General features: G+C 38.4%; 1 pseudogene; it reads right to left on the bottom strand.

Annotated features, from left to right (window-relative positions):
- Positions 1–29,850: 29,850 nt before the first annotated feature.
- LOC115522889 lies at positions 29,851–62,060 on the bottom strand (annotated as a pseudogene).
- Positions 62,061–72,089: the final 10,029 nt, after the last annotated feature.

Genomic DNA, 72,089 nt, shown 5'->3' with positions numbered 1-72,089 from the left:
GGACTGTTTTCTACAGTGGTTGCACCAGTTTTTTTTCCCCAACAGTGTGTGAGAGTTCCCTTTTCCCTATAATCTCAACAACACTTGTTATTTCTTGTCTTTTTGATTCTAGCCATTCTGACTGGTGTACAGTGATATCTCATTGTGCTTTTGAATCTGCATTTCCCTGATGATTAGTGATGTTGAACATCTTTTCATGTGTCTGTTGGACATTTGTATGTTTTCTTTGGAAAAATGTCTATTCAGGACCTCTAAGTCCTAATTCTTTTTGAAACCCTTTAGATGCATGATTCATAGGGTGGCTTCTGTTTTCCTGATGCATCACAACTGATTCAATACTGGTAAAGGGTAACTGTTGATTAGTCAATCAGAAATGTCTATGTAATTGCCTATTCAAATGTTAGAATAATCACATAGGATTTCAGGAAATTTAGTCAATTTCAGGAAATCAATGTTTAGAGGATTTTTTTCATAGTGTTTTCCAATTTGGGGCTGAGCAGTGTAACCAAAAATAATGATGTTGGTCTTAGAGGCAAGTCTTTACCCAGAGGTTGTCAGTACTACTTATGTCACCAAGATCTTTGCTATTATGTTACTTGGACATTGAAAAGAATAATTACTTAATAAAATATGCTACAGATGGTATGTCAAGTTCAGATAAATTAATAATATTGAATTGGTGAGCTTTTTTTTTAAAAAAAATTTAAACATTTATTTATTATTGAGAGACAAAGATACATGGAGTGTGAGCAGGAGAGGGGTAGAGAGAGGGGGAGACACAGAATCTGAAGCAGGCTCCAGGCTCTGAGCTGTCAGCACAGAGCCCAATGCGGGGCTCGAACTCACAATATGTGAGATCATGACCTGAGCTGACGTTGGTCGCCCAACCAACTGAGCCACCCAGGCACCCTGGTGAGCTTTTTTTAAAAGTTTATTTATTTTGAGAGAGAGAGAGCAAGTGGGTAAGGGGACAAAGAGAGAGAGAGAGAGAGAGAGAGAGAGAGAGAGAGAGAAAGATTCCCAAGGAGTCTCCATGCTGTCAGTGTGGAGCCTGATGCGGGGCTTGAATCCACAAACCATGAGATCACGACCTGAGCCTAAACCAAGAATCAGCTGCTTAAGTGACTGAGCCACACAGGTACCCTGAAGTGGTAAGCTTTCTTATTGGAAAAAGATCCCTTCTTGAAAATTGGTAGAGTATGAGGATGAAACTGAGATTAAAGAGCATAAACAAAATAAACAATTAAAAACAAACAAAACAACATTTAAAAAAACCCCAACAACTTCCTTCCCTACATCAGGGTATATAAACAAGTCCCCTAATGTCGCTCTTTTTATCTACTTTATTTCCCCATTCATTCACCTTCAGTGCAATGCGTATTTACCTTTGAACATTGTATATTATAATCCTTCAATAGTTTTGATTTTGGAAACCAGAATTCAGTGTATTGTGATCCTCTACAGGGCTAGGACCAGGCCACTTTTGTTTTCTTTGGAAACTTGAACAACATGCAGTTTAGTGTTCGAAAGTTTTCTTTGTGTTGATTTTGAGGGTTAGGTGTTGACTTGTCTTTTCTGTTGTAAACATATCTTGTTTCTACTCTATTTGTGTTGTGGAAAGTCAAGTATACACAAATGAAGATCAGTTAAATCTAGGTCACATATCCTCTTACCCCAGGCCAAAGAAGAGTGGGCAGAACAATCAAGCTAGAATTTAGGCACTGATCTTTTAGTTTTTTCTTGAATAAGTAATGTATTTTCTGAACTTCCCAATCTGTAAACTATTATAAGGAATCACACAGTTCATTTACATGTTAGCCAATCAGTGAGAATGTATTGGGCACTTCTGATGTTCTAGCATTGTCATAATTGCATATTAGTTTCATTGTTAATAAGTAATATTTTTTTGGTTCTTACACAGAATAAAATAGATGAAAGATTCAATTCTTTCCCTAAAGGAGAGTCAAATTATATTGTTCTGAGTGAAATTAAAAATAGTTTTTAAATGTTTTATTTATTTTTGAGAGGGAGAGAGAGAGAGAGAGAGAGCAGAGTACGAGCAGGGGAAGGGCAGAGAGAGAGGGAGACACAGAATCAAGAAGCAGGTTCCAGGCTCTAAGCTGTTAGCACAGAGCCCAATGTGGGGCTTGAATTTGTGCACTGTGAGATCATGACTTGAGCTAAAGTTGGATGCTTAACCAATTGAGCCACCCAGGCACCCCTGTTCTGAGTAAAAATTTTTTTAATGTGTTTTTAAATTTATTTTTGAGACAGAGAGAGACAGAACATGAGTAGGGGAGGGGCAGAGAGAGAGGGAGACACAGAATCTGAAGCAGGCTCCAGGCCCTGAGCTGTGAGCACAGAGCCTGACGCAGGACTCGAACTCACGGATTGTGAGATCATGACCTGAGCTGAAGTCGGACACTCAACTGACTGAGCCACCCAGGCGCCCCTGAGTGAAATTTTAATACATATCAGGTCGTCATGAAATCTTGGATAGGTGTGCTTTAATCTAGCATAGGGCAAAACAGGCTCAATATAGCACATCATATCATTCACCTTTACAAAAATATGTTTATTCTTGTTTTCAAGGATGGGCTGGAAGATTCTACAGTTTCAACAAGTGGGTGACATATAGTAGCTGAAATGCCACCAACATGAATACAAAAGAGATCTTTGCAAGGCCAGAAGTTAGTTGTTTGTTTAATTTTCCAAGCACAGAAACTATTTAGTTCTGAAAAGCAGCTATGGAGAAATTTGTTTAAAATGCAGTCTAGAAAGAAGATTGCAATTTTCCCAAGTTTTCAGTCAGCATGGAGAGGTTGTTAACAGGACTTGAATAATCAACATTTTTTTAGTAAATTCCAGGATTCGCAAGTCTCATAAATGGTGTCTAATTTGGAGTTGGAGGCTTGACAATGAATGATTTCTTGGTCTTTTTGTTCTGGTCATTACCAAACACCCTAGTGAGAAAAACAAAACACAACAAAACTTGTGTCTTTCTTATGGCGACCTATGGATTAGTTTTGAGCAGATTGAAGAAACAGGAGACACTTATAAAACGGACAGTTTTATAGAAAGCAGTATTTTTAGAAGCATAATATTTCAGTAGTTTCAAATAATTAATTACTTTAATTTTGGGGTTGGTTTGGATGGAGAAATGAGCAAAAATAAATTTTAAAAGTGGAGTTTAAATAGACTTCCACTTATAAAAATTGAATTTTTTCCCTCACTTTAAATTAATCCATCTGTTGCATAAGGTAACACAAACCTATGCCATCACTAGCTGATACGATTACTAGTGCATATATAGTATATATGCTATTTCTGGTTTGTTTGCAAATACATGTTGCTAATTACATAGCAAAAGAGTCTTAGAACATAGGTCTGGGAAAAGTGGAAGTACTGAGATTGAATCAGTTCAGAATTCATGTACTATTAAGAATATATCATGTCAAAAATATAAAGGTCAGTGAATATTCTGGATGACCGGGTTTTTAAGTAGAGTGTCAGCATGATGGCATATTCAGACATATGGCCCTGGTAGTTCACTATGCTATTCTACGGCACGTCAGATCAGTCAGGGCGCTCATGGTCAGATGATTCAGAGGAGATATAAAACCAAACTTTATTATTGATTTTTAGTACACACATAGTAAAGTGGATAAAGCACAATAATCTTAAGTGTCAGCTCAAGGAACATGTCCAAATAATTACTACTTAGGTGAAGATATAATATGTTTATTGGTGCAGAGCTTTCTTCATATCACTTCTCAATCAAATCTCAACCTGCTTACCATAACCACTACTCTGCTTTCTGTTATTGTCAGTTTTGCCTGTTTATTCATTTGTTCTTTTTTCTTTTTAAGTTTATTTAGAGAGAGAGAGAGAGGAGTGAGTGAGAGCAGGGGAGAGACAGAGAGAGAGAGGGAGAGAGAGAATCCCAAGCAGGCTCCTTGCTGAGAGCATGGAGCGTGATGTGGGGCTGTAACTCACTATGAGATCCCGACCTGAACTGAAACCGAGAGTTGGACACTTAACCAACTCAGGCACCCCTTTGTGTTTTGTTTTGTTTTGTTTTGTTTTGTTTTGTTTTAACTGCTAGTAGTCTTCCATTGTATTAACTGTCACAGTTTATGTATCCATTCTCCTATTGATGGATATTTTGGGTGTTTCCAGTTAGAGGATATTATGAAAAAAAGCTGCTATGGAAATTCTTGAACACATCATGTGGTGGAATCAGAGGAGATTTTACATCTCACTAATGCTTACTTAGGTAAAATGTTTATAATTATTCCTTTTTATAAGTAAACCCAGGGTGCCCACTCAATTGTAAGCCATGCATCTTCCTCCAGAGCAGGGTGCTTCTATCCCTGAACCTGTGCTTAGTTTATCAAGGATGTCAGTGGTACAGCTCCAGAGAGAAAAATTCACATTGTAGCCTGAGCTCAGGGGCATATAGAATAGTGCAATGAGACCAGCCTGATAACATTACTCTTGGCCACAAGGATAGAGGAACTGACAACTTTCTAGGTCCAGATTCACTGTTACTATGAGTAACTTGGTTAATCTATGCTACACACAATTGTTACTTATGAATATAGGATAATAATAATCTACAAGGACTTAAAATATGCCTTGTATATTTTGCTACACAGTTGTTAAATGTTAGCAATGTACAATTTTCCCTTTCCTTTTTTTTTGGAAAATTGGCATTTCAGAAAGAAACCCTAAGTAACATTCATGACTATTTTCAAGAATCTTTCCACCAGGTGTTTTCTGTATTCATATGGTTGCTCTATGTATTTAGATAGTCACGTATCAAAAAAACATCCCTCAAGGCCTCTTGTAAACTGTAAAGTATGTTGAAAATAGACTCACCTGCTTGTGAATTGCAAAGACATGTTAAGTCTTCTTTATAATTTGTTGCTCTTGCTCACCTACTGGGTTTTACATACAGATAAGAGGCCATCTATTCATTATGCCCATAATGTTTTTTATTTTTTATTTTTTTTTTCAACGTTTTATTTATTTTTGGGACAGAGAGAGAGACAGAGCATGAACGGGGGAGGGGCAGAGAGAGAGGGAGACACAGAATCGGAAACAGGCTCCAGGCTCTGAGCCATCAGCCCAGAGCCTGACGCGGGGCTCAAACTCACGGACCGCGAGATCGTGACCTGGCTGAAGCCGGACGCTCAACCGACTGCGCCACCCAGGCGCCCCCCATAATGTTTTTTAAAATAATATTTTAAGAGCTGGGAAATGTTCCCTAGAAAATAGTTAAAAAACAAGTGCCTTATAGACAGACAAGGTAGATTCTGTCCCAGCATGGTAAATGGTGATAATGACTCAAATTTTCTCACAACTGGAGCAGGAATAGAAGAGGTGAAGCTCAATATTAGCATGTCTTTTTGGGGACAGGTCATGGTGGAATAGAATTCTGTGTCTTTCATAGACATTCATACATAGTTCATCTTCATTTTAAAATAAATTTGGTGGTCTTTGCATTTAGTCAATCAAGATTATCTGGTTATAACTGATAGAAATATATTTAGGGGCGCCTGGGTGGCGCAGTCGGTTAAGCGTCCGACTTCAGCCAGGTCACGATCTCGCGGTCCGTGAGTTCGAGCCCCGCGTCGGGCTCTGGGCTGATGGCTCAGAGCCTGGAGCCTGTTTCCGATTCTGTGTCTCCCTCTCTCTGCCCCTCCCCCGTTCATGCTCTGTCTCTCTCTGTCCCAAAAATAAATAAACATTGAAAAAAAAATTAAAAAAAAAAGAAATATATTTAAAATAGCTTACACATAATAGGAGTATTAATAATAATAAACTTAAGAATATTTTTTTAGACCTTCCCTCCATAGGTCTTCTATCCCACCATCTTTGGGACTTGAAAGGGGGCCTGAGGTACTCCCCCCTTTTTACCTTTCAATACTTATAGCTTCAACACCAATATTTGTGTTGAGTCCAGTAGGAGTAATCTCACTGTACTCTCTGCCCTTGTTTATTTTGATTCTCGTAAGAAGCCCAACTTCCCAAGTCATCCCCCACCTCCCACCCTGTACCCTGTAATGCCTATAGGTTCTGTGTACCTACTATTTTTTATTAATTCAATTTATTTAAACTAAAAAGAAAAAAAAAACAGTTCACTCCCAATTTCTCCCACTCCTCACCTCTGGTAAGAACCAACCTGTGCTCCACATCTATGAGCTTAAATTATTGATCTACACAGTTATGAAGTCCAGGAATGTATCTGGCTGTAGGCACAGATTCAGGCATGACATCAGCAGTATCACTTTCACTCCATCACTTGGAGGTGTTGGACAGGGGATGCCCAGGAGTCCAATAATCTCGCCCATTCATTTAGCAGTGGTTGCATTCTTCATAAGCCGAGATACTAAGATGGAATTTGTGGTGCACGCTGTTTGTTAAGATCAGCACTTGTGAAAAGAAGAGTGGGGGAAAAAGATTGGGTAGAGGGAGAAGTCAAACTGAAATTCGGTTCTAATGAACCTCAACCAACCTGGTGAAATTTGGAATGAGTATTGCCTTTCAAAGTTGTCTCCCATCGGGCCCCAAAGGCCAGAACTTTATACCCCCCATCTCACTCATCACTGGATACATGCTGCCCTGGGAACTGTGTGACCTCTGTCAAGGTGGCTATCTGCGGCTGGAGTGCTGTATCAAACTCTGAGGGAGCTCACAGGTGGAGGCTGTCTACTGAGTGCACTTTGTGCAGTTAGTTGGGCAGAATGTTTTGTCCTCATTTGGGATCTTCTTGTCTCTCACAGTCTGCCTATTGTGCTGCTCAGATCTACTTCAGACTGCATTTGGGAGAGCATTTAGTGGGAAGAGCTACACACAGGTCCTGCCACTGAAGTTGGTCTTGGGGCCATAACTGATATTTACCTCTCCTTCCTCCAGGATCCATCCTAGATTCTTCTTAATCTTAGCTACCATCTGTGCTTGTCTTAGTGGCCTTCTTTTAGTCATGACTTGAACCCTCAATCCAAGGTGGTCTGGGTCCTGGGTTGCCATGCTGTTTCTAGTCAAACTGTCATTCATGCCTGACAAAGCCTCAGCCAACCCTATTGTGAACTAGCAAACATAGTTTGTCAGTTCCCTCCTTCTAGCTAAAATGAATGAGGCTTTATAATCCTACCTTGCTCAGTCACTGGAATACAGGCTGCTTGGGAAGTTCATAACCTCAGATGGAAGTGAGTTTAAAAACTTAGGTAAAAACTGAAAAAACTGGTAACTGAAGGACATTTGCTGACCATAGTCTTAGCCCTGGATCTCAGCAGGATCTAAACAGTGCATTTTTAGGTCTGCCATTGCAAATCCAATAGAAATAGGCGGTCCTTTCCTAAAGCTGTGGCAATCAGAACAGTCTAGCATGAGTGAGGGAGTATTGGCTCTGATTGGCCTGCTTGTTAAACTTGCCAATCTCTCACCAATCACTGTGGTCAGGAGTACAGGCTTCCCCCACTGACTACCACTGTAGTCACGAAGAGGAGTGGTTATCCCATTTGGCATGTCATGATTCCACATACTGGATGGGATTGGAAACTTATCTTTTAGTTGTCAGACTAAAGGAGGGGGGAATGCTGGGCAGCCAAACATAGCTGATGTCCACTACTTATAGGAATCAGAATATTAGAGGCAGCTATAAAATGTCTGGAAAGTGAGCTAGTATTAAAGTCAAAGGCTCTAAGAGGTCCTGAGATCAACATTTTTAGTTCTCACAGTAGAGACTTGCAGATGAGAACAAAAGGAGGAAAAAGCACTTTAAAAAAAAGTGTAGAGACAGTAGTGGCAGTAGTGAAAACTGCCCACCCCTTCAACCTCATGTAGAGATGTACTCTCGCTGTGTGCTGATGAAAAATAGAACAGAAGGCCACAGCAATAAAGTCTTTTGCTTAGTGGGAAGTCTCCCAGAATTTCATTTGATGTGTATTTTTCTTATGTAGAATCATTGTCAGAGTTTCATGTAGGAAAATAGAAACTTTTCCATTGCCCCAGGTTGAGTGGGAAGGAGAGGGAGAAATACCCTGGCTTTCTCTGATTTCCCAGCTATTCCAGTGCTTTTGAATAGTGTTGCTGACCCACAGGCCAGCTGATTGTAATCAATCCCCTAGCAGAGGCTGGAAAAAACAAGGCATATATCGGAGGGCAAGGTCCAGGAACATCACTTGCAGCCAGGATGAAAATGCTATCAGCCTTAGACTAACTAGCTGACTTAAATTAAAGGTGAAGCAAATGGAAGGTAGTTCAGAGACTGACATAGAGATTTCTACTTTCTTTTAGTGTTTATTTTTGAGACAATGTGAGAGACAGAGTGCAAGCAGTGGAGGGGCAGACGGAGGGAGACACAGAATCTGAAGTGGGCTCCAGGCTCTGAGCTGTCAGCCCAGAGCCTGACACGGGACTCGAACTCACAAACCGTGAGATCATGACCTGAGCCAAAGTCGGACACTCAACTGACTGAGCCACTCAGGCGCCCCAAGATTTCTCCTTTCTTAAGTAATCCTTATTCTTCACAGTCCCCAAGACCAGTAAATTAGTAGTAATAGTTATTTCTCCAAGTCTCTTATCTGTGACACAGTAAGACTCTTTTCACTTTTCACATGATTTGTAATTGGGAAACCAGCTATGCATTAGTGATCTTGACTTCTTTATCTCATAGGGACTGGGGAAAGCAAGCACTGAAGCAGTTTGGGAGTACAGTAAAGTACAAGAAAAATTTACAGCTTGAGGTGTTATTACCTTTTCTAATACTGTGGTTTATTGAAGAGCGGCTGCTGTTTATCTGGAAACAATTGCTACAGCCTGGGCTTAATTGTTTCTTAGAAACTGCATGTATGTAACTGTGAAATTACAACATATAAAAGGCCAGATAAAGATAAAGCTCATTATAGCTGAATTACATGAGAAACAGTTGACCATTCTTTCTCTCTGAACACAGAACCCTATTGGCCATTTAGGATCAAATAGGTCCCTGTATATAGCAATAGCCAGAGAGGTTCTTTGGTTCAGGACATTATGAAAAAATTAAAGGTATTTGTTGAGATAACTTAAAGTTATGCTCTATAATGGAAGTTATATATAGTTTTCTCTATATATTTACACATGATTGGTCTTGATTCCAGTTGCTAATTTCTGTTCTGTAAGTAACTACAGCTACCTCCAAATCATGTGAGCTAGGTCTATTTGGATCTTCTTTAAAGAATTTATCATTATTCTGCGTAATTATGGAGTTTTCATTTCTTTCAACAGGAAAGCTATTACTTAGATTGTTGTAATTACTGTTACTTCATTGGCAATTCTTTACATATAATAGATTACATTGATTTTTGAATGTTGAACCAACCTTGCATTTTTGGGGTAAACACCATCTGGTCATAAAATATCATTTAAAAAGTATATTTCTGGATTTGATTTGCTAATATTTTGCTGAGGATTTTTGTATTTATGTTAAGGAAGGATATTTATGTATAGTGTATAATTGTTTTGTCCTATGGAGTCTTTGTCACATTTCTATAAAAGGATTGCCATATTCAGCTTTGCTCTTCCTTTCTCTGCCATTATTAGGAAGGTGTTCTTGGTCAGAGAGCTAGGTACAAGTGCGATTCAGCTTGTGGTTTTACTCTATTTCATAAATTGTACTATTTTTCTGTCTTTTGTCTAGTGTCTGAAAAACATTTACCTCATTTATTTGTTCTACTTCTGTAGTTCATGGTGTGGGGGCTAGTCTGGAATAGGTTACTCAGTCACAGCAGACAGTGAATGGCCTTCTAGAGTATTCTGATATATGATAGGTTGTCATTCCTTTTCAAAAACATGTAGGATCTTGTTACACATTTACTATGTCAGATTTATTACTTGGATTGTATTCATTTATTTATTCACTTAAAGTATAATAAGTCAAGGGCTGGTTATGTGCTACCATCAATATCAAATACTGAATATAGGGTGAAGAGTGAAGGAAGCGTTATATGTGACTTCATGTGGTCTAGTTATACTTTAGGACTGGCTTATGACATTAAAAATCAACTTTATATTTTACCGGATTTAATTGCATTTATAGATTGATTTGGGGAATCTATCTTTGCAATATTTCTTCTTCCATTCCACAGAATTTCAAATTGCCTTTCTCTCCTTGAAAAAAAGCTTTATAAATTCTGTCTCTTCTTAAATATGGTGCTTGCATACTTCTTATTTACTTAACTCTAGACATTTTAAGGGCTTTATTGCTGTTGTCAATGTGTTATTCCCCCTCCCCCCCCCCGCCCCCTCCATTATACTCTGGTGTTTATTACTGGTATAAAGGAAAGCTATTGCTTTTTGTTATGAGTCACTTGTAATCTCTCTGTGAACTCCTAATAGTTTGTTTCTTTGGGGTTTGCCAGGTAGAGCTTATTGGATCTTTCTTTTTATGAAATAAAAAGTATTGCCCTGCAAAATACTGGTTACCATTGTGAATTGATATAGTGTCTGTGTTTATCTAATGTGAGCAGATCGTTTATGCATTTTCTCTGCAGGGATTGGTATTCAATGTATTGTGGCCATAGGGCATTTAAAACTCTTTTGGAAAGATCAGCTACTTCCTGCTTAAAGTCAGAGTTGAAAATAGAATTCCCATCTATCCAGCATTGTATCTTATTCTGTGAAATACCATTAAACATCCTCCTGGCAATAGTCCCTTAGGACAGGCCTGTGTAACCATGTAAAGCTTTGTGGTGTTCAGATTACATAATTTTCATTTGGTGTGAGACTGTAAGGAGAAGCCACCATAACCCAAAATGTATGTATTTTGGGGGCACCTGGGTAGCTCAATTGGAAGCATCCAACTTCGACTCAGGTCATGATCTCACTTTTCAGGAGTTCAAGCCTCACGTCAGGCTTGCTGCTGTCAGCACGAACCCACTTCAGATCCTCTGTCTCCCTCTGTCTCTGCCCCTCCCCCACTTACTCTCACTCTCAAAAATAAACATTAAAAAATATGTATTTTGTATGTCCACTTGTAAACTGAAGCTAGTCTTTACTAACATGTATTTTAAAATCTGAAATATTTGATGTAAATACTATGTCCAATCATCATACTTTTTCAAATCAACATTAATAATAATATAGTTGAAACCATCGGTAAGTAACTGGATGAAAAATCATTATGGTGTACTATTCCATGACCTCAAGACACTGTTTGCTTTTTTTAAAATGTATTTTTATATATTACATTCTTCTTATTTTAATATTTTTTACTTTTTAACATTATAGTTTACATATATTAGTTTCAGATGTATGACATAATTCAATATTTGTATATATTGTGAAATGATCACCATAGTAAGTCTAGTTATCATCTGTCAACATGTAGAGTTTCAAAGTTTTTTTTCTTTTTTTAAAGTTCATTTATTTATTTTGAGAGAGAACACAGAAGGGGCAGAGAGAGAAAGAGGGAGAGAGAGAGACAGAGAGAGAGAGAATCCCAATCTGTCAGTGTGGAGCCCAACATGGGGCTCGAACTCATGAACTGTGAGATCATAACCTGAGCCAAAATCAAATGCTTAACCAACTGGGCCACCCAAGCACCCTGCAATTTTTTTTCTTTTCTTTTTTTTTTTATATATATTTTTTAATTTTTTTTTTAACGTTTATTTATTTTTGAGACAGAGAGAGACAGAGCATGAACGGCGGAGGGTCAGAGAGAGGGACACACAGAATCTGAAACAGGCTCCAGGTTCTGAGCTGTCAGCACAGAGCCTGATGCGGGGCTCGAACTCACGGACCGCGAGATCATGACCTGAGCCGAAGTCGGCCGCTTAACCGACTGAGCCACCCAGGCGCCCCAGTTTTTTCTTTTCTTAAGAGAACTTTCAAGGTCTACTTTCTTAGCAACTTTCAAATATACAAGACAATGTTATTGAGTATAGTGACCACTGTATACATTGCACCTCTATGACTTATTTAAATGGAAATTTTTACTTCTTGATTCCCTTCACCCATTTTGGGTACCCCCTTGACCCTCTCCCATCTGGCAACTGTTCTCTGTATCTCTGAGCTTTGTTTCATTTTGTTTTGTTTGTTCACTTATTTTATTGTTGTTGTTTTAATTTTTTTGAAGATTTTCCATATAAGTGAAATCATACAGTATTTCTCTGACTATATTTGTCTTTCTCTGTCTGACTTATTTTACTTAGTATGATACCCTCCAGGTCTGTGTTGTCATAAAAGGCAAGATTTCATTCTTTCTTATGGGTGAATAGTATTCTGTTGTGTGTGTGTGTGTTTACTGCATCTTCTTTATCTATTCATCCATTTCTGGAGGCTTAGGTTGTTTCCATATTATTTTTCACTTTATAGAGAAAGAAAGAGGAGGGGAAGGAGGGTAGGGAGAGAGAGAGAAAGAGAGAATCCCAAGCAGGCTCCATGCCCAGTGCAGAGCCTAATGTGGGGCTTAATCCCGTGAACTGTGACATCATGACCTGGGCTGAAATGACAAGTCAGACGCTCAAATGATGAGCCACCCAGGTGCCCCAGGTTGTTTTCATACCTTTACTGTTGTAAATAATCCCCCAAAGAACATAGGGTTGTGTATATCTTTTTGAATTAGTTTTTTTTCTTTTCCTCAGCTAAGTATCCAGAAGTGGAATTGTTGGATCATATGATATTTCTATTTTTAATATTTTGAGGAACCTCTGTAATGTTTTCCACAGCAGCTTTATAAATTTTATTCCCACCAGCAGTGCACAAAGGTTGCCTTTGGTCCACATCCTCACAACACTTATTTCTTGTCTTTTTGATAATAACCATTTTGACAGGTGTGAGGTGATATCTCATTGTGGTTTTGATTTCTGTCTCTCTGATGATGAGTGATGTTGAGTGTCTTTTCATGTGCCTCTTGGCTATTTGTATGTCTTCTTTGAAAAATGACTATTCAGATTCCCTGTCCGTTTTTAAATCAGAGTGGTTTGTGTTATTATAATTGAGTTGCAGGAGTTCTTGGTATATTTTGTATATTAATTGCTAATCAGACATATGCTTTGCAGATATCTTTCCCATTTAGTAGGTATCCTTTTCATTTATTTAGTGGTTTTCTTCACCTTGCAGAAGCTTTTTAGTGTAATGTAGTGCCATTTGTTTATTTTTGTGTTTCTTGCCTTTACTTTTGGAGTCAGGTACAAAAATAATTGCAAAGACCAATGTCAGGAGCTTATTGCTTACATTTTCCTAGAAGTTTTATGGTTTCAGGTCTTACATTCAAATCTTAAATACATTTTGGGTTAATTTTTGTATATGGTGTAAGATAGTGGTTCAGTTTCATTCTTTTGCATGCAGCTATCCACTTCTCCCAACACCATTTATGGAAGGGACTGTTCTTTTGACATTGTATTTCTTTTTCACAAATTAATTCACCATATATGCATGGGTTTATTTCTGACCTCTCTGTTATGTTTCATTTATCTATATGTCTGTTTTTATGACAATATATACTCTTATGATTAGTGTAGCTCTGTAATTTGAAATCTGGGATTGTGATACTTCTAGCTTTGTTCTTTCTCAAGATTACCGTTGGCTATTCAGAATCCTTTGTGGTTCCATATACATTTTAGGGCTGTTTTATTTCTTTGAAATAATCATTGGAATTTTGATAGGGATTGCACTTAATTTGTGGATTGCTTGGAATAATATGGACATTTAATGATATTTTAATGATGAAGATATTAATTCTTCCAATACTTGAGCAAAGAATATATTTACATTTAGTTATGTCTTTTTCTTTTTTAAAGTTTATTTATTTATTTTGAGAGAGAGAGAGTGCACATGAGAAGGGGAGGGGCAGTCAGAGGGAGGGAGAGAGAATCCCAAAATCCCAAGTAGGCTTCATGCTGTCATTGTGGAGCCCATCATGGGGCTTCATCCCAATAACTGTGAGCCAAAATCAAGAGTCAGATGCTTAACCGACCCAGGCTATTTGTGTCTTTTTCAATTGCTTTCATCTGTGTATCATAGTTTTCAAAATATAGGTTTTTTACTTCCTTGGTTAAATTTATTTCTAGTTGTTTTATTCTTTTCAATGCAATTGTAAATGGGATTGTTTTCTTAATTTATTTTTCTGATAGTTTGTTGGTAGTATATAAAAATACAACAAATTTTTGTATATTGATTTTATATCCTGCAATGTTACCGAATTTGTTTATTTTTTGCTACTAATTCTGTAAGTTTTTTGATGGAATCTTCAGGGTTTTCTGTATATAAAATCATGTCAACTTCACGTAGTGATACTTTTACTTCAAATTTGTATGTCTTTTATTTATTTATCCTGCCTAATTGCTCTGGCTAGGTATTCCAATAGTGTGTTGAGTAAAAGAGAGTGGATATCCTTGTCTTCTTCCTGATCTTAGAGGAAGAATTTTCAGCTTTCACCATTGAGTATAAATAAAATCTTACCAAATATGGCCTTTATTGAGGTACGTTCTGTTTTGAATTTTTTTTTTTCAACGTTTATTTAATTTTGGGACAGAGAGAGACAGAGCATGAACAGGGGAGGGAGACACAGAATCGGAAACAGGCTCCAGGCTCCGAGCCATCAGCCCAGAGTCTGACGTGGGGCTCAAACTCACAGACCGCGAGATCGTGACCTGGCTGAAGTCGGACGCTTAACCGACTGCGCCACCCAGGCGCCCCGAGGTACGTTCTGTCTGTAGCCACTTTGTTGAGAGTTTTTATCATAAATGAACGTTGAGTTTTGTCAAATGCATTTTTTACGTTTATTGATATGATTATATGATTTTTATCTTTCATTTTGTTCATGTGGTGTGTCACATGGATTGATTTGTAGATGTTGCACCATCCTAGGATTTCTGAAATAAATCCCACATGATTATGGTATATGATATTTTTACTGTATTGTTGAATTTCATTTGCTAATATTTTATTGAGGATTTTTGCATCTGTGGTCATCAGGGATACTGGCCTGTAATTTCTTTTTTTCTTTTTGTTTTCTTTCTTTTTTCCTTTTTCTTTCTTTCTGTGTGTGTGAGAGAGAGAGAGAGAGAGAAAGAGAGAGAGGGATCTTTGCCTGGTTTTGGTGTCAGGGTGATTCTGCCTCATAAAATGAGATTAGAAGTATTCTCTCTTACTTATTTTTTTGAGGAGTTTGCAGGGGGAAGTTTGAAAAGGGTAGGTATTAAATCTTCTTTGAATGTTTGTTAGCATTGACGAGTGAAGCCGTATGGTACTGGAATTTTGTTTTGGAAAGATTTTGAATACTGATTCATTTTCCTTACTAGTAACTGGTCTGAATGTTTTCTATTTTTGCATGATTCAATTTTGGAATATTGTATGTTTCTAGGAAATTATGCATTTTTTTTCTGGGTTTTCCAATATTTTGGCATATATTGGTTCATATAATCTATTATGATCCTTTGTACTCTATAGTATCAGTTTTAACTTCTCTTTTAAAACTGATTTTATTTGAGCTTTTTCTTAGTCTAGCTAAAGATTTGTCAGTTTTGTTTATCTTTTCAAGAAAAATGTTTCATTGATCCTTTCTACTTTTTTTAAATCTCTATTTCATTTATTTCAGCTCTGATCTTAATTATTTCCTTGATTCTACTACCTTCAGGCTTCATTTGTTCTCTTTTCTAGTTCATTTAGGTGGAAAGTTAGACTGTTTATTTGAGATTTGTCTTTTCTTGAGATAGGGCTGTATCACTACAAACTTCCTTTTTAGAATGCTTTGGCAGCATCCCATAGATTTTGATATGTTGTATTTCCATTTCATTTGTCTCAGGTTGTTTTTTGATTTCTCCTTAGATTTCTTTGTTGATGCACTGGTGGTTTTGTATCATATTGTTTAATCTTTACATATTTGTGATTTTCCCACTTTTATTCCTATAATTGATTTCTAGTTTTATACCATTGTGATCAGAAAAGATGCTTGATATAATTTCATTGTTCTTAAATTTATTGAGTCTTGCTTTGTGGCCAAACATAGGATTTATCTTAGAGAATGTTCTGTGTACACTTGAGAAGAATGTGTATTCTGCTGCCTTTTGGATGGGATGTTATGTATATGTCTGATAAATACTGGTGGTCTAAAGTGTCATCTAAGGCTTATGTTTCCTTATTGATCTTCTGTTGGGATGATCTATCCACTTAGTAAGTGGGATATTGATGTACCCTACTATTACTATATTGCTGCCAATTTCACCCTTTAAGGCTGTTAATATTTGCTTTATATATTTAGGTGATTTATGTTGGGTGCATAGAGATTTACAAATACTATATCATCTTGTTGGACTGACTGTTTATCATTATGTAATATTCACCTTTCTCTCTTGTTACTGTCTTTGTTTTAAATTTTGTTTTCTCTGATATAATCATAGCTACCCCAGCTTCTGGTTTCCATTTGAATGAAGACAAAATTCCATCCATTCACTTTCAGTTTATGTGTGCCTTTGCATCTGAAGTGAGTCTCTTATAGGCAGCATATAGATATACCTTTTTTCTAAAAATTCATTCAGCCACTATGTCTTGATTGTAGCATTCTGTCCATGTACATTTAAAGTAATTACTGATAGCTATGTATTTATTGCCATTTTGTTGTTTGCTGGCTGTTTTATAGTTTCTCTTGTTTTTTTTCTCCTTGTGTTTTGATTAGTTTCTGTATTATTATGCTTAGATTTTTTTTCTCGTTATCCTTTGTATATTTAATGTAGGTTTTTGCTTTGTGGTTGCCATGAACGTTACGTACAACAGTGTGTGTCTATATAAACTTATATTTTAAATTGATATCAAGTTAAGTTTCAACATATTTAAAAAATTATATTTTTAACACCCCTCCGTGTTTTATGTTCGTGATATCACATTTCACGTTTTAATTTTATATACTCCTTAACTAATTATTATTTTTTCTCTCTTTCACTTCTTTAATACTCTGTCACATCATACCGTATTTAATATAAACAACTGTTTTAGTGCAATGTCCCCATATTTCTCATTTAACTCTAGCTCTTTGTAGATTATCCTTATGTTACTCCCAAGATAGGGTTCCTATTTTTAAGGGCTTGATCCTTGTTAGTTCATATTTTACTACATTATTTTTATATTTCTTATACTCCAAGTTTTTTTTTTTAATTCCTTGTGTCCTTAAGGGTCCTTATAGAACCTTTACCTTATGTTTACCATTTTGTTTAATTTATTTTTTTAATTTACAACTAAGTTAGTTAGCATATAGTACAACAATGATTTCAGGAGTAGATTTCTTAATGCCCCTTACCCATTTAGCACATCCCCTCCTACAACCCTACAGTAACCCTCTGTTTGTTATCCATATTTAAGAGTCTCTTATGTTTTTTCCCCCTCCCTGTTTTGATATTCTTTTTGCTTCCCTTCTCTTGTGTTCATATGTTTTGTATCTTAAAGTCCTCATATGAATAAAGTCATATGATATTTGTCTTTCTCTAATTTCACTTAGCATAGTACTCTCTCATTCCATCTATGTAGTTGCAAATGGCAAGATTTCATTCTTTTTGATTGCTGAGTAATACTCCATCGTGTGTGTGTGTGTGCGTGTATATATATATATATATATATATATATATATATATATATATACCATGTCTTCTTTATCTATTCATCCATCAATGGACATTTTGGCTCTTTCCATACTTTGGCTACTGTTCATAGTGCTACTATAAACATTAGTGTATGTGTCCCTTTGAAATAGCATACCTGTATCCTTTGGATAAATACCTGGTAGTGTAATTGCTGGGTCATAGGGTGGTTCTATTTTTAATTTTTTGAGGAATCTCCATACTGTTTTCCAGAGTGGCTGCACCCCCCAGTTTGCATTCCCACCAGCAGTGTAAAAGAGATCCTCTTTCTCCTCAGCCTTGCCAACATCTGTTGTTGCCTGAGTTGTTAATGTTAGCCATTCTGACAGGTGTGAGGTTATATCTCATTGTAGTTTTGATTTGTACTTGCCTGATGATGAGTGATGTTGAGCATTTTTTCAAGTGTCGGTTGGCCATCTGGATGTCTTCTTTGGAGAAGTGTCTATTTATGTCTTTTGCCCATTTCTTCACTGGATTATTTGTTTTTTGGGTGTTGAGTTTGATAAGTTCTTTACAGATTTTGGATACTAACCCTTTATTTGATATGATGTTTGCAAATATCTTTTCCCATTCTGCCGGTTGCCTTTTAATTTTGCTGATTGTTTCCTTTGCTGTGCAGAAGCTTTTTATTTTGATGAGGTCCCAATAGTTCATTTTTGCTTTTGTTTCCCTTGCCTTCAGAGACGTGTTGAGTAAGAAGTTGCTGTGGCCGAGGTCAAAGAGGTTTTTGCCTGGTTTCTCCTCGAGGATTTTGATGGCTTCCTGTCTTACATTTAGGTCTTTCATCCATTTTGAGTTTATTTTTGTGTATGGTGTAAGAAAGTGGTCCAGGGGCATTTTTCTGCATGTCGCTGTCCAGTTTTCCCAGCACTACTTGCTGAAGAGACTGTCTTTATTCCAATGGATATTATTTCCTGCTTTATTCTGTTCCATTGATCTGAGTATCTGTTTTTGTGCCATTAACTAATTATTGTAGTTGTAGTTATTTTTGCTACTTTTGTCTTTGGATCTTCATACTAGCTTTACAAGTGATTAATCCTCTACCCTTACTTTATGTTTATGAAATAGTGAGATTAATAATGAGATTTTTACCTTCATGTTTTCTTGTTACTTGTTACTTGCCCTTCCTTTTCAGTTTAAAGAAATCCCTTTAATATTTCTTATAAGGCAGATTTAGTTGTGGTAAACTTTTTTAGCTTTTGCTTATCTGGAAAACTCTTTATCTTTCCTTCAATTTTGAATAATAACTTTGCTGTGTAGAGTATTCTTGGTTTGAATTTTTTTACCTTTTAGCATTTTGAATATGTCATTCTCTTCCCTATGGCCTGCCTAGTTTCTGCTGAGAAATCTGCTGGTAGTCTTATTGATTTCTTCCCCTGTGTATAACTTTTTTTTTTTTCCTCTTGCTGCTTTTAGGATTCTCTAAGTTGATATTTTAGTCATGATGTGTCTTGGTGTAGGTCTCTTTGGGCTCATCTAATTTCAAACTCTCTGACTTTCCTCTATCTGAATGTCTATTTTTTCCCCAAGGTTAGGGACTTTTTCAACCATAATTTCTTTAAATATGTTTTTTTTGTCCATTTTTCTTCCTTTTTTCCATTTGAGACCCCTATAATGCAAATGTTAGTTTGTTTGCATTTGTCCTATAGTCCCTTAAACATATCTTCACTTTGCTTTTCAAGATTCATTTTTTTCTCCTTTCTACTCTGTTTGAATGAGTTCTACTTCCCTGTCTTTTAGATCACTGATTCTTTCTTCTGCTTCATCTGGTCTCTTTTTGAACCCTTCTACTGTATTTTTCATTTCAATTACGGTATTCTTCAGCTCTGTGACTTCTGTTTGGCACTTTCTTGTATTTTCTATCTCTTTGTCGAAGTTCTCAACTGTATTTATCCATTCTTTTTATGAGTTCAGTAAACATCTTTAGGACTATTACTTTGAACTCTGTATCATGTATATCATTTCCCTCTGTTTCATTAAGATTTTTTCTGGGGTTTTGTTTTCTTCTTTCATTTGGAACATATTCTTCCATTTCCCCATTTTGCTTGATTCTCTGTGTTTGTTTCTATGGATTAGGTGAAAGCTCTCTCTCCCAGTCTTGAAGGAGTGGCTTTGTACAGGAGATGAACCATAACATTGAACCTTGCTGTAGTTCTTGGTTGTCTTTTGAACCTTTGTGATTGTCTAAGCAGCATGATTTATTATTGATAGGTCCCCGTTGTTGAGGATATGCTAAGACCTGTGTTCCAGAGGGAGGTTTCTCAGTCAGCACCTAGTTTCAAGCTAATTGGAAGCTAGTCCATCAGGCAGAAGCTTTTGAAGTATGCAAATATATAGTCCTGTGGTTCTGCAATTCTAAACCCTGCTGGTCTCCTGACCGGGTGATCTGCAGGTATTTCCTTGGCAACAGTTGTAAAAAGCAGGGATTGATTGATTGATTGATTGATCTATCTATCTATCTAGAGGAAGAGAGAGCGTGAGTGGGGAGAGGAGCAGAAGGAGAGGAAGAGAATCTCAGGCAGCTCCACACTCAGCACAGAGCCTGACATGGGGCTTGATCCTACAACCTTGGGATCATGGTCCAAGCCAAAATCAAGAGTCAGACACTCAACTGGTTGAGTCACCCAGGCATCCCCAAAAGCAGGGTTTTAGACAAGTATATGAACTCCTTTCTGGGAGGTACTGGTGACCTGAAGGAAGGCCATGAGGGAGTGCAAAGATACATCCTCTGATCTTTGTTCCCTGTGAGTACCTCTGTAACCTGTGGATACATGGTAAACCTGAGGCTTGCCCCTCAGGCTGAAGCTTACAGACAAAATGAATAGGCCTTTTTTTCACAGGAAGACTGTTAATATGTTTCAGTCAGCCCTCTATGCAGTGCCCTGAGAGTGGTAATCTACCAAGAACTGTCTCTTTGATTGTTTCAGATCTGTTTGGCTCAGAAATGTAATCCCCCTGGCAACTAGAGTGAGGCACTCTTGGGGCATCTCCTGTGTGAGCTATCAACATGGAGTGGCTTTGGTGTGGCAATAGTAGTGGAGCAGGAGTGGAACATGCCCACTCGTTCTAGGAGGTTAGAGGGAGAGTGCAGTATGGTTCCTGCCCGTGTTGGCACCAACAAGGTGGAAGGAAACCTCAAGATGGCACCTGCCAGTTCTTCCATCTCTGTAGCCAGTCACAACAGGCTTCTGCCCTTCCAGCAGATACTTTTATATATTTTTTATATGAAATTTATTGACAAATTGGTTTCCATACAACACCCAGTGCTCATCCCAAAAGGTGCCCTCCTCAATACCCATCACCCACCCTCCCCTCCCTCCCACCCCCCATCAACCCTCAGTTTGTTCTCAGTTTTTTAACAGTCTCTTATGCTTTGGCTCTCTCCCACTCTAACGTCCTTTTTTTTTTTTTTTTTTTTTTTTTCCTTCCCCTCCCCCATGGGTTCCTGTTAAGTTTCTCAGGATCCACATAAGAGTGAAACCATATGGTATCTGTCTTTCTCTGTATGGCTTATTTCACTTAGCATCACACTCTCCAGTTCCATCCACGTTGCTACAAAAGGCCATATTTCATTTTTTCTCATTGCCACGTAGTATTCCATTGTGTATATAAACCACAATTTCTTTATCCATTCATCAGTTGATGGACATTTAGGCTCTTTCCATAATTTGGCTATTGTTGACAGTGCTGCTATGAACATTGGGGTACAAGTGCCCCTATGCATCAGCACTCCTGTATCCCTTGGATAAATTCCTAGCAGTGCTATTGCTGGGTCGTAGGGTAGGTCTATTTTTAATTTTCTGAGGAACCTCCACACTGCTTTCCAGAGCGGCTGCACCAATTTGCATTCCCACCAACAGTGCAAGAGGGTTCCCGTTTCTCCACATCCTCTCCAGCATCTATAGTCTCCTGATTTGTTCATTTTGGCCACTCTGACTGGCGTGAGGTGATACCTGAGTGTGGTTTTGATTTGTATTTCCCTGATAAGGAGCGACGCTGAACATCTTTTCATGTGCCTGTTGGCCATCTGGATGTCTTCTTTAGAGAAGTGTCTATTCATGTTTTCTGCCCATTTCTTCACTGGGTTATTTGTTTTTCGAGTGTGGAGTTTGGTGAGCTCTTTATAGATTTTAGATACTAGCCCTTTGTCCGATATGTCATTTGCAAATATCTTTTCCCATTCCGTTGGTTGCCTTTTAGTTTTGTTGGTTGTTTCCTTTGCTGTGCAGAAGCTTTTTATCTTCATAAGGTCCCAGTAATTCACTTTTGCTTTTAATTCCCTTGCCTTTGGGGATGTGTCGAGTAAGAGATTGCTACGGCTGAGGTCAGAGAGGTCTTTTCCTGCTTTCTCCTCTAAGGTTTTGATGGTTTCCTGTCTCACATTTAGGTCCTTTATCCATTTTGAGTTTATTTTTGTAAATGGTGTGAGAAAGTGGTCTAGTTTCAACCTTCTGCATGTTGCTGTCCAGTTCTCCCAGCACCATTTGTTCAAGAGGCTGTCTTTTTTCCATTGGATGTTCTTTCCTGCTTTGTCAAAGATGAGTTGGCCATACGTTTGTGGGTCTAGTTCTGGGGTTTCTATTCTATTCCATTGGTCTGTGTGTCTGTTTTTGTGCCATACTTTTATATTTTTTATGTTTATTTACTTTTTGATATAGAGAGACAGAGTATGAGAAGGAGAGGGGCAGAGAGAGAGAGGGAGACACAGAATCTGAAGCTGGCTCCAGACTCCGAGCTGTCAGTACACAGCCCAACGCGGGGCTAGAACCCACGAACTGTGAGATCATGAATGACCTGAGCTGAAGCTGATGCTTAACTGACTGAGCCACCCAGGCACCCCCAACAGATACTTTTAGTTTAACAAATTAATTTTATTCACATACGATTTAGGTGCTTTTCAAACTGCTTTTTTTTTTGCTGGTTCCTAGGGCAAGTGAGTCTGTGCATATACCCTTTAAGAGTGTAATCTTCATTTCTTAGAGCCCTGTGGTTCTCCTGGACGTAGCCTCATTGATTTCGAAAGCCTGACATTTCTGGGGCTTGTCTCTCTGGTACTGGTTGCAAATGTTGGGGTGCCTGATGTGGGGCACAAATCCCCTGATCCTCAGAGAGAAGGTCTGTGTTCGCAAGATCCTGCCTGATTGTGGCACTTGTTGGTGCAGTTTTCGTAAGACCAGATCTTTGTCCTTCATATATGTTTCTGTGTGACCCGTTTAAAATTCTTTGTTGTAGAAGAGCTGTTTAGCTAGTTTTTAGGTCTTTTTCAGGGGAATTGTTCCATATATGGCTGTAGATTTGTTGTGTCCCTTGGGGGAGGTATTTTCAGCTTTTTCTTAACACCACTATGGTGAACTGCCTCCTAACTATTACATTTTTTATTTAAGGCCATTAGTGGTATTCTTAACATCACCCAGATTTTACTTAAAAGTAGTTTCCAGGGATGCCTGGATGGCTCAGTCAGTTAAGCTTTGGACTCTTTTTTAAAATTTTTTTTAATGTTTATTTATTTTTGAGACAGAGAGAGACAGAGAATAAGCACAGGAGGGTAGAGAGAGAGAGAGGGAGACACAGAATCCGAAGCAGGCCCCAGGCTCCGAGCTGTCAGCACAGAGCCCGACGCGGGGCTTGAACCCATGAGCCATGAGATCATGACCTGAGCCAAAGTTGGATGCTCAACCGACTGAGCCACCCATTTGCCCCTAAACTTCAGACTCTTGATTTAGGCTCAGGTCATAAGGCCCCACATTGGGCTCTGTGCTGGGCATGGAGCCTGCTTAAGATTCTGTCTCTCTCAGTCTCTCTCTCTTTCTCCCCTCCTCTCTCCCTCTCCTGCTCATGCGCTCTTTCTCTCTCAAAAACAACAGCAACAACAACAAAAAACCCCCAAAGCCCCCAAAAAACAAAAAAAATCCAACCCAAAACAGCATAGTTTTTAGTAAGTTTTATTGTTGATACCCATTGAATTCCTTTACCTGATAGCATTAAAATAATTTAAAACCAGAGTTAGAAAAACACACACATAAACACACACACACACATCATAGGGGATTTTCATTCTTCAGAAACATATGAATATTTTTTGAGACTGTATTGGAGAAAATGACTCTTTTATTGCCTGGGTTGTTTTAGGACATAAGAGAGAACAGAATGTTGGTTGGCTAGTCTAAGTAGCAAATCAGCTATGGTTTAAAAATCTGTTCTGAAAAACTGATATATGATGACTCTTCTCCTTAAGAAAAATGCATGTAAACACAGAATTTTACATTCAATTTTGATTTAGTCAAAATCAGACCTTCTCATTTTACAGGTAGTAAATACGTACAGGGAGAAAATAAACTACATGATTAAGTACAGTTAAGTTCTGGCTTATACTGTCTTCTGATCTCTTAGTCAAGGCCTTCCATGATCATTGTAGAATAGCTAAGCAAGAAAAGGGCAAAGAGGAGTAAATAGAAATGAAGTGGACAGACATAAAAGAGATGCAAACAGGAGCAAAGAACTATTTAACAATTATTTGACTGTCTAAGTGAATGTCAAAAAAAAGGAAGCCATATACAAGTGACAGTATGATCAATAAAATAATTTTTTTTCTCACTTGAAGATAAGAGCCAATATTTCCAACAATGGGCAAGTTCTATCATTATTATAGTTGAAACTAGTAGACTTTTAACATATTCATACAGATAAAATTTAGAACTGAAATGTACAAGGGGACTTTATCTGTGTCTGTAGAACTTGAAAGTTAATATATGTGGGTTGAATCATACCAAGTGATATATGTATGTAGCACTTACTATAAAAACACAACAATTTTATTTCTTTAAAGAATCAAAATAAGAAATAGTCCTGCTAAAAGCAACAATAAAAAAATCACATAAAATACTCACTGTGTCTGTTGCATACAGCGTTGGGTCTTCTCATTAACTATTGTGAAAACATAAAATCTGTTTATTTTCTTGACTTCAGAAAGTTCTGCTTTGTGGATAGCTAAGGTAAATGGATTCCTTTGTCTTGAACCATGTAGTAACTTAATGAAGTCATTTATTTCCATGCCAGGCTCCCAGTTGTCTCTACAATTTACCTTTGTTAGAAACTTTTCAGTTTTATTTGCTGCACTAAAATTTTCTGGTATCATAATGAACAGTCAATATGTACCTCCCAACAGCTGATTTTATTTTTCTCAACTGAAAGATAGTGGACAGTGTCTTGATTTTTCTAGACCATCCCATCCTGTTTTTGGAAATTTGTAGATGCTGGTCTATTCTTGTGTTCTATCCTTAAAACTCTGGATTTTTCCTTGGGTGAAGCTTGAACTTCTTTTTTTTTTTTTACGTTTTTAAAAAAATTTATTTATTTTGAGAGAGAGAGAGTGACCATCTGCAAGTGGAAGAGGGGCAGGGGTAGAGAGAGAATCCCAAGCAGGCTCTGTGCTGTCAGTGGAGAGTCAGACATAGGACTCGATCCCACAAACTGTGAGATCATGACTTGAGTCAAGATCAAGAATTGGATGCTTAACCAACTAAGCCACCCAGGCGCCCCTTGAACTCATTTTTTCTGACTTTCATTAAATTTTTGTAAGCACTAACAATTGAAGATTAATAAAAGGTCTCCATCATAGACCATATTTTGTTTGCAACCAATTGGAGGACAGACAAAATGTTTTGGAAGATAAGAGTAAAACATCTAAAACAGTTTTATATAGCAATAGTTTGAAGAAGGGAACAAAACCTGGTAAGGCAGATTTACCTTGTCTTATCAAAGGAAGGCAAATCTAATTTCAACACATCATTCAACAATATTAGATATTTGCATGCCAGAGTTATTAAAGAAATCTGATGTTCAGACACTAGCCTAGATCAAGTTCATGAACAACTGTTTTTCTTTTCTTTCTTTCTCCCCCCCCCCCTTTAATGGCATTACTGGTTCTATATCCAACTACTATGAACACATCACTGGTCTTGAGGAAGCCTCATGAGAAATGTCTTTGACAAGAACAGTGTTTTAAAAATTGTGCTAATTTGAGTATAGATTGTAAGAACACTTCAGCTCTGGGAACAGTTCTCTCTATTCCAGATGCTGGAATAGATTTGCCCGTGACATAATCCCCGTTATTTCTTTTGGGAGGAAGTTCATGGCTGAAACTTAGGGAGATCCAGGACTGCAAAGTTCAAGTCAGGGCACCATGACAGTAGAGGTGGCTAGGGTTGGGAGTGAAAGCAGAACTCCAGCACAACATACTACTCTTCATAAGGGCTTCCCCCATATATCTAAATAATGTAATCTAAGAAGTAATAACTCTTTCCTGGAGTTTCCAGGTATCTATTAGGGAGAGGAATGGGAGGATTTAGGTTCTCTTGATTACTTTTGCCTTTTTCATTTGCTATTCTAAAGGACAGAATGGTGTGTCACTGGCTTCTCAGAAGGAGTTGAAATACATTTACAAAGGCTTTGAGGTCTTGACTATGTAGTGACCCAATAGGATTTTTATAACTAATAAAGCTTTTTAGAATTAATACAACCAATGCATTTTTATTCAAATTTACTGTTTTCAGAGGTGTGTCTCATAAAGGAAAGATAAGGAAGCATGTTTTGCTAATTTATATAGAAATACAAGGAAAAATTAATCTCTTGAAACTAACATTAAAGTGCTAGTTAGGGAGAAGTAATTCATTCACATTCATTTATTCATTTATTCATCCGTTTTCTCCTTGAAGTAGCAAAGCTCTCTCAACTCCTTCTGGTGTATTGGTAATCATATGATCATATGTGTTGAAGATGCAACTGTAAGTGATGAATAAGTAGCACAAATTGTTAAGTGCTTTAGCAGTTCACCTCACTTTGAGCCGTCTATGAAATAAGGGGTATACAAAGAATGAGGGAATGAATATATGAAAGGTAGTGTCGTTATAGTGAATAGTTATGGTGTCATTATATTTTTACTTGATTTTTTTCCTTCTCAGTTCGTTGCTCTAGATGAGCATACATAAAGGAACAGCATAGAGAACTAAATTAAAAAAAATGTGTAAGAAGCTTTAAACTAGTCTGTTTCTGCCATGGAATAGATATATCATGTATAATGGATTTATTATGCTGTAAAGAATCTGGTTGACTTTGCAAGAGGGTGGAAATAGCAGTTGTCACATCTCCACTCCCCTCTCAACTCTTTCCCTTTTTTGAATAAATGGAGCTGTTTGTTTTTGCTCATCTGTTAGAATTTAACAACTAAGAATAAGCTGGAACATCAGCAGTTTTGCCCTGGCAAAGGGCATTCTGTGAGTGACCCTGCTGACAAACTTGTATTGTCCTAACGGTAGCACAGCTTGCATTTGTCACAGGTGAATGAGCTCAATTAGCAAGAGAGAGACAGTGTTTCAATCATTTAAAAAAAAAGCAAACAAAGAAGAAAGCATTTTTTTCCTTAGGAGTTCTGAAAGTGAGGTGACATTGTAAGCATATAATTTTGGTGGGGGGGGTTTCAAAGAAAGCAACTAAAAGCAAGAAAACACATTATTTGGCATTGGCAAAGTGATTTGAAACAAAATTTCAGGGAAGAATTCTCAAATGACATTAATAGGGAGTCAGGTTTTTCATGGGTATTAATGTGTCTTACACCTCCTAAACTTACATGCTTCCTGTTCTGCTTATTAAAATCCTAGGAGAAATATTGGGCATTTGCTTATATAATGAAGAAGATAACCCCAGTTTTGCCTGAACTTATGCAATGTGGGAAGAGATGTTACTTCTTTGAGCTTGTGGGATAATATCTAGTCCAGTGGAAAAAGAAACCTTTTAGGTAGTATTGTGATGGGTTGAAAGTCTCACCCTACCGCTAACTGGTTAGGTGAGTTATGTGGGCTTTGACTGTAGTGAGGAATATACATTCCCAAAGTGTTGTGAACGAAATTAAATAGAACTGTGGAAACAGCATGATAGACTCTTCAATATTAGAAAAGGGATAAATCGGCATTTACAGTGAAAATCTGACTATATAGTTTCTCAAGAGGAGTTGAGTATTAAATTTAGTATTATATGATGAAGAGCAAGAAAAGGTCCGTGTTCTAGAGACTAGTAGAGAGATAGATGAAAAGAAGAAAAACCTGAAACAAAACCAAAATGGAGTCTATGGTACCTCCTTCCGAGAAGCACTCAGATCTCCTTGTTTCTCTGCTGCCTCTAATTCATTTGTCCATTTATTAACTGAGTTAAATAACAAGGCTTCATTTAACTCCTCTTAAATGTCAGGAAACAGAATAGGTGTTAGTGATACAATCATGAGTAAGATACAGATCTATCCAAAGAAATGTCTATCTACTAGCAAATATAGATATTTAAACAAAGAATGCAGGTAATGTTAAGATAGGTTGGATTCCACAGGTAAATAAAAGTACATCAGGAGCAGAAGGAACAGGATAGATAACTTTGCCTACATCTAAATGATGAATTCTATTGAACAACACCTGTTACTGCCTTCAGAGGAGGAGTTCTGAGTTGGGGACAGCAAAGAGCTTTAGGTGCTGCCCACAGGAGCCACAATCCCTGATGTCAGCCCGCTGCATGGTTTTCAGGTGTCAGGTAAGGAAGACACAACTCACACAAACACTAGATGCAACAACACTTTACTGATAAAGAGAAGAGACAGAGCAAGATCAGCTTCAACTATGAGTGTCTGTCCCCATTGCCAGTGGGTCTAACTCACAGCTGATGCAAAGAAATGGTCTGCATATGTCTCTCTATACTGCAGGTGGAGGACTCCATTCTCTCCCCACAGATATGGCAGTGGGTACCACATGGTATTGTATGACACCCAGGCTTAAGCAGAGCAAAGACATACACACCAAGTCTGGAATAGGGGAAGATATTTCCAAGCAAACAGACATATCCAACAGAGGCTGTGATGGCTCCTTATTTCTTTGCAAAAAAATGTTCTAGGCTTATGGCCACTCTTATGCACCTGTGCAAGGGGCAACAAGCTATATGCAACTGTGTTTCCCAGCAAGTAGACTTGAGTGGTGGACAAAATGGAGAAGAGATGTTAGTAAAAGGACCAACACATGCAAAGTTGTAGAAGAGTGAAATAGCGGAACATGTTTATTTGGGGATCTTTACATGGTGTTGTTTATTTATTTCCCACATATAAAGTGTGCAGTTGTCTTAAAGATTACATCAAGAAAATAATGTCAGGGCGGAAGGACAAGAGAAATGTAAAGAATTTGGTCTTACACAGTTACTAACATTCAGCTGAATTTTTGGTTATCTGGTAGTCAAAACAAACAGGGCAGTATAATAAGTTTTGTGCCATCCACTGTCCTCCCAAGAGACAATTGCAGTTTCTTCAGATGAGAAAATCCTTTGCTTAAGGAGAAGGGGATGTCTCTGTTTTGTTTATTTATTGATCTAATTATCAATTGATTGTTCATTGATTGGTTATTGATTTACTGCTTCTCTCAGTCTGATTGGTGGGAATGTGAATTATGTGGTCCCACTTCCTCTGACCAACCTAATCATATAATTTCTTCTAGGAGTTTGCTTTTTCAAACATGTGGGATATGAAATGGCTCATTAATACTGATAAATTATGTGTCAGAATCAGAAAATGACTCTTCAAGTGTCCGTGCTATTCAGATCCCCAGACTCATCTTTCATGAAATTTAACTGCTCAACTCTTCTTCAATTTTGTGAATTCTCCACTGTGTGCTTCTAATAAGTACAGCACCCTCCAATTTCCTTAACTAGAATTAGTTTCACGTATTTTTAACAAAGTAACACGAACCTTCTGATTCTGTGACAAATGACTTTATTACGCATGACACAGAAACATCATGAGTATCCTATTTGTGTCAATTTACCTTGCCCCTCAAGTCCCAAAGAAGCAACATGATGATACCTAGTTAGATGCTACAGTCACAATAGGTGTATGTCACAGCTGAGTTACCCTGAGTATAGGAAACCTGAAACTTTTATGATAGGCAGCAAACAAACTTGCCTGTGCTCTGGAGAGAGACATTATCTTCTAAAGCTGTTCACTACAGTCATACCTGAGAAATATTGTAGATTAAGATCCAGACCACCATAATAAAGCAAGTATCACAATAAAGCCATAAAATGAATTTTTTTGTTTCTCGGTGCATATAAAAATTATGTTTACAGTACCTTGTAGTCTATTAAGTGTGTAAAGGCATTATATCGAAAACCCCCCCTAAATACATGCCCTAAATAAAAAATACTTTATTCATTAAAAAAATGCTAACACCATCTGAGCTTTTAGTGAGTTGTCATCTTTTGCTGGTGGAGGGTCTTGCCTTGATGTCGATGGCTGCTGACTAATCAGGGTGGTGGTTGCTGCTGGTTGAGGTGGCTGTGGCAGTTTCTTAAGATAACAGTGAAGCTTGCCACACTGACTGAGGCTTCCTTTCACGAATGATTTCTCTGTAGCCTGTGATGCTGTTTGATAGCATTTTATCCTCAGTAGAACTTATTTCAAAATTGGAGTCAATCCTCTCAAACGCTGTCACTGCTTTATCAACTAAGTTTATATAACATTCTAAGTCCTTTGCTGTCATTTCGACAGTCTTCACAACATCTTCACCAGGAGTAGATTCCACCTCAGGAAAACACTTTCTTTGTTCAACCATAAGAAGCAACCCCTTGTCCATTAAAATTGTATCATGAAATTGCAGCCATTCAGTCACATCTTCAGGCTCCACTTCTAATGTTAATTCTCTTGCTGTTACTAACATATCTGCCATGACTTCCTGCACTGAAGCATTGAACCCCTCCAGGTCATCTATGAGGGTTGAAATCAACTTTTTAAAAATTCCTGTTAATATTGATATTGTCACTTCTTCCAGTGAATCACAAATGTTCTTAAAGGCATCTGGAATGGTGAATCCTTTCCAGCAAGTTTTCAATGTACTTTGTCCAGATCCATCAGAGGAATCACTGTCCATGGCAGCTGTAGTCTTAAAGAATGTATTTCTTAAATAATAACACTTGGAAGCCACAATTACTCCTTGATCCATGGGCTGCAGAATGGATGTTGTGTTAGCAGGCATGAAAACAACATAATTCTTGTTGTCCATCTCCATCAAAGCTCTTGGGTGACCAGGTGCATTGCCAGTAAACAGTAATGTTTTGAAAGGAATCTTTTCTTCTGACAAAAGGTCTTACAGCTGGTTTTTTTTTAATATGAAATTTATTGTCAAATTGGTTTCCATACAACAGCCAGTGCTCAACCCAACAGGTGTCCTCCTCAATGCCCATCATCCACCCTCCCCTCCCTCCATCTCCCCATCAACCATCAGTTTATTCTCAGTTTTTAAGAGTCTCTTATGGTTTGGCTCTCTCCCTCTCTAACTTTTTTTTTTCCTTCCCCTCCCCCACGGTCTTCTGTTAAGTTTTAAAATATTCAGTAAACCATGTTGTAAACAGATGTGATGTTATCCAGGATTTGTTGTTCCATTTATAGAGCACAGGCAGAGTAGACTTAATATAATTCTTAATATCCCTAGGATTTTTGGAGGGATAAGTGAGCATGGGCTTCAACTTTCAGTTACCAGCTGCATTACCCCTTAACCAGAGAGTCAGTCTGTCCTTTGAAGCTTTGAAGCCAAACATTGACTTCTTCTCCCTAGGTATTAAAGTCCTAGATGGCATCTTTTTCCAATAGAAGGTTATTTTGTCTACATAGAAAATCTGTTGTTTAGTGTAGCCAACTTCATGAATTATCTTCACTACGTCTCATCTTCTGCATAACTTGCAGCTTCTGCATCAGCATTGTTGCTCTACCTTGCATTTTTATGTTATGGAGATGACTTCTTAAACCTCATGAACCAACTGTTGCTAGCTTCAGGCTTTTCTTTTGCAGCTTCCTCACCTCTCTCAGGCTATGTAAACTTGAAGAGAGTTAGGGCTTTGCTCTGGATTATGCTCTGACTTAAGGGAATATTATAACTGGTTTGATCTTCTCAGGCCACTAAAACCTCCTCCGTATCATTAACAAGGCTGTTTTGCTTTCTTACCATTTGTGTGTGTACTGGATTAGCACTTGTAATTCCCTTCAAGACTTTTTCCTTTGCTTTCACAACTTGGGTAACTATTTGGCACAAGTGGCCTAGCTTTCAGTCTGTCTTGGCTTCCAACTTGCCTTCCTCACCAAACGTAATCATTACTGCCTTCTGACTTAAAGTTAGAGAAGTCCTACTATTCTTTTCACATGAACACTCAGAAGACCTTGTAGGATTATATATTGACCTAATTTCAATATTATTTTGTCTCAGGGAATAGGGAGTCCCGAGGAAAGGGAGAGAGGTAGGGAACAGCTGGTCAGTGGAGCAGGTAGGACACACACGCAACATTTATGAAGTTTGCTCTCTTATGTGGGTGCAGTTCGTGGCTTCCCTAAACAATTACAGTAACATTAAAGGTCACTGATAACAGATCACCACAGCAAATATAATGATAATGAAAAAAAACTTAAAGTATTGTGAGAATTCTAAAATAAGACAGAGAGACAAGAAATGAGCAAATGCTATTGGAAAAATGGTGCTGATAGATTTACTTGACTCAGGGTTGCCAGAAACTTTCAATTTGTAAAACTGGACTGTCTGCTAAGCACAATATGGTGAAGTGCAGTAGGTATGCCTGTATCCAAACATCTTTGAAAAAAAATATCCATATGAAAAATCATTTGGGTCCTCTGCTCACATGGTGTGCAGAATGCAGAACATGAAAGACCCATGAAGGGTCTTTCATGAAGAATTATCTCTCGACACAGTGAGGACTTCAAGATTGAGATGTTTAGTAGCCACTTTTACATAAATTCACACCATTATTATTATTATTTTTAAAAGTTGATTTATTTATTTTGAGAGAGAGAGAGACAGAGAAGGAGAGAGAGAGAAAGAGAGATTGCAAAAGCAGGGGAGGGGCAGTGAGAGGGAGAAATAGAATCCCAAGCAGGCTCCACATTATCAACAGGGAGCCTGATGCAGGGTTCGATCTCACAAACCGTGAGATCATAACCTGAGCCAAAATCAGGAGTTGGATGCTTAACCAACTGAACCACCCAGGCACACCCAAACACCATTTTAAATATTGCTTGCATTTTCCCAACATTATGCTTTCCTGAGTGACTTATATTTCCTTCAGATTCAGTGATGCACTTAGTGACAGTTTGGCTCCAAGTGTCAACCTTCCATTCTCTGTTCTGATTTACTATTGTTATTGTTGTTGTTATTATTAAAATTTTTTTGAATGTTTATTTTAGTTTTTAGAGAGAGAGAGAACAAGAGCATTAGCCTGAGTTGGAGAGAGGCAGAGAGAGGAGACAGAATCCAAAGCAGGCTCCAGGCTCTGCGCTGTCAGCACAGAGCCTGACGTGGAGCTCAAACTCACAAACTGCAAGATCATACCTGAGATGAAGTCAGATACTCAACCGACTTAGCTACCCAGGTGCCCCTGTTATTTTTATCATTATTATTGTTACTGTTTGTTCAGCCACACTGTGACCTACTGCAAAAATATTGGATAGAAGGCAGTAAATGAAAGATTGGTCAACAGAATATATTAAATAAGAATAGTTAGGGGCACCTTGGTGTCTCAGTCGGTTAACTGGCTCAGGTCATGATCTCACAGTTTGTGAATTCCAGCCCTGTGTCCAGCTCTGCACTGACTGTGTGCAACCTGCTTGGGATTCTCTCTCTCACCCCTCTCTCTCTGCTCCTCCCCTGCTCATGCTCATGTGCATGCTCTCTTTCTCAAAAATAGGATAAAACATTAATAAATATTTAAAAATAATAGTTTAAATATCCATAGTTATGAAATATGCTAAAAATGTTTTCTTTCAACATGAATCAATTTAAGTTACAATATATAACTATTAATTCATTATTGAGAAGTTACTTTGTCTAAGACTGTGGTGTTGATATATATTGATCTTTAAGAAACAGAACCTACCCTTAAGAAATTCACATCTAGATGGGAAGATAATATATATACACAAAAATTAAAATGCAGTAAGGTGCTGAGTGCATTTAGAGGCAATACAGATAAAGTGTATTTTGAAGAGTTTAGAGGAGACTTTTTTCTGATGAGGTGGATATCAGAAAGGAACACTTAAAAATGTGTGGAAGTTTTTTTACACCTAGAAACTGAATGTGGATGGAAGGAGTGGGAAGGAGTGTCCAGTCTATAGGGAAGATGTGAATATTGACAAAGAGACAGGGAAACATAGTGTGTGTGGTGAAGAGACAGTGGTTATGGTTTGGCTCTAGAAGAATGAAGTGAAGGCTATAAAAGTACTGGAGGACTTTGAATGCTATTTGTAGAACTTAGGGTAGAAAAGGTGGGATCAATGGGAGAGCCATGGCTGTTGAATATGAAGGGGGAAAATATGAAAATGTAAAAACTCAATGAGAACTTTACAAAATTTGAGGTAAAAAATGAAGCAGAATAGGTCTCTATACCTAGTATTAACCCCACTCCCCTCTCCCAGTGGGATCCCCAAACCTGAGAAAACAGAGTGGTAACTCTGCCTCAGACCTGTCCATTTGTTCTATTCTCTTGATTACACCTGTCCTTCTTCCTTAGGTTGGTCCATGTGAAAGGGACCTCTGGCCATCTTTTGTACCAGTTAGGGCACAGGCCTCTTTTACCCTCTTTCCTATTCCTGGGAGCAAAGTTAGTACCTGTTTCGATAGGGGGTGGCCAGCTCCAGCCTCAGCCAAATCTTGGGGCCCAAGTAAATGTCTTGTCTTTGTTTTATTCCTTCTTTCTTTAGTATTCTTTCCCCACTTGGATAAATTATTTATTGGAATAATTTAAGTTGTTCAGTGATCTCCTGGTATATGGGGAGAAGAAAGGACAGGGATCAAAACTGGTGAGGGAGGGCAGATTTTTCAAGGTAGAGTCAATTGTCTGGATCCTCTTGAATGTGGATCCATGAACATCTGCTGCCTGGAGGAGGCCCTGTGTTTGCCCTTGGCCTGAACTTCACCTTTTTCAGCCTTGTTGAAGGCAGAGACAAGAGAAGATGAGTTTTTTCATAGCACTTTTTTTTTTTTATGAAGAGAGAAAACTTGTCATCTGGGTTTGCTGAGATTTCACCTTATATCCACTACACTGTTTAAAAAAAATGTTTATTTATTTTTAAGAGAGAGACAGAGACAGAGACAGAGACAGAGTGCAAGCATGGGAGGGACAGAGAGAAAGGCAGACACAGAATCCAAAGTAGGCTCCTGGCTCTGAGCTGTCAGCACAGAGCCCAATGCAGGGCTCGAACTCATGAACTGTGAGATTATGACCTGAGCCAAAGTTGGACACTTTACTGATGGGGCCACCCAGGCACTCCCCAGTACACTATTTTTATCTTGTGCTAGGATAATGCATTAAAAGAGAAAAAAGATGTGAAATACTTGAATAAACTTATAGTATAACAGTAATATTGTCTGTATCTGCTCTTTAGCCTGATGTAATTCATTCATAGAATATTCTAATGTCATTTTACTCCTTTGTAATTTTTGAAAATTATGTTTTTCCTTTTTATTTAAAAAAAGTATACAAAATGAAAACTTTAAAGAATAAAGTATTTAAGTAGGATAAAACCACATGCTTTAGAAAAGACATTGCAGGGGCGCCTGGGTGGCGCAGTCGGTTAAGCGTCCGACTTCAGCCAGGTCACGATCTCGCGGTCCGGGAGTTCGAGCCCCGCGGCAGGCTCTGGGCTGATGGCTCAGAGCCCGGAGCCTGTTTCCGATTCTGTGTCTCCCTCTCTCTCTGCCCCTCCCCCGTTCATGCTCTGTCTCTCTCTGTCCCAAAAATAAATAAACGTTGAAAAAAAAAAATAATAAAAAAAATAAAAAAAAAAAAAAGAAAAGACATTGCAAAATAATGTAATTGACTATGTTTAAGATAAATGCATTTAAGTATATTTAAGATAATGAAATTGACTTACTATTCTACAATAATACATATCAATAAATTTTAAATATATGTAAAATCATTTTGCAATAATACATATTCAATATATAGATATATTCTGTAATAATAAGTATTCAACAAAATATAAACATATATTAAAACTAAACTTACAGTTTTATCACCAGAAGTTTCAGAGAATGATCTTAAATATGGTGCCTAATAAAACATTTCAGCAGGCTGGGAAAATCAAATGTTTGAAGTGTTTATGTATGTGTGTGTGTGTGTGTGTGGTTTTCTAAATGGAATAATTATAAAATACAAAGTACATTAGTAATACATGCAGAGTATTCAAGGTCTTCATTGATAAACATATCAGCCCATGGATTATGATTTTCCAAAATGAATATTGAGGAACAACCTTAGCATATATTGAATAGGAGATTCAATACAGTTTTATTAAAACTTACTATGTGCAAGAATCTGTGGTCATTTTCCCTTATATTCATCAATCAGTTCTTTTTCATTTCTACACCAATAAGATCTATTCCAGGCACTGAGATGCAAATATAAAGACATACAGAGAGAATGAGCCTCCTTATGACAAAGGTAATATTCTTGTGCAAGGTGCAATTAATAAATAAGTTTACAAGCACTTAATACCATTTTAAAAAAGTGCAAGTTTTTTTTTTATAGATAGAATATAAGAAAGGAGTTACTTTTGTAGGCAGCATGTCAGGGACAGTCTTTCTGAGGAAGTAATATATGAGTAGAGGTCTGAATGAAGTGAGAGAGAAAGCCAAATGAAGTACTGGAAGTAAAAAGTTCAAGTCAGGGACTGGAGTGGGGCAAAGAGTGATGAGAAGTGAATTCATAGAGGGAAGCAGTAATCAGATCCCAGAGGATCTTGTAAATGATGGAATGGATTTTGGAATTTATCCTGATTATGATATAAAGCCATTAGAGAATTTTGAGCAGGAGAATGGTATATAGTTGATGCTTGAATAATGCCGTGGTTGGGGCACCTACCCCCTGTACAGTCGAAAACCTATGTATAAGTTTTGACACTCCCAAAACTTAACTACGAATAGGTTGTTGTTGACTGATAGAATTACTGATAGCATAAGCAGTCAATTAATACATATTTTGTATGTTGTATGTATTTTGTTTTTATTTTTTAATTTTTATTAGAGAGTGTGAGCATGGATGAGGGGCAGAGGGAGAGAAAGAGAGAATCTTAAGCAGGCTCTATGCCCAATGTGGAGCCTGATGCAGGGCTCAATCCCATGACCTTGGCATCATGACCTGAGCTGAAATCAAGATTCAGATGTTCAACTGACTGAGCCACCTAAGGTTGGAGTTCTGAAGGTCAGAGTGCTTGTCTCTGGGAGAGGTTGGAGGACTTTGGGGCTCCTCTTGGAAAGAAGGCAGGGCTTAGAGCCCGCAGACATACTGTGTGGAAACAGTGATCTGAAGAGTGCCTGGAGGACACAGTGAGGAGGTTAGTTGCTCATCTTGGAGCATGTCCCAAAGAGGCAGCATTCACTACATGAACAAAGGAACTGGCAGGTGTCATTTCCTTCCCCTGCCCCTCAACATAAACACAGAGCCACCTGTGGGAACCAGCGTAGTGCCAATACTTGGTACCTAATTTGCTTATACCAAGCCCAGGTGGAACTGCTGCTCCTAGTCACACTTGCCTCAGGCAACATGGCAGTTTCCCTCCCCAAGAAGACCGGCCTAATCCCCTTCCATCATTGCATATCTCAACCCAGGAATTTTGTGAGGCCTCAGTTCCAGTGATGATGGCGACAGGTCTCATTTCACAAGTAGACCAGAGAGCACACCTAGTTAAAATGAGTCACATTCAGGCCAGGGACCAAGCACTGCCCACAATAGGCAAGGAGAACCTCTGGAGATGACTAACCTGAAGGATAAAGTATCTAGGACACAACAGCAGAGCACACACAGCACACATTGGAGACATTCCTGGAAGTGCCAGGCCCTGGGGAACAGGGGACACTACATGGAAGGGCACTACAGGACGTTTTCTTCCTAAAACCATTACTCTGAAGAACAGGAGATGCCGCTCACTTTCCAAACACACAGAAGCAGACACAGAGACTTAGACAAAATTGGAAAAGAGAGGAATTTGTCCAAATGACAGAACAAGACAAGGCCAGTGTTGGAGACCTAAAAGAAACAGATATAAGTAACATGCCTGATGGAAAATTTAAAGCAATGATCATAAGGATGCCCACTGGGTTTGAGAAAAGAGTGGAAGACATGAATGAGATCCTTAACACAGAGATAAAGAATAAAATAGTGATAAAGTGCTCAATAAATGAAATGAGAAATACACTTGATGGAAGGAACAGCAGACTGGAAGAAGCAGAGGAACAAGTTAATGACTTAGAAGACAGAATATGGAAAGTAATCAAGCTGAACAAAGGAGAGAGAAAATTATGCAAAATGAGAACAGACTTAGGGAACTGAGAGACTCCCTTGAACAATACATTCATATTATAAGAGTCCCACGAGAAGAAAAAGAGAGAAAAGGGGGCAGAGAATTTATCTGAAGAAATAATGGCTGAAAACTTGCCCAAGCTGGGGAAGGAAACAGATATCCAGATCCAGGAGGCACAGAGAATGCCCAACAAAATCAACAAAAGCAGATCCACACCAAAGTAATCTTGAAATACAAAGCTGGAGGCACAAGAAACACAAGAAACAAGTGTTGGCAAGGAGGTGGAGAAAAAGTAACCCTTGTGCACTGTTGGGAGTACTAACTGGTGCATCCACTGTGAAAAATTGCATGGAGTTTTCTCAAAAAGTTAAAAATAGAACTATCCTAAGATTCTGCAATTGTACTACTGGGTATTTACCCAAAGAATACAAAAACACTAATTCAAAGGGATATATGCACCCCTATGTTTATAGCAGCATTATGTACTATAGCCAAAGTGTGAAAGCAACCCAAGTGTCCATTGACAGATGAACAGATAAAGAAGATGTGGTATATATACCAAGGAATATTACTCAGCCAGAAAAAGGAAGAAATCTTGCCATTTCCAATAATATGGACAGAGCTAGAGAATATAATGGCAAAAGAAATACGTTACTCAGAGAAAGACAAATACCATAATTTCACTCATATGTGGAGTTTAAGAAACAAAACAAATTAGCAAAGGGGGGAAAAAGAGAGAAACTAAGAAACAGACTCTTACCTATAGAAAACAAAGTGATGGTTGCCGGGGTGGGGGCGGCGCTAAATAGGTGATGAGGATAAAGGAGAGCATTTGTGATGAGTACCGGTGATTAAAATAAACACTTAAAAAAAAAAAGAATGTGTTGAGGAGAGTAGTGAGGAAAAAGCCTAATTAGAGTGTATTTATGAGAGAATAGAAATACAGGAATTAAAGGCAGAAAATTCAAAGTAAGAAAAGAATACCCAACACTCTTTCAAGGACATTCCCTACAAATATTAACAGAAATACTGTAGTAACCAGAAGGAGCATGGATTCAGGGAAGATGTGCTGCAGCATAATGTATAACCATGAAGCCTATTTTCTTCTATTGCAGCCTTCGACTTTAAATGTTTTTTACAATAGTCTTGCCAGTCATGCCCACTATATAGTAGAAAAAGCATGTCTTAAAAAATATATATAGTTGTAACTTGTGGGAAGCATAACAATTACCAAAGATTATTGTGTTAAGTATTACAGACATCTAAGAAAATTAGCTACATTTAGCATAAAACAAAAACAAAAACAAAAAAATAGAAAAAAATTGTGGATATAGTTAGATTGCAGGTCTTCCCTGCACTGTAATGTACTAAATTTTGTGTAAAAATTATCTTGGGGGAAATTTTCATTGACCTAGTAAATACCTTTTAATTATTGTTCTATAGATGTATTCAAATGTGATAGAGGTATAGAACAAAGCACACTTGATACATGGAAAGATACGTTTTCTATATTATTATCATAAACTCAACCTGATTTAATTAAATGAAGGATAATTGTCAGGCAAAGAAACAATAACCATCATTTTTGTTTTATATAGAGCTTACTCCCCATCAGTAAAATTGTTTCACTTTATTTATAAATCACAGGCTAGGTGGAGGAATATGGATTTATGCATATGATCTCTCACTCCTGAGGATCAATGGAAAGAAAAGGAATATCATGATTCAGTTACTAAACCCATTCTGTGACCTTACAGGTTTAAAAATTCTGGCCAGGTACTGCAAAGTCTTTAATAATAGTGCTTATAGATGATAGGTATGTAACAAATATCTAGGATCCTTGGAGTTTCAGTAAGAGTCTAATAAGAAGTGAAGTCATGAACTTGAACCTCTATGATGTATAGAGATATCTAGACTTTAAGTACAGACTTTGGGGAAGAGCATTATAGGATTGAAGCTGTCAGAAGAGATCAAGCACTGCCTAATGAACAAAAAAAGCTTGCTAAAGCTGACACAGATTAAGTGTCTAGGAACAGTACACTCTTCCACAATAATGAGCCAAAAATAGCAGAAGTAGATAATATAAAAAGTTACATGTAAAATGAAACTGGCTTATAGCAACTAGAGCTTCTTAATTATCACCAAATATTTATTGAATAGCTACTTGAATAAGGTACATTGGTTGCAAATAATGAAATTGCACAATCTCTTTTCCAGGTGATGTGACAATCCAGTTAGACTTTTAACAGAATAATATCAACAGAAAGAACCAAGGTCCATACTAAAGATCAAAAGAAAATTCTTTGTTGTTGTGAGGGTAAACCTGCAGTACGGACTCTGGTATTTATGCCAATTTTTCTCATTGTAGTATCCTTCTTTGGGTTCCTGAAAGAATATTACCACCTTCTTCTGAGGAACTCTTCTCTTACATGTAATATCTGAGATGGGGCTGCAACTCAGTGAACTGTGCCCTCTTATCACCCTCTGAGTCATAGGAAAGTGAATATGACCAGTTATTTCTCTGATCACAGTGATTGAGCTAGGTAGATTCCTTTCTGAGCCAGTTAAGAGTCTTCCTGGGATTTTATATGCAAAAGTTGGTGACAGAAATCTCTCCTTCTCTGGCTTATAATCTAGGATGATATAAAGTTGGAGTTACTTCTGGTTATATGCCACCCATCTGCTCTCATGCCGGAAGCCATCTGAAGTAGGAGAAAATAGTCAAAATCCAAAGAGTAGCCAGGATGAGAGAGTAAAAGATCAGAGAGTGTCATTTCAGTGCTTGGACCCCTGCTGTCTTTCCCAGCTATATGAGCCAATATCTTTCCCACTCCCCTCCTTTTTTTTCATAAGCTAGTTGCAGTTGAGTCCTGACTAACATGTAGGCAGTAATACACTAGTAATAGTATATTACTATTATTCTGCATAGTTGAGTAATGCAGAAGTAAAAAGAGGTAGCATATAATGATTTGGTACTGTGTATGAGCCTGTACATGCTAGACGCAGGTTTCTAAAAAAAGAAAAAAAAAAGAATGTTTCAACTATCTTAATACCTAAGGAGAATTTTAAAAATGCCACTAAAAAAGTGCTTCATCACGTAAATGGGTAAAGTCAGGAAAGACCAGTGGTGTATCTCCTAGGGTCAAACAGCAAATCACTAGAAAACCTGAAACCCAGATCTTCTGCTTATAGTTCAGTGACCTTTCCCCTATGTTACTATGCCAGTGATGAATTTCAACATTGTATTGGAAATTCTATTGGTTTTGCAATCTGCAATTATGTCTGGACAAAATAAATCATTATAACAATAAATTCAGTATCTACATTACTGAAGGGCAAAAAATAAAGTCCTTTTTAGTGGACTTGTCTTATAAATATACAACAGGAAAGTAAGGGAAAATGGTTTGATGGAAAGAATACCTTGGATGTGCCTATTTATCCGTTGCAATAAAAAAGAGTGACATTCACTATTTCTGACATTCAGCTCTTCATTGGTCCTCTTGTTTCTTTTGAAAGCTGTGATGACAAATAGTCTTAATTGATAAAATGTTCTGCTTCTGGGTCACTCAGTGTTGTTCAGTCAGTCACATTAAGAGAGAGGGAGTCCCTTTATAAGGTTGACCCAGTATAATGTACTTATTAAAGTATTTGAAAACTCACAGTTTGTTTCTCTTGAGATAGCTGGTTGAAACATGAGAGATGTAATGCAAAACTTGATCATAGACTGTGGGAAAGTGACCACAATGATTAAAAAACTTGCACAGCAAACTCTAAAAATGGTAGGTGACAGATTTTAAGACACCATGGAAAGGTGCTTAGTTAAAAATGGATTTTTATCAAACAGTCCACTATCTTCTCGTACAATTGGGGATAATGAAGGAGACTTCAATATTCCTTGCCAGATTCACATTTGAAGTAGTAGACTTAGAGATCAGCTGGGAAAGAGGATGACTGTCTCTTAACACTCTCTTCTCCTTTTTTCTAAATGCCTGGACACCAACCATGCTCACACTGATGCTAACATGGACAGAGACTCATCTGCTCAAGTGTGCCATGAGCAAGTCTGGCCTCTTTTCTCTCATAAACACCTTTGTCCATTTCTTTTAACACCATCTGTGGTTGCCTAGTCTGTGGTACCAGACTGCCACCTCTCTTGCCTGGATGGCTGCTGAAGCCTCATGGCTGTTTTTCCTGTTTCCATACGCTGCTGCCCTTTAGTCAGTGGTGTGTGCTAGGGCTGCCTTGTATGGGCTATCAAGAGCCAGCTGTGCCCATCACTTTCCAACTTCACCTCCACCTTGGTAGCTTGAAATTGGCCATAGTGGGAATACTTACAGCACAGAAATTGGAATATGCTATACAAATCAGGACTTTTTATAATGTATATTTTCCAGAGAGCTAATTGTTAAACATTTATTAGTACACCACAGACTATAATTCATTCTCCATATAGATGCAAAAGTGATATTTAAAAAAATATAAATTATCTTATGTCATCTTCCTTCTTTAAAGTCTATAGTGATGTCCAGTAAGATCCAAATTGCTTACTGGATCCTGTAGACCCTAGGAGTTTCTGACCTCAGCCTACCCCATACTCTTGTTTCTTCCACTATCCGTCTCACTTACTCACTATAGTCCCACCACCCATGTCTGCTTTACATGTCCTAGGATACCAGGTTCATGGTCATTTCATGCTAGGCCTGATCTTTTGGATTTCTATGTAACTAAGTTGTGCTTGTTAGGTAGGTTTCAGGATAAAAATTAGTTCCTCAGAGAGCTCTTCCATGACCACTCTGTCTTAAGTTGTTTTATGATACTGTGTTTTTTTCTTCTTCATAATACATACTGTATGAAATGTTATGTATTTATTTTCTTTCTCCTGTATCATAAAGTATGCTTTGTAGGGGCACCTGGGTGGCTCAGTTGGTTAAGCTTCTGACTTCAGCTCAGGTCATGATCTCACAGTTCATGGGTTTGAGCCCCGCATCGGGCTCTGTGCTGACAGCTCAGAGCCTGGAGCCTGCTTCGGATTCTGTATCTCCCTCTCTCTCTGCCCCTCCCCTGCTCATGCTCTGTCTCCCTCTGTCTCAAAAATAAATAAACATTAAAAAAAAAGTGTGCTTTGAGAAAAAAAAGGTCATGCTTTTTAGTTCCTCTTGCTGTGTTACCAGCACCGGGAAAAATGTATGGTTTGAAGTAGCAATTGAACACATTTGTTGAATTAACAATTGGATGGACCTATGTAGTTCACAACTGCACAGTATAGTGTGTGGCATAACAATTTATTTGAATAAATGAATGAAAGGGTGAGTTGTTATATAAGTTAATTTAAGAACTTGTGATTGAAGTCTTATTTTTAATTTCATCCCATTCTCTGTGTATCTATCATAAGGCTCGAGAGGAGAAACCATACCTACCCATAGTGGTGAGAGGCTTGTAGTCTGAAGCTCAGGATATGCCTGTCAGTTTCCTGGAGGAAAATCTAAAGATATCCCCAGAACTTTAATTTGATGTTATTGACTCTAGAAATTGGTAGAGTCTAGGTTGTAGAGACTGACATGATCTATGCCTTTAAGTCTAGACTGTTTTGTTCCCCAAAACATTATTTTTAAGACCGCTCTTACAGTGTTGAAATGAGAGATGAGATATCAAAAAACAAAAACAAAAAACGAAACCTTAACTTATGAGAGTATTTATTATTATAAGCATTTAGAATCTCCATAAGATTTCTTTTACCATTTGGCCTTAATGATGAGTTTGATAAAAGCTAGAAATGACAGTCATAGTAGGTTTTGGAATAAACACACATGATCCTATAAGATCTCCTATACAGAGGGTACACCAGAATCTAGGTGAATAGCTCTTGCCCATCACTCTAAGGTGGCTCCCTTATGATGGCCACTTCTGAACCTGGACCACTCACTATTTCCTGTACTGCTAACTCACTGTTCCTCTGTGAGGGGGCGCCCTTCTGACTTGCAACTTTAACTGGACCCATTTTGCTGCCACCTGCCACCTTTAAACTGAAGAAAATAACCCCCACACCCTCAGGGTACCCACTGTCCTTTTTGCCTAGGGATGATGAATGGTACCACTTCATTTCCACCAATTTTAATAGGGGAAGACCTTGGCATTGAGGTCATTGTTACTGTTATCATTTTCATTGTTTAGAAATCACAAGACAGAAGAAGAAGTATCTGCTTTGGGACAGATGGGCATTTTAATCCTTTAATGCCCTACAGAAAGAAAACTTTGTGGGCTTTTCAGAAGTTTTCCCACTGATACAGACCAACTTTTCTAATTGGGATACTGATCAGAGTTGGCAAGACATTGGTATATAAAGCATGTTTTTTTTGGTGGTGGGAGTCTGTCTGGTCACTCATTTCTCCCTAGCTGTATGCCTCTGAAATGAAAGTCATGCCAAGAGATTTAAATTTCTTAATCTCTAAAAGTTAATGCTTAATACTCAGTGCTCAATACTCAGTACTCATTTACACAGACATTGCTCATTAGGGAAGCTGGCATATATTAATTTAAAGATTTTTGAAGTTTAGTTATACTTGATACTTTTTTCCTGTATCTCTATGATTAAAGAGAACAGTTAGTATATGCTTAGATTCTATTTACTATATTGCCAGAAATCCTTTACATAGATTACCTCGCAATACATACCTTGCAATAACTCTATGCTATTTTTCCCATTTGCAGGTTGGAAACCCAAAACCAGAGTTTACGTAAGTTGTCCCAAATCGTACAACTAGAAGTAGAGGTAGCTAGAATTTGAACTCAGAATTTGAATGGCAGGATTCGAAGCTACTGCTCCCTTTGCTAATGTCTATGCAAATCTGCCTCTCAAAAGTTGACCATTGTGCCGGTGAAAGATGGAGGGCCAAACTGCAGACACTTACACTTCTGCACTCGTGTATACCCTGAATGTAATGGAGGTCACTTGTGCTCTCAGGAATCAAGAACACAGTGGAAAAAGCATTTGACTGAGAATGAAAAGAACCATGATTTACTTCTGGTGTTTCTACTGAGTTACCTTCTGACCTGTAAATCAGAGAATAAGTTGTTAATGTGTGAAGTGAAAGGTTCGAACTGGAGCTGTGGTGTTCATACTCTGCTCCTATTCACCTTGAGATTCTGTAGAGGGGTAGCAGGGTTGGCTTCTGGGGTAAGGGAATGCCAAGGATGCAGAGTTTCTTCTTGGTGCTGGGGAGTGTTTCTACGTTAGTCTTATACCATGTTTTACCTTATGGAATTGGTTCAAAATATGTCTTGAGGAAGGCAGGATTCATTTTTGAAACCAGTTCCTCCCTGCAACTCCCTTACAGCAGTCTGGCCCTACTTTCATTTGCCTGTTATTATTCTAATAATCTATTACCTTCCAGAGAGAGCTAAGGATAGTTTCAAAATAACATGAATTTCCTTGGACTTTTGGAGAGAGACAATGTTCTTGCTTTCTTTTTTTTTCAATATATGAAATTTATTGTCAAATTGCTTTCCATACAACACTCAGTGCTCATCCCAAAAGGTGCCCTCCTCAATACCCATCACCCACCCTCCCCTCCCTCCCACCCCCCATCAACCCTCAGTTTGTTCTCAATTTTTAAGAGTCTCTTATGCTTTGGCTCTCTCCCACTCTAACCTCTTTTTTTTTTCCTTCCCCTCCCCCGTGGGTTTCTGTTAAGTTTCTCAGGATCCACATAAGAGTGAAACCATATGGTATCTGTCTTTCTCTGTATGGCTTATTTCACTTAGCACAACACTCTCCAGTTCCATCCACGTTGCTACAGAGGGCCATATTTCATTCTTTCTCATTGCCACGTAGTACTCCATTGTGTATATAAGCCACAATTTCTTTATCCATTTGTCAGTTGATGGACATTTAGGCTCTTTCCATAATTTGGCTATTGTTGGGAGTGCTGCTATAAACAGTGGGGTACAAGTGCCCCTATGCATCAGTACTCCTGTATCCCTTGGGTAAATTCCTAGCAGTGCTATTGCTGGGTCATAGGGTAGGTCTATTTTTAATTTTTTGAGGAACCTCCACACTGTTTTCCAGAGCGGCTGCACCAGTTTGCATTCCTACAAACAGTGCAAGAGGGTTCCCGTTTCTCCACATCCTCTCCAGCATCTATAGTCTCCTGATTGGTTCATTTTGGCCACTCTGACTGGCGTGAGGTGATATCTGAGTGTGGTTTTGATTTGTATTTCCCTGATGAGGAGCGACGTTGAGCATCTTTTCATGTGCATGTTGGCCATCCGGATGTCTTCTTTAGAGAAGTGTCTATTCATGTTTTCTGCCCATTTCTTCACTGGATTATTTGTTTTTTGGGTGTGGAGTTTGGTGAGCTCTTTATAGATTTTGGATACTAGCCCTTTGTCTGATATGTCATTTGCAAATATCTTTTCCTTCCCACTCCGTTGGTTGCCTTTTAGTTTTGTTGGTTGTTTCCTTGGCAGTGCTGAAGCTTTTTATCTTCATAAGGTCCCAGTAGTTCATTTTTGCTTTCAGTTCCCTTGCCTTTGGGGATGTGTCAAGTAAGAAATTGCTACGGCTGAGGTCAGAGAGGTCTTTTCCTGTTTTCTCCTCTAGGGTTTTGATGGTTTCCTGTCTCACCTTCAGGTCCTTTATCCATTTTGAGTTTATTTTTGTGAATGGTGTGAGAAAGTAGTCTAGTATCAATCTTCTGCATGTTGCTGTCCAGTTTTCCCAGCACCATTTGTTAAAGAGACTGTCTTTTTTCCATTGGATGTTCTTTCCTGCTTTGTCAAAGATTTGTTGGCCATACGTTTGCGGGTCTAGTTCTGGGGTTTCTATTCTATTCCATTGGTTTATGTGTCTGTTTTTGTGCCAATACCATGCTCTCTTGATGATTACAGCTTTGTGGTAGAGGCTGAAGTCTGGGATTGTGATGCCTCCTGCTTTGGTCTTCTTCTTCAAAATTCCTTTGGCTATTCGGGGCCTTTTGTGGTTCCATATGAATTTTAGGATTGCTTGTTCTAGTTTCAAGAAGAATGCTGGTGCAATTTTGATTGGGATTGCGTTGAATGTGTAGATAGCTTTGGGTAGTATTGACATTTTGACAATATTTACTCTTCTAGTCCATGAGCATGGAATGTTTTTCCATTTCTTTATATGTTCTTCAATTTCCTTCATAAGCTTTCTATAGTTTTCAGCATACAGATCTTTTACATCTTTGGTTAGATTTATCCCTAGGTATTTTATGCTTCTTGGTGCAATTGTGAATGGGATCAGTTTCTTTATTTGTCTTTCTGTTGCTTCATTGTTAGTGTATAAGAATGCAACTGATTTCTGTACATTGATTTTGTATCCTGCAACTTTGCTGAATTCATGTATCAGTTCTAGCAGACTTTTGGTGGAGTCTATCGGATTTTCCATGTATAATATCATGTCATCTGCAAAAAGCGAAAGCTTGACTTCATCTTTGCCAATTTTGATGCCTTTGATTTCCTTTTGTTGTCTGATTGCTGATGCTAGAACTTCCAGCACTATGTTAAACAGCAGCGGTGAGAGTGGGTATCCCTGTCGTGTTCCTGATCTCAGGAAAAAAGCTCTCAGTCTTTCCCCATTGAGGATGATGTTAGCTGTGGGCTTTTCATAAATGGCTTTTATGATGTTTAAGTATGTTCCTTCTATCCCGACTTTCTCAAGGGTTTTTATTAAGAAAGGGTGCTGGATTTTGTCAAAGGCCTTTTCTGCATCGATTGACAGGATCATATGGTTCTTATCTTTTCTTTTATTAATGTGATGTATCACGTTGATTGATTTGCGAATGTTGAACCAGCCCTGCATCCCAGGAATGAATCCCACTTGATCATGGTGAATAATTCTTTTTATATGCTGTTGAATTTGATTTGCTAGTATCTTATTGAGAATTTTTGCATCCATATTCATCCAGGATACTGGCCTGTAGTTCTCTTTTTTTACTGGGTCTCTGTCTGGTTTAGGCATCAAAGTAATGCTGGCTTCATAGAATGAGTCTGGAAGTTTTCCTTTCCTTTCTATTTTTTGGACTAGCTTGAGAAGGATAGGTATTATCTCTGCTTTAAATATCTGGTAGAACTCCCCTGGGAAGCCATCTGGTCCTGGACTCTTATTTGTTGGGAGATTTTTGATAACCGATTTAATTTCTTTGCTGGTTATGTGTCTGTTCAAGCTTTCTATTTCCTCCTGTTTGAGTTTTGGAATTGTGTGGGTGTTTAGGAATTTGTCCATTTCTTCCAGGTTGTCCAGTTTGTTGGCATATAATTTTTCATAGTATTCCCTGATAACTGCTTGTATCTCTGAGGGATTGGTTGTAATAATTCCATTTTCATTCATGATTTTATCTATTTGGGTCATCTCCCTTTTCTTTTTGAGAAGCCTGGGTAGAGGTTTATCAATTTTGTTTATTTTTTCAAAAAACCAACTCTTGGTTTCGTTGATCTGCTCTACAGTTTTTTTAGATTCTATATTGTTTATTTCTGCTCTGATCTTTATTATTTCTCTTGTTCTGCTGGGTTTAGGCTGTCTTTGCTTCTGCTTTGTTCTGCTTCTGTTTCCTTTAGGTGTGCTGTTAGGTTTTGTATTTGGGATTTTTCTTGTTTCTTGAGATAGGCCTGGATTGCAACGTATTTTCCTCTCAGGACTCCCTTTGCTGCATCCCAAAGCATTTGGATTGTTTTATATTCATATTCATTTGTTTCCATATATTTTTTAACTTCTTCTCTAATTGCCTGGTTGGCCAATTCATTCTTTAGGAGGGTGGTCTTTAACCTCCATGCTTTTGGAGGTTTTCCAGACTTTTTCCTGTGTTTGATTTCAAGCTTCATAGCATTGTGGTCTGAAAGTATGCATGGTATGATTTCAATTCTTGCATACTTATGAAGGGCTGTTTTGTGACCCAGTATGTGATCTATCTTGGAGAATGTTCCATATGCACTCGAGAAGAAAGTATATTCTGTTGCTTTGGGATGCAGAGTTCTAACTATATCTGTCAAGTCCATCTGATCCAATGTATCATTCAGGGCCCTTTTTTCTTTATTGACCGTGTGTCTAGATGATCTATCCATTGCTGTAAGTGGAGTGTTAAAGTCCCCTGCCATTACCACATTCTTATCAATAAGGTTGCTTATGTTTGTGAGTAATTGTTTTATATATTTGGGGGCTCCCATATTCGGCGCATAGACATTTATAATTGTTAGGTCTTCCTGATGGATAGACCCTGTAATTATTATATAATGCCCTTCTTCATCTCTTGTTACAGCCTTTAATTTAAAGTCTAGTTTGTCTGATATAAGTATGGCTACTCCAGCTTTCTTTTGACTTCCAGTGGCATGATAAATAGTTCTCCATCCCCTCACTCTCAATCTGAAGGTGTCCTCAGGTCTAAAATGAGTCTCTTGTAGACAGCCAATAGATGGGTCTTGTTTTTTTATCCATTCTCATACCCTATATCTTTTGGTTGGAACATTTAGTCCATTTACATTCAGTGTTATTATAGAAAGATACGGGTTTAGAGTCATTGTGATGTCCATAGGTTTTATGCTTGTAGCGATGTCTCTGGTACTTTGTCTCACAGGATCCCCCTTAGGATCTCTTGTAGGGCTGGTTTAGTGGTGACGAATTCCTTCAGTTTTTGTTTGTTTGGGAAGACCTTTATCTCTCCTTCTATTCTAAATGACCGACTTCTGGAAAGGATTCTCAGCTGCATATTTTTTCTGTTCATCACAATGAAGATCTCCTGCCATTCCTTTCTGGCCTGCCAAGTTTCAGTAGAGAGATCGGTCACGAGTCTTACAAGTCTCCCTTTATATGTCAGAGCACTTTTATCCCTAGCTGCTTTCAGAATTTTCTCTTTATCCTTGTATTTTGCCAGTTTCACTCTGATATGTCATGCGGAAGATCAATTCAAGTTACGTCTAAAGGGGGTTCTCTGTGCCTCTTGGTTTCAATGCCTTTTTCCTTCCCCAGATCAGGGAAGTTCTCAGCTATTATTTCTTCAAGTATACCTTCAGCACCTTTCCCTCTCTCTTCCTCCTCTGGAATACCAATTATGCGTACATTATTTCTCTTTAGTGCATCACTTAGTTCTCTAATTTTCCCCTCATACTCCTTGATTTTTTTTATCTCTCTTTTTCTCAGCTTCTTCTTTTTCCATAATTTTATCTTCTAGTTCACCTATTCTCTCCTCTGCCTCTTCAATCCGAGCCGTGGTCATCTCCATTTTATTTTGCAGCTCATTAATAGCATTTTTTAGCTCCTCCTGGCTGTTCCTTAGTCCCTTGATCTCTGTAGCAATAGATTCTCTGCTGTCCTTTATACTGTTTTCAAGCCCAGCGATTAATTTTATGACTATTATTCTAAATTCCCTTTCTGTTATATTGTTTAAATCGTTTTTGATCAGTTCGTTAGCTGTCGTTATTTCCTGGACATTTTTTTTGAGGGGAATTCTTCTGTTTCATCATTATGGATAGTCCCTGGAGTGGTGTGGGACTGCGGGGCACATCCCCTGTGCTATCTTGAATAACTTGCCTTGGTGGGCGGGGCCACAGTCAGACCTGATGTCTGCCCCCAGCCCACAGCTGGGGCCACAGTCAGACCGGTGTGTGCCTTCTCTTTCCCTCTCCTAGGGGTGGGATTCACTGTGGGGTGGCGTGGCCCGTCTGGGCTACTTGCACACTGCCAGGCTTGTGGTGCTGGGGATCTGGTGTATTAGCTGGGGTGGATCGGCAAGGTGCACAGGGATGGGAGGGGTAGGCTCAGCTCACTTTTCCTTTGGAGATCCACTTCGGGAGGGGCCGGGAGGTAGTCAGACCCACTGGAGGGATGGATCCGCAGAAGCGCAGCGTTGGGTGTTTGCGCGGTGCAAGCACGTTGCCTGACAGGAACTGGTTCCCTTTGGGATTTTGGCTGGGGGATGGGTGAGGGGAGATGGCGCTGGCGAGCACCTTTGTTCCCCGCCAAGCTGAGCTCTGTCGTCCAGGGCTCAACAACCCTCCCTCCCGTTGTCCTCCAGCCCTCCTGTTCTCTGAGCAGAGCTGTTAACTTATAACCTCCCAGATGTTAAGTCCCGCTTGCTGTCAGAACACACTCCGTCCGGCCCTCTGCTTTTGCAAACCAGACTCGGGGGCTCTGCTTGGCCAGCAGGCTGCCCCTCTACCCCGGCTCCCTCCCGCCAGTCCCTGTAGCGTGCGCCGCCTCTCTGCCCCTCCTACCCTCTTCCGTGGGCCTCTTGTCTATGCTTGGCTCCAGAGAGTCCATTCTGCTAGTCTTCTGGTGGTTTTCTGGGTTATTTAGGCAGGTGTGGGTGGAATCTAAGTGATCCACAGGACGTGGTGAGCCCAGCATCCTCCTACGCCGCCATCTTCTCCCAAGTAACCTGTTCTTGCTTTCTTATTCAAACTTTGTGATGCTAATGATGAAACTTTAAGCCTAATGGGATTGGAATTTTGTTTTGTTTTTTCATAGCAGCTAAGAAGTACCTTCCAAATTATAAAACATAAATGGTCACTTGTTCAAACTGTGCATATTCTAAATGTGTACATACACACACAATGCCAGTAATAATCTTTAGCTGAGTCTTTTGCTATTTATTATTCATATTGAAGGGAATGTGCATGTGAATGCACACATGTGCACATACATACACTTTTTTTTTCCACTTCCTGGCGATCCTACCTCCCTCTTTCCATGATACTCAGCAGGTGAACCTACCCTAACTAGGTTTAGGTACACATCACTTTGGTAACTATTCTAGGCTCTAAACAAAAGGCAAATAAAATATACAACACATATTTATTAGTACTCAATACTCTAGAGGCTATGGGGGTTTGCAGAGAAACACAAGACACCTATGTCCTCTAGGATCTTAGCACACATGAAACATTAGCAGGCAACATATAATTAACTGTTAAATTATCTGACACAGGCTGTTAAGTATAATGGGAATTTCAGAGAAGAGGAAGATAAATGAGAGCTAATGAAGTCAAATAAGGCTTTGGGGGAGGTGAAACTTGAACTGGATCTTTAAGGGTGGGTATCATTTCAGTTGACAGGAAGAATATGAGGAGGAAGTTCTTATTCTGGATCTATAGTGACTTTAATGACTTGATGTGCATCACAAAGGGTATAATTTGAAGAGCACCCAGGGAACTCTTTTGTTGTATCACATATGAAAAATATCTTCCTATTAGATGTAATACCACATTTATCTCTCAACATATAAATATTTGGGGAGATTATAATACATTAAGATAGGTTACCTTTTATTTATACCTTAGCTAAATACAGTTAACATAATTTCCTTCCACTGAAAATTGTGTAGACTGGGAAGGACTTGTTGTCACATGTCTCAGTGTCTCCTGTATCAGGGTCCACCAGGAGATTTGTTCTTATGTCCCAAGCCTCAGCAACAGGAAACAACTTGGTTCACTTAGATAAACTGTTTTTGTTTCCTTATGAGAAAGGGGAACCATAGGTATGACTAGTTTAGTAGTGATGGAAACTTTAGGCTGCTTTTTTCCCTTATAACTTTCTTGTAAGCCTTAACCTTCTATGCGTGTGTAACCCAAGCATCAGGCTCCTCTTACTCATGTCCAGGTTTGCCATCTTAATGTATGTACCAGTAAAGGGAGAAGTATTTCCATCATCCTCTGAGTCATTCAGGTGTTAGTTGCTTTTCCGCATCATTTCCTCATCAGGATCAATTTTGAGACATGACTCCCATTGCAAAGACTGCTAGTTATCTGCTCTTTGTTTCGTCTTGTTCCTCAGTAGTAGAATCTTTGGTAGTTAGCGAGATATATATCTGCCTATAATAAAGATCACTTTCCCAGATTTCCTTGCTGTGAGTATACCCATGTGATGTGAGCAGTAGTGCATGCATCTTACATGCACTTCATAAGGAAGTGGGTACGCTCTTGTTTGTTGCTTCTCCTGTCTGTTAGGATATAAATGTATTATCAAAGTTTCTGGTTGCCATTGTGGACAATGAGATGACCCTGGGAATGTAGGTCATCTATGGAGGACAATAAGAAAATAGTACCAATCTGAAAAGATGAGTGTACAGAATAATGGAAAAGATGAATAAAGTGTGTTTGGGCAGTGCTTGCCACATAAAAACTATTCAATAAATATTTGTTGATTTCAGTTTAGATTGAATTCTGACTTTTTTGGGGGAAGACCATGTGTTTGTATATGTGTGTGTTCTAACCCTTATTTATTAGATATCAGAAGAATATAGCATCAGAGCATCAGATTGTACTCAGAAGGAACCAGACTTGGAAAGACCACATCCACCGAACTATACGAGTGTCCAGCCTGGGTTGCCATGGTAGAGGTTCCATGACATTGTACCGGATTGGATGGCTCAGATTTGGATAAATGTGTTGCAGAGGAATAGAAGATGGATCTTGTGAGAGACCAGCCTCTGATATTGGGAGAGATAAGTTAAGCTTCAAGTAATAAAGGCCCAAAATAACACAGAGCTTAAAAGAGACATTTTCGTTCTCTTTCATTTGAAGGTTTGTGTAGCTGCTTTTAAAGATCTGATGAGATATTTTAGAAAAGTTGCTGTCTTTCTCCTTGGTCTATGGGGAAATTGCAGGAGAGGTGTAATTCTTGCAGTTAAGTGTATTTTCTTGGATCTAACAATTAATTTAAAAATATGTTTTATAAATACACTTTCATAAGTGTCCTTAAATCATTGGTGGGCTAAGTGGGGCATAACAATAAAAATAGTTAGAACTGAGAAACTGCAAGATTTAATGGGAGAGGGGGCAGGAAGAAGCCTTTCTGGAAGCTGCAGTGTTAATACATATTCCAGGAGACTGAGTGCAGCACCCTGAGGGTAACAAGAAGGCACTGGCCTAGGTGTCGGGAGAGCAAGATACTGAGGGGACCAGGGCCCTTGGGTCAGCTCTGCCATCTCACTTTTGCTTCTCTTGATTCAGATTTTATTTTTATTAATGAGCATTACTGTAGTATAATATCTATGATAGATTTTTAACATTTACTGAGTGCCAGCATGGTACAGATATGCAGATATGTTCCAAAGGAAAGAAAAGGTTTTTAAAATCTCCTATTGTGAAGGTCAATTTATTTGTTTAGACTTAAGAAAAAATAGTAATGCATCCTATAACAAGCTTTCTCTCCAAATCAATGTGCAATGTGGGAGTTCTAGTGAGCATTTAAGGACTGAGAAAAATAATAAAAACAGGGAGAGAAAGCATAAACACAAAGCAGGTTCATCAGCTAATAGAAATCTTTGTGTTTACTTCGTCCCTCATGAAGAATAAGATAGGCCAACTCTGTTCTTCTATGCACAGTGAAGTACTGAGAATCTAATGCGAATTTCCTAATTTATTCCCTGTAATATAAAATGGGAACTAAGGATTGCCTGAAAGTGAAAAAGTATTGTGGGTGGAGATAAAGGAGGAATCTGCAATTCCCAAATGATGTGGCTTAGTGAAGGTGGCCTAGTTCAATTCCGTGTGGTTTATATGTATTTAAGGACTTTTTTCTTTTTAATATACATTGACCTCCTTTGTGATAGGTAAGGGTATCAGAAACCAACTGAAGCTAGATTAAGAAAAAAAAATGAGGGTTATTATAAGAAAGCGGGGATAATGCATGAAAATTAAAGGCAGGTATGAAGCCAGACTTCAGAAGCCAGGAGGCAGGAAAAGGAAAGCCATCAGGATCAGTGCAGAGCTCTGGGTTTTGACTGCTTCTCTCTTTACTTGTGCTCTGGTCTCTCCTTGTCCATCACATGGCAAAATAGGTCATCTCACAGCTCACATGTTTCTATGTTATAGTTCCATGAACTGTGGGTGGCTTCCTCATTGGCCAAATCAGGAATCTCAGGAGAGAGAAGCTGAGCAGTTTGAATCGATGTCCACCTTTGTCCCAGATAGCTATGGGCAGGAATGAGAGACATCAGGGTCATGTGGTAAAACAGAGCTGCCAGGAGCCTACCTCACTGTATTCATGGGAGTTATTTTCAGAGAACGTGATTTGGCCCATGGCCTAGGCAGGCACTGCATACGACAAAGTACCGTGTTTATTTAGTGCTCAGCCCCAAAGAGACTGCTTAACTCCTGTATGTTGCTCTGAAACAAAATGGTAAATAAAAAGAGAAGGATTTTTCATTTACTTCCTTGTATTAACTTCATGTCTTACAAATTTTGCTATTCTAGGTCAGCATAAAGGAACAAAGTGAGCTCTTATTAATTTGGTATATTCACTTTGGAGGGTAAATTCTGAACTGCCCGATCTCTCCATGTTGTGAGGATTTCACTCTAGGTAAATTTAGAGCAGAGATAACTGAAGATAGACAGTTTATTTCATACATGTTTTTAAGCAGTAGGGCCTGTGATTCATGTGTTTATAACCCATCATTGATACCTAGGGACAGATTTAGAATCTCCCGTAGCAATTTCCCTGTCATCAAACAACTTCGCAGACCATATTGAAAGAAAAAAGAAAATCGGCAGACAACATCTAGCCACTTTGCGGGTGTATTTACAAAGGGAATGCAATTATCAGCCTATATTTGTAGAATATATGCCTTGTGAAATAATTCCTCAGCAGTCTTTGGATTGCCTCTTGTTTGGTGCTGAGGCCTCAGAGTCAATCTCTATTGAGATTAGTAAAAATGAGGAAAGCAGCTGCAGAGCCAGGATTTATTTGCATACCTGATCATGTCAACTAAGTCTTCTAGAATCTAGAAGAATGGCACTTAGTTTAGCATGCATGGAGCCACCTTCTTTAAGCAAGCAGAGAGCAAATATCGAAGGAGACAGTGCTTAGTTTTCAGAGGCAAAAAAAAAAAAAAAGTCATCTCTTATTTTTGCTACTCACAGATCATTCCTGGATGTGAGACTCCCAGCTACTAAGATGGAAACCATTAACCAAGATTTTTTTTTTTTTTTGGATAGGGAGTGGTCTAAGTTAATTGCTCATGAGATGACCTAGATACTGTTGAGATAACCAGTTTAAATTGGGGCCAGTTATTATGCATCAAGAAATATTAAGTAAGACACAGATTATCTCTCAACCCCAAATAACTGAAAAGATCCCCCCCACCAAAATCAGCTTGGTAATTTCTAAAAATAATATGAATCTTTTGAAAATGATGAATTAGGTGATATGAGTTTGTTTTATTTTTTTTTTTATTTTTTTTTTTCAACGTTTATTTATTTTTGGGACAGAGAGAGACAGAGCATGAACGGGGGAGGGGCAGAGAGAGAGGGAGACACAGAATCGGAAACAGGCTCCAGGCTCCGAGCCATCAGCCCAGAGCCTGACGCAGGGCTCGAACTCCCGGACCGCGAGATCGTGACCCGGCTGAAGTCGGACGCTTAACCGACTGCGCCACCCAGGCGCCCCAATATGAGTTTGTTTTAGAATAACACAAGAAGGATGAAATAAACCTTCGTCCTACCACACCCTGCAACTAAGAGAGGCCACGTGATTTTTAAAACTTTTTAAATTTATTTTTGAACTATGTATGATGTTTAAATATTTTTAAATTACTTTATGTACAAGAAGCTGTGCATATTTAATGTGTATGATTTGGGTTTGGAGGACTTGACTTTTTTTTAGGCTAAAAGGAAGAGAGTATGATTGTTTTTGGAATATTATTTTTTGAATTTTTTGTTTAGTATTCAGTTAGTTTCTAATAAAAATGCATATGAAATATTAAAAATTGCATAGAAGATAAGATTTTAATGGGTGAAATTACAGCAGAAATCCATTAGATTGACAACACACAAGGCAAAGAAAGGATACAGACTCATTCAAGGGTAACAGTGTGGTGATGTCAGGAATGATTCTAAAGTTATTGTTTAGTGTGTGTGTGTGTGTGTGTGTGTGTGTGGTGGTGGTGGTGGTGGTGGTGGTGATGGTTGTAGGGGTATATATGTATTTTTCTTAACCTGAATGGCAAATAAGAATAGAAATCTTTTTCATATCTCTGACTTAATATCTTGACAATCTTGATATTCTGAATCAGAGCAACAAAATAGCATGCTTTTATTTATTTGATATATTCTCTTTGGAGACTAAATTTATGGTATGACATTTATTGTCATATTTTAGTAAGATGTTTTTGTACGAGGTATTCTGAAACCTCTATTTTCTAAGACAGGGAGAGAGCTGTTAAAGAATGACTAAACTAATTTTATGTATTTCAGAATCTATTTTTACTTTGAAATTTCTGACATAATATTTTCTAGTCTCTTTTCCCCTCTCTTTTACATAGTACACTTCATTTCCTTCAACTCGTGATTATTAAGAACCCTATATAGCTCAAATGAACAAATGTCTGGCTTAAAATGTGGTGGAGAATTCCTGTCTTATCTTGACTTTACACATATTATGCATATCCTGTCATCAGGGAATGATTTCATCGTTTTGGTTGCCTCCAAAGCTTACAATACTCTTACACCCAAATGTTTTGTTGGCTGAGCATGATCCCTGGATGGAGAACGGTTGTGTTCTAATTCCAGATATTGATTGACCATGTGTTACTTTGGGAAGAACAGCCGACTTATTTTCCTTAGCAGGATAATGAGAAAATTACTGACCTCCTCTCAAGAGAGGTTTGGCAAATGGAGAATTACAAAATGCTTTGCATCAGAAGTGCTAAATATTCTTCTAAGTGCTTTCATTTTTCTTGGCATAACAGTGTTCATTTGTGGACTGTTTTATGGGAAGACTTTCACCAAGGAGCACATATGTCTTTGCTTTGGCCACTACAAACGTCTGTACATTTGAGAGGACCTGACCAAAAAGGGAATTCTAGAACTACAAAAATGCCCTGACAGAATCTAACCATGTGCTTATTAAGGAGGACACTAAGAGCTCCCATGCCATATATTCCAGATGGATTCACTGTAATACCTGCAACTTAGCCAATCTGAATCTTTGCCTACTCACTTTTAGACAGTCTCCTAATTGGGTCATTACTGGGAAAGGTAGGAAACAGTGTAACTGAGATCATACGGGACTCCTAGCACCGTGAAGGGAGTTGCAGTACTGCTGGAGGCATGGCAGTCCAAAACAACCAGGGCTGTTCCAGTATTGGCAAACACTTTAAAGATAAAATAAATGGGGGATCAACCAACATTTCATTTGTCATTGTCTCAATAGCCCAAGGTGGAGCTCTGTTTTGCCAGCCACACTATCAAATGGGAACTCGTGGTTCAATTGCATTTGTTTTCTTGACAGTGCAGTTGGTTGTAAGGCCAGCTGCAGCTCACTTGCCCTTGGCTAACTGCTTTTCTCTGGTGCATCTTCACAGCCATTTGCTCATAACATAAGGTCTCCAAGCACACTGGGGTTTGTGTTGGTTGGGATAGCATTTAGTTGCACTAGAATCGAAGACCTGCAGGGGCCCCTAGGTTTGACTGAGCAGAAGTCATTCTGAAGAGATAGCTGCCTACCATCTTTTAAAACACATGCACACACACAAGAAAACGAAAGAATTGTCATACGCCTCAAAGTTTAGTGAAGGATAGAGCTGTTAGTATACTTAGCATCCCCTCCCTCACTGTCACACTGTAAGTAACTAAGTTCTGGCCTTAGTTCTAAGACCAGGTATATAATCTTAGACAAATCATCATCTCTGTGAGGTAGGATCCTGTGAATAAAACAAAAATTATAATCTCTCCTCTGATCCACACTGATCTCATATATTTCTGAGATTTGATTAGAACTTAATATACTGTACATGTTTGTATGGAACAAGGAATTGACTAAGTTGATAACTGTTGAAGTTGGGTGGTAGGTACATGGAAGTTCATTATGATATTTTCCACATGTATTTGAAGTATTCTATAATAAAGCTTTTAAAATATAGTAAGTGAGTGGCACTTGGGTGGCTCAGTTGGTTAAAGCATCTGACTTTGGCTCAGGTTATGATCTTTCTTTGAGTTCGAGCCCCACATTGGGCTCTTTGCTGTCAGCGCAGAGCCCTCTTTGGATCGTTTCTATTTGTCTCTCTCACTCTCTCAAAAATAAATAAACATTAAAAAAAAACTTAAAAAAATATAATAAGTGAAAATAAAAACTGGCTCTGCCTCTTTCTCAGCAGAGTTATAGGTGAGACTCACAGAAGATAATGTGTAAAAGCGTTTTGTGAATAGTAAACGACAAGAGCAAGTATATTTTTAAAAATATATATCTCCAGGGTATCCACATCAGACTTACCCGATGTATTGAAAATACAGTTGCAGAGTTCCACAGACATATGGAATCAGATATGATGGCAGTGTATCCCAGAGGACTCTCCATTTTTTTGATACTTTTTTTTTATTTACACCCAAATTAGTTAGCATATAGTGCAACAATGATTTCAGATTTCAGATTCATAGATTCCTTAATGCCCCTTATCCATTTAGCCCATCCCCCCCCCCCAGCTCCTCCAGTAACCCTTTGTTTATTCTCCATATTTGAGTGTCTTATGTTTTGTCCCCTCCCTGTTTTTATATTATTTTTGCTTCCCTTCCCTTATGTTCATCTGTTCTGTGGAGGACTCCCCATTTTTAAGTAGCCCTTCATACCTCTCATCTCAGAGGATGTTTCTACATTATTGAATTTAAAAAGTATGTATTCCATAAGTCCTTGTTAACATTATTCAGGTCTTTGAGTGATCAGGAAATTGCTTCTAGGGAGTTGAAGACCTGTTATCTATGAAGCTTGGAGTCTCTAGGCTAACCCTCCCCACCCTCAATCTATTATTTGAACCCTGATTCCTGACTGTTGATTAAGTCTCAAGTTCATGGTCTCTGCTGTCTCTACTATGGTCCCATTTGGTTATCAAACTTTATGCAGGATTTATTCATAATATGCTGGGCCCTCTTGCTTATAGATCATAATCTTTGGCCTCAATCTTGCCATCATATGATTGTATGTAGATTTTAATCTGCCCGACAACACCTTTTACCCAAACACTGCCCAGGCACCCTCTGGGTTAATTCATTCAGTTCTCAACTGTTGAACACCTTTTATGTGATAGCAGTCCTCTAGGTGCTAGCAAACATTAAACATAAAATTCCTTTCCTCATGGAATTCGCATTGTAGATTTGAAGATTTTATCTTTGAGCAAATAGGTCAGATGATACAATTCAGATAGTGGTAAGTGCCAAGAATAAAATTACTGGGGGAAGAGGGTTTTAGAGAGAGTTTTAGAGTTACAGTTGTCATTCTCTGAGAATGAAGTATTTAAACAGAGACCTAAGATGAGAAAGAGAAGGTGGTAGAGTTGGTGGAAGAGCTGAAACAGTAAGTGCAAAGGCCCTGAGGCAGGAATGAATTTAGTTTCAAGTAATAATAGCAAGGAGGCTACCATGGCTGCATTTTAATGATCAAGGATCAAAGTGGAAAGTGATGAGGCTGGAGGGAGAGGGCCAGGGGCTAGATCCGGTAAGGATTTGGAGGATGTGATAAAGATTTTGGATTTTATTTTTTTATTTTTATTTTTTTAAAGTTTATTTTATTTTTGAGAGAGAGAGAGAGGAGAGAAAGGCAGAGAGAAAGAAACGTGGAGCCCATTGAAGAGCTCAATCTGTCACCTGCAACCTGAGCCGATATCAAGAGTCAAACACCTAACTGACTGAGCCACCCAGGCACCCAAGATTTTGGATTTTAAAAACTGGTTATGGCTACTGATCATGTTTCCATCAGTCTAATCAAGTATTGCCATATCATCTAAAGCCTGATAACCCTGCAGAAGCTGTGGCTTATTCCACAGTTCCCTATAGTGCTCAAAGGAACAACACTAAAAATATGTAAATTGTTTATAATTTTCTATAATTCATACTCAGAAAAAAATAGAGAAAACCTGCTCCTTCATGTTCTCCATTACAGACTGATACCTACTTTTCCCTGAACATAATCCTTACAACTGCCAGGAAGCTACCTGGAGAAATGTTCCCTTCACCCCCAAGTGCACAAGCATGCAGATACCAGATTGGGCCACTAGATGGTGGCTTATATCAGTACCGTGGAACTATGCGGTTTCTATTTGACAAAGGAATCAAAGAATAAGTATTTTAAAGACAAACAAAATAGATGTGCATTTAAAATTTCTTTGGATGAAACGATTAGAGAAAGAAAGAAAACATAACATCCTGCAGCCTGCTTTTTGTTCAGTTTACCTTTTTCCTTGGGAGGATTTTTGGCTTCTTGGAGAATGGTCTTGTGACATGGAATACTCATATCCTCATGACCCCACTGGTCTTGGCTATGACTATGGAATAAGTTCCCCCTACTCCTCATTCACCTTGCTGCTCATTTGGGGTTCCCTGGAAATTTTTTTTCTTGCTGTCTTATATTTTCCTAGATGATTTAATTCACTCCCCTGGCTTCCATCATGAAATATTTATGTGAATGATGGCTACAGTTAATATTTTTAGCTGGTATTCTCCAGATCCCCAGACCTATAATTCCAACTGCTCTTAAATGGCAGGTAGATGGTCTTAGGTACTTCAAAGTCGATGAACTTTTAACCAAATTCATATTATTTTTTCTTTACCACTTCCTTTCCCGGAAATGCTTTTCTTCCTATCTCAGTTAATGGTGTTGCAACTTAATCAGTTGTCCTAGAGAGAAATCTGTGAGTTATAGATTTCTGCCTCCCTCTCACTCCCCATATTCACTTTGCCTTGAGGAACTGTTGATTTTATCTCTGAAATGCCTTGAAAGTACATTTATTCTTTTTATTTTCTCACCTCTGTCATTGTTTCTATTCATGTAATAAATCCTTAACCAAATCTGTTTCTATTTTACAGTCCAAACATTGTCCACACAATCTTCAGAAGAATCGTACCCAAACTAAGGTTTGAACTAGTCACTTCTTTGCTTTAAATTATTTTCCTCAGATAATACAATCCAAACCCCATATTTTTCTACTGTTCAAATCTTTCAAGTAATGGCTCCACTCACCTTCCCAGCCTCTTTCTGGCCTCTCCGTCCCACACAGCCATGTTGAGTATTTGGAGGCCCTGGTTGTGCCATTGACTTTCACGACTGTGTCCCTTTCTTTGCGCATGTTTTTTGTCCTGGAACTCCTGTCTCCTCCCTGTTGGCTTTCTGTTTTCCATCTTCCCTGCAAAGTCTAGTAAGGCTTATCCCTTCATTCCATAAAATTCTCCTCCATGATCCCATGATCCTCGTACACGTTAACTGTACTGTTTGTCCAGAGGTAGTATACTTATTAATTTATAGATCTGCATCCTGCCACTGAACTGAGACTTGCTTTCTGGCAGAAAGTGGAAAGATTTGCCAGCAGAAAGATTTGCCATCTTTGTGTCTCTAGCATTTCCGTAAGTCTGGAAATGCCTTAGATGGTCAATAACTCTTGTTTTAATGAATGGAAAAAATGAAAAAAAATCTGATTTCCTCTGCATCTTTCCCAGCAGGCAGGAAAGCCCTTCCCCTGTTCCTTTTTCTCTTGCACTTGTACTCATGGATATTTTTACATGAGAAAAAAAAGGAAAATAGATCTCTGGAGACATGATCTTCCAGACACAGAAAGCAGACCATCTTGGAAGGGAAGCTTTAGGAACTGGAGAAGAGATGGAAGCAGGGGCCATAGTTGGAATCACCAAAGCCAAGATGCTGGAAGCAGCCTCCACGTGCCACACGCTTGTCTCCATCTCTTACTGCACACACAATGGTGGCGCTGATGGAGGATGAACCTTATGAATTGATCTGTTAGGAGATATGTGCAATCAGGAAACCTGACTATATTGTTCATTTCTCTCTTCTCAAGGATTGGCACTCTGCCTGGCATAGAACAGGTGCCCATTAAGTGACTGAATCCTCACTGATTATTTTCTTACAGGCAGACTGCAATCTTCAGTTGATACAATATCTGGAAGTGTTCATAACTTTGAGGTTAAAAGGTGCCACTATAAGTGACTGTATAGAGGTGTCTGTGATGACCGAGAGGAACTAACAAGCTGACTTTGCTTCATTAGATCATTTGAATGTCTTTGGATAGACATCTATGCATTACATGTATGGTTTCCCTTCAAATGTATTACTCAGTCTAGATGCTTATTGTGTTTATTGGTTCAAATGAAATAAACAGGAAAGTAAGAAGTTAAAAAAGGTAAAAACTTCTGTCTTTATGACAGAAAAAAATATTTCTGCCTCTAGCCATTCAGGTACATTTATTTGGTAAGAGGTAAAAGAAATACATGAATTTCATTCATATTTATATTTTATTAAAACAAATTTCAGGAGGGGCGCCTGGGTGGCGCAGTCGGTTAAGCGTCCGACTTCAGCCAGGTCACGATCTCGCAGTCCGTGAGTTCGAGCCCCGCGTCGGGCTCTGGGCTGATGACTCAGAGCCTGGAGCCTGTTTCCGATTCTGTGTCTCCCTCTCTCTCTGTCCCTCCCCCGTTCATGCTCTGTCTCTCTCTGTCCCAAAAATAAATAAACGTTGAAAAAAAAAAAAAAAAACAAATTTCAGGGGCGCCTGGCTGACAGTTGGTGGAGCATGGAACTCCTGATTTTGGGGTTGTAAGTTTGAGTCCCACCTTGGGTGTAGAGATTACTTAATAAAATCTTAAAAAAAAAAAAACAAAGAAACTCCAAGCTCTTTAATTCTGATAGACATTGTTTATGGGGCTTAAATATATATTTTTTAAATGTGACACATCTCTACTACCCAGAGATCCCAGTTGTGATTGAGGTGTCTTTGGACAGGAAGTTATCTGAATCATTATGTGTCACCCCTGTGCTACCCCTGAGACTTCTGGGAAGAGTATAGTTATACTGCTCACTGCTAGCAATTCCCTATCTAGCTGTGCTTTTTTTGTAGACCCTATCTCAGAGTGTCAGTAAGAAGAGTAACCACTTATGTTTGCATAACGCTTTATATTGTTCGATGCGTTATGTACACTTTTACTCCTTTGATCCTCATAAAAAGAAATTGAGCAGTACTGATGGACCTACTCTGCAGGTGAGGAGACTGAGGCATAGAGATATTTTTAAAGCAAGTACATACCAATAACAATGTAAGCAATAGAATTAATTAGGTTCAGATTTTAGTTTTCAGATGTCCCATCTCTTTTTTAACCACACCATTTGCTCAGTGTGCTCACATCAATTTATTAGAAGAGGTGGCTGTTGGGTTGAGAGCTACATTTATTTAGCACACCTGGAAATGGCACCCTAATAACAATATCCCTGCTAATAACCTTTTCCTTATTCATGAGATAGAGAAGCTCTTATAATTATTTGCCAGTGTCTGCTCTGTACTCCAGGCCCCTGACAATGAGCACATGGGCACGGATGTTACTATTCTCGGGCAGAGCATTAATAATTAGATATTACTTGGGGAAAAGGGCAATACTTCATCAAAAGACAAAGTGCTAGCTTTGATATCTTTTTGTGCAGTTGCTGGAACACTCCTAGTACCTACTTCTAATCTAAAGATTAGCTGGCGGCTTTGCCCTTTTTCTTGTGAAATATCTGTTCTTAGGGGAAACCAGTATCAACACATATTGAGAATTTTTATGTCTTATTAAAGGTTGTTCTGTGATATTTGTAGGATCCTCCAGCACCTACCACATTATTATCAGGCAAATTCTAAATTTACTCAGAGAGAAATAATGTTATGAAAAGAATTGTTCAAAATCATAAGGGATTGCACTATGGGGTGAACACCTTTGCCATTGAAAAAGTCTCCGATGATTCACTTTTTTATTGCTTTGAAGTGGCTCGGAGTGGACCTTGCCTCGGAACTGGAATTTTAAGAGGAAAGCTTTAATGTCACCATTGCGATATTTCCAGATGAGACAGGGCATGGCTCAGCTACCATCAGAAGACTGGGTAACAGAACATACAGTTCTCATTTGGGGCAGACAGAGAGATGCATGTCATTGCAAGTACTTGGGACTCTTTGTTCTTATACAAAAACAAGAAAAAAACATTCCACACTACTTCACAGGTTCTGAGACAACATGTTAGATGAGGTAAACAGTACTGGGTGGTGTAAAGGATCAAGAGGGGAGGAGATGGGTGGCCTGTGAATACCAACATGTCCAGGGGAGTTGGGGTGGCTTCCAGGAAGTTGTAGAAAGAGTGAATCAGGGAGGTCTGCCTAGGGTAGGAGGCTCAGCCACTAAGGTTGCAATCCAGGGATCAGGCTCCAGTCCCTGGGGGGACATCCTAGAGGCTGGAGTCTACACAGACGTTAAGGTAGGGACTTGATCCTAGGATAAGGGTTGAAGCTTAGATGTCAGAACTGGGCCAAAATTCTTGGGAATGAGGCAGGAGTCCAGCTGACACTACAAAGAACAAGAAGAAAGAATAGATTAGTAACCTCCCTTTCCCCTTGCATTCTGTGAGACCTTGCCCAGGCCACTCATTCCCACTGCACTCCCATCTTTTCTCATGTTACATGGCAATGATAATACAGTTGACTTCATAAGTTGTGAGAAATCCATGAGTGCATATTATAAAATGCCATACAGGGGCACATGGGTGGCTCAGTTGGTTAAATGTCCAACTCTTGATTTTGGCTCAGGTCATGATCTCACAGTTGTGAGATCAAGCCCTGTGTTGGGCTCCCCACTGAGTGTGGAGCCTGCTTAAGATTCTCTCTCTCTTGCTCCCTCTGCCCCTTCCCTGCTTGCACACATTCACACTCTATTTAAAAAAAAAAAAAGTGCCATACAAATAGTTACTGTTTGTAAGTTCATCATATGAATAGTGAGCATTTATCTTTTAAGTACTGTACCTTTATGATTGATAAGGTTTTTTAAAAACATTTTTTAATGTTTATTTTTGAGAGAGACAGAGCGTGAGTGGGGGAGGGACAGAGAGAGAGGGAGACACAGAATCCAAAGCAGGCTCCAGGCTCTGAGCTGTCAGCACAGAGCCCAATATGGGGCTTGAACTCACGAACCATGAAATCATAACCTGAGCCAAAGTCGGACGCTCAACTGACTGAGCCACCCAGGTGCCCCAATAATATATATATATATATATATATATATATATATATATATATATATATGTATATGTTTTTTTTTTTTTTTTAATAAACCTCATCAGACTGTCCTGGTGCTGTCTTGCCAGCAGTGATCCTTTCTCTTCCTCCCTATCTCTGATTTGGATTCTCTATCCAGCCATATTTTCTGTGGCCACTCTGAATTAACACCGCTTTCTGTCTTATTGGTCCCTTGGATGCCCATGTTGTGTGTGCACTTCCATGCTGTCGTGGGACAGTCCAAAATTGTCAGTCTAGGAGTTGCTGAAGAAAGTGCCTCACCTCACTTAGGCTCATTGGATTGCTCCCATATGGAGCTTAATGAAAGTTACTGGAGATGCAGTCGCCGGCCCCCAGCCCCATCCCCTTCAGCGTGTTTGTGAATGTGGGGGACAGGATTTAGCAGTAGTTTAAGAAACCAATGCCTAATGCTTAGAGAATGGAAGGACCCCAGGACAGAGAGTTTTAGGTTATTATTGCAGCTCAGGCATAATTTGAACTACAAGGCAATGCAAGGAAGTAACAGAACGACCTCATTGTGAATGAAAATTTTAATGCAGAGGCAATAACTCTCCAAACAGGACACACATTAAGATGGAAGATCTGCAGTCTGAGATAGGGGATCTGAAGGGGAACTGTAAGCACTGATCAGGAATGTTCATCTTCTTCCATCAGTATTCTTACACAGGAATATCCAAAGATTATTTTTGGATAGAGAGAGTACAGGCAAGGGTGGCATCAGCAAAGATGTGAGCTGAACACCAAGGGCTGCCTCTCTGAAGGAGGTACAACAGATCTTGGAGACAGACTCAAGCAGCTTCCTTGGGGACTGACCCAAGGAGATACTTGTGAGACATTTAAAGACATGGGAGCATTGTGGGCTTTTTGGCTACTCCTCATTTTGATGTTTGTCAGTTACTTTTTCTGTTAAAACTGTTTTTTTTTCTTTTTTTCTTTCTGGAAATGTGCTTGCATAGTCTACTTGGTTGGTATTTATTTGACTATCTAAAGAAGAGGTTTTCCTAGGTCTTTGAACGTGTGTTTAAGGCAAGAGAAATATGACAGACTAAAGCAATGTACATTTTCATTGTTGTTATTATTTTTGTTTTTCACTTTTCCCCCAATATCAACTCTAACACTAGGCTTGTATGTGTTAATCGTAGTTTGGTTTTTGTGTATCTGCTAAGTTAAACAAAAGTGTTGATTGCCCAATAGGGATGAATTGCTGTGTTATGTGTTACCAGGAACTTCAAAAAAACACAAAAAGATATATTTTTCTCATTCAAAGTGGGGGAATAAAACATGAGCAATGATACATTACAAAAAATAAAAAAGAAATAAATATAGACAATTAAATAATGAAAAAGTTTCATTTTACCTCTTTCCTTCCCTTATTTATGTTTTGTTTGAATTTCCTGTCAAAACACATACACACATATACACAAAGAGTCACTCAGAAAAGTTCCAGTAATTACGGGCAAAGGAAAACAATAAAACTCTAAGAAGCTAGCTTTAATATTAATAGATCTCTCATAAGGTAGTGAATAATTAATTCTAAAAGTAGTAAGATAGAGTCATAATGTCAGATGGAATAGAAGAGGGTGAATATTGGGCTAAAATATTTTAGTACCATTTTATAGAAGAGGAACAATTTAAACTGGGTATTAAATAATGGATAGAATTTGGTTAAGAGAAAGGAAGTGAAGACACCATGAAAAAAAGTGTGGAGAAAGAAAAAGCCAATAGAGAGATAAGGAGGGACAGAATGGAGATTAATATTTGGAAATGAAATTGAAAAAGTGTGAGGTGTATTTTTGGAGGGTCTTAATACCAGGTTAGGAATTAGGATATGGCTTTTCTGAAACCAAAACCCAAACCAAAACCCAAACCCAAACCTAAACCCAAACCCAAAACAAAACCAAAACCAGAACAAGGATTTATGAACATAACCCCTTATTGCCATTAAATTTTTTTTTCTATAACATCTGAGTATAAGTTCATTTTCACCCATGTAAAGATGCTCATGTTGATTACTGCTATGATAACAGCATCAACGGCTACCACCCATGTTGAAAAATACTTAGAATAGTTATTTTTTCATTTATGCAGTGAGCTACAGCCATCTTAAAATATGATGGGTGGATGTTGACCAAATGTGTTTTGAGATGGTCTCAGACACATGCCTAATGCTAGTTAGCACATTCTAGTCCGCAATGTCATATGGTATGGTCCATTTAATAATCGGAAAGCAATAATGCCAGATAAATTTCAAAAATACTTTCAAATATTAATGTAATTTTGAAGATGAACATACTTCACAGTAGAATTCCAGTTTGTGTCCTAGTTGATGAGTCTTGCAAGCTCTTAAAAGAAAATATTTAACCCAAGGCAACTGACAGAATGGGAGAAGATATTTGCAAATGACACATCAGATAAAGGGTTAGTATCCAAAATGTATAAAGAACTTACCAAACTCAGCACCCAAAAAACAATTAAACCAGTGAATAAATGGGCAAAAGACATGAATAGACATTTCTCCAAAGAAGACATCCAGATGGAAAACCAACACATGAAAAAATGCTCAACATCACTCATCAGGGAAATACAAATCAAAACCACAACGAGATACCACCTTATACCTGTCAGAATGGCTAACATTAACAACTCAGGCAACAACAGATGTTGGTGAGGCTGTAGAGAAAGAGGATCTTTTTTGCATTGTTGGTGGGAATGCAAGCTGGTGCAGCCACTCTGGAAAACAGTATGGAGGTTCCTCAAAAAACTAAAAATAGAACTACCCTACGACCCAGCAATTGCACTACTAGGCATTTATCCAAGGGATACAGGTGTGCTGTTTCGAAGGGACACATGCACCCCCATGTTTATAGCAGCACTATCAACAATAGCCAAAGTATGGAAAGAGTCCAAAGGTCCACTGATGGATGAATGGATAAAGGAGATGTGGTATATGAATACAATGGAGTATTACTTGGCAGTCAAAAAAGAATGAAATCTTGCCATTTGCAACTATGTGGATGGAACTAGAGGGTATTATGCTAAGAAAAATTAGAGAAGGACAAACATGACTTCACTCATATGAGGACTTTAAGACACAGAACAGATGAACATAAGGGAAGGTAAACAAAAATAATATCAAAACAGGGAGGGGGACAAAACAGAAGAGACTTTTAAATTTTTTTTTTCAACGTTTATTTATTTTTGGGACAGAGAGAGACAGAGCATGAACGGGGGAGGGTCAGAGAGAGAGGGAGACACAGAATCGGAAACAGGCTCCAGGCTCTGAGCCATCAGCCCAGAGCCTGACGCGGGGCTCGAACTCACGGACCGCGAGATCGTGACCTGGCTGAAGTCGGACGCTTAACGACTGCGCCACCCAGGCGCCCCCAGAAGAGACTTTTAAATACGGAGAACAAACAGGGTTACTGGAGGGGTGGTGGGGAGGGGGATGGGCTAAATGGGTAAGGAGAATTAAGGAATCTGCTCCTGAAATCATTGTTGCACTATATGCTAACTAATTTCGATGTAAATTAAAAAATAAAATTAAATTAAATTAAATAAAACAAAGCAAACAAAGAAACAAACAAAAAAGAAAATATTTAACCTAATTAATACCTGAGGTTGAGTAAGGGAAACTTCTGAATTGTTCTACCTTCAATATTATTATTTGTATTACATATATTAATATAATTCATTTCATATTACATTTATTTATATATTTAACAAAAAGTCTATCTTCTTTTATGATTATTAAATTAAATTACCTTGGCCTATGGGTATTAGCTAGGGAACTGGTTCTGTAATACTAGAATTCAACACTTGTTTCTGATTTATACCTATTATCAAAAGTGAAATCTATATTTGTACCCTTACAATATACATTTACAAAATGTCATTTACAAATAAATCTGTTCCCACTATATGGCAAGCAAACCAAGACAAAAAGACAAGGCAGTGGGTGGAACAATTCTTTACCTCAACATAATGTGTCAGGAAATCTGGGTCACAGCAATTTATAACTCGTATAGATCTCATAGTTTACCATGGCCGTATTCTAAAGTTTAAATAAAGAAAAAGTGGCTCAGAAAGGTGAAGTGTCTAGTTTAAGGTCAAAAGCTGGTAAATTCAAGACTAGTGTCTTAGTCCACTTGGACTGCTATAACAAAATATCACAGACTAGACAACAGAAATTCATTTCTCACAGTTCTGGAGGCTGGAAGTCCAAGATCAGGGTGCCAGCATGGTTGGGTAAGAGTCTCTTCTGGGTCACAGTCTTCTTGTATTTTCACATGGTTGAAGAAGGAAGGGATCTCTCTAGGGCCTCTTTTATAAATACACTAAGCCCATTCATGAGGACTCTGCCCTCATGACTTAATAACTTCCCAAAGGCCCCACTTCCTCACATCATCACATTGGGCATTAGAGATACCCAACATATGGAATTTAGGGGGAACATCAACATTCAACATGTAGCAAGTAGGAAATAGAACCCATGTCTTTTGACTGTTAACCCTGTTGTTGTCTTTATGTCTTACCATGCTGGCTTTCTTTCCCATCTTGAAAATATTTGAGAATCTCTTGTCTAGTACACTGAAGAGCCAGATGTGGAAGTGAGGAACATAATCAGAAGTATGGAAACTTCGTTGGCAGATGGATTTAGAAAAATTTGTGAAAACTATTAAATCTTGCACTTTAAGGGCAGAGTTTTAGATTGTTATATTGAGAGATAGTTAATTAACCACAAAGTGACTAAGCTGTTGCTATACAGATTTCATTAGTTTATAGTCAGAAGGTGAAAGTCCTTTTAGGAAAATATGATGTTGATTGTTACCATTTACACATAGAAATCAAAATTATCGCAATTCAAAGTATGAACAACTCTAAATCCTTATAGTAAAATCTTTTAAATATTGTTTATAACTTGGCAATAGCAAAAACTTCAAAATGTCTTCTTATTAAATTATAGAGTATTTTCTTCTTCTAGAGGTAACTTCTACACAGATATCAACACTGCATGATTACAAATATTTAGATATAAAGAAACACTCTGCAAAGCCAACATCACAATTATGTTTTAAAACCATGTCCCTTTTACTGCTCTTAATTGAATTGTAAATGTTTAATTGTAGCTTACACAAAATGACTCTGTTGAAAGCAGCATGTAATCAAGTACTAAAATGCTTCCCCTCTTGTAATGCACAGCGGTGCCTCAAATAAAAAGATCCCCTGAGAATAGAGTTGGTCTTGGAATTGGCCACACCAGTGTTGGGTTAGAAACAGTGATGGATGAAAAGGAGGAAGCAGCAGAATAGTTGCATATAAAGATATGTATTTGTGTATGTGTGTGTGTGTGGGGGGGGGTGTGGTGCTAAAGCTTGAGCAAACATAAGACGGGGACTATTGTCCCTTCTACTCCATGGGTTCCGTTACCCTGAAATGGAGGAGCTGTCTGTCCCTTTGGCCACTGGCAGCTGTAGGTTCTGGGCTACTGGGCCAAAAAAGTCAACTCAGTATAGAAACGACTCTTCAAGGCAAGACAAGTGTTGTAAGCCAACTTGTCTGGAGGGGAATAAATAATAATAACAGCTACTCCTTTTGAGCACCTATTTTTGTGTCAGGCAGTATATGATAAGGTTATTTATGCTTACCAACAAACGTATGTGGATGTTATCTCACATTTTCTTATAAAGTTAGAAAAATTCATTGAGGCTAAATGAGTTTTCCAAGCCCATGAAACTATGAAATAAGTAAACTGGAAATCCATCCTAGGTCTGTATGTTTTGAGAACTCTTGTTTTTTTTTCTCTTTTCTATGTACTATATGGTGTTGTGATCTAGACTACATTATTAAGCTGCCATATTATTTTTACTTTTAGCAATTATCTGAAAAGGAAGGGTGTCCTTGGAATATGATCTTTCATCATATTGAAGCTTAGTGAGATTCACCATTGGGACAGCTATAACCTTCCCCTAAAACCAAAGACCTTGGTAAGTTGACTATGATCCTTGATGCCTTGTGCACTTAGAAAGCTAATCTTCTTGTCCTAAGAGTCTTTTA

The sequence above is a fragment of the Lynx canadensis genome, chromosome C2 (genome assembly GCF_007474595.2).
Source record: "Lynx canadensis isolate LIC74 chromosome C2, mLynCan4.pri.v2, whole genome shotgun sequence".
NCBI lineage: Eukaryota > Metazoa > Chordata > Mammalia > Carnivora > Felidae > Lynx > Lynx canadensis.
This window is presented reverse-complemented; position numbering and strand designations above follow the sequence as displayed.